Source organism: Ambystoma mexicanum, chromosome 12 (assembly GCF_040938575.1).
Source record: "Ambystoma mexicanum isolate Mex_15411 chromosome 12, UKY_AmexF1_1, whole genome shotgun sequence".
NCBI lineage: Eukaryota > Metazoa > Chordata > Amphibia > Caudata > Ambystomatidae > Ambystoma > Ambystoma mexicanum.
Genome location: NC_090936.1, coordinates 343,163,040 through 343,235,128, shown reverse-complemented (window position 1 = coordinate 343,235,128; position 72,089 = coordinate 343,163,040).

The window sequence follows — 72,089 nt, the reverse complement described above, 5'->3', positions numbered from 1 at the left end:
CATGAGATGTGATATCTCAATGCTTATACCAAACCTGAGACCCTTCCTATAGCATGAGATGTGATATCCAACTCCTTCCCATTCCAATCCTGAGACCCTTCCTATAGCATGAGATGTGATGTCTCAATGCTTCTAATACCAAACCTGAGATCCTTCCTATAACATGAGATGTGATATCCAACTCCTTCCCATTCCAATCCTGAGACCCTTATGATAGCATGAGATGTGATATCTCAATGCCTCTAATACCAAACCTGAGATACTTCCGATAGCATGAGATGTGATATCTCAATGCTTCTAATACCAAACCTGAGATCCTTCCTATAACATGAGATGTGATTTCCAAATCCTCCCCCTTCCAAACCTGAGACCCTCCCTTTAGCATGAGATGTGATATCCAACTCCTTCCCATTCCAATCCTGAGACCCTTCTGATAGCATGAGATGTGATATCTCAATGCCTCTAATTCCAAACCTGAGATCCTACCTCTAACATGAAATGTGATATCTATCTCCTTCCCTTTCCAAACCTGAGACCCTGACTATAGCATGAGATGTGATATCCAAGTCCTTCCCATTCCAATCCTGAGACCCTTCCTATAGCATGTGATGTGATATCTCAATGCTTATACCAAACCTGAGACCCTTCGTATGGCATGAGATGTCATATACAACTCCTTCCCATTCCAATCCTGAGACCCTTCCTATAGCATGAGATGTGATATCTCAATGCTTATACCAAACCTGAGACCCTTCCTATAGCATGAGATGTGATATCCAACTTCTTCCCATTCCAAACCTGAGACCGTTCCTATAACATGAGATGTGATGTCTCAATGCTTCTAATACCAAACCTGAGATCTTTCCTATAACATGAGATGTGATATCCAACTCCTTCCCATTCCAATCCTGAGACCCTTCCTATAGCATGAGATGTGATATCACAATGCTTATACCAAACCTGAGACCGTTCCTATAGCTTGAGATGTGATATCCAACTCCTTCCCATTCCAATCCTGAGACCCTTCCTATACCATGAGATGTGATATCTCAAGGCCTCTAATACCAAACCTGAGATCCTTCCTCTAACATGAAATGTGATATCCAACTCCTTCCCCTTCCAAACCTGAGAGCCTTCCTATAGCATGAGATATGATATCCAAGTCCTTCCCATTCCAATCCTGAGACCCTTCCTATAACATGAAATGTGATATCCTACTCCTTCCCATTCCAACCTGGGACCCTTCCTATATCATGAGATGGGATATCTCAATGCTTCTAATACCAAACCTGAGACCCTTCCTATAACATGAGATGGGAATATCCAACTCCTTCCCATTCCAATCCTGAGACCCTTCCTATAGCATGAGATGTGATATCACAATGCTTATACCAAACCTGAGACCGTTCCTATAGCTTGAGATGTGATATCCAACTCCTTCCCATTCCAATCCTGAGACCCTTCCTATAGCATGAGATGTGATATCTCAAGGCCTCTAATACCAAACCTGAGATCCTTCCTCTAACATGAAATGTGATATCCAACTCCTTCCCCTTCCAAACCTGAGAGCCTTCCTATAGCATGAGATATGATATCCAAGTCCTTCCCATTCCAATCCTGAGACCCTTCCTATAACATGAAATGTGATATCCTATTCCTTCCCATTCCAACCTGGGACCCTTCCTATATCATGAGATGGGATATCTCAATGCTTCTAATACCAAACCTGAGACCCTTCCTATAACATGAGATGGGAATATCCAACTCCTTCCCATTCCAATCCTGAGACCCTTCCGATAGCAGAGATGTGATATCTCAATGCTTATACCAAACCTGAGATCCTTCCTATAACATGAGATGTGATATCCAACTCCTTCCCATTCCAATCCTGAGACACTTCCTATAGCATGAGATGTGATATCTCACTGCTTATACCAAACCTGAGACCCTTCCTATAGAATGAGATGTGATATCCAACTCCTTCCCATTCCAATCCTGAGACCCTTCCTATAGCATGAGATGTGATATCTCAATGCTTCTAATATCAAACTTGAGACCCTCCCTATAGCATGAGATGTGATACCCAAGTCCTTCCCATTCCAATCCTGAGACACTTCCTATAGCATGAGATGTGATATCTCAATGCTTCTAATACCAAACCTGAGACTCTTCCTATAACATGAGATGGGATATCCAACTCCTTCCCATTCCAATCCTGAGACTCTTCCAATAGCAGAGATGTGATATCTCAATGCTTATACCAAACCTAAGACCCTTCCTATGGCATGAGATGTGATATCCAACTCCTTCCCATTCCAATCCCGAGACCCTTCCTATAGCATGAGATGTGATATCTCGATGCTTATACCAAATCTGAGACCCTTCCTATAGCATGAGATGTGATATCCAACTCCTTCCCATTCCAATCCTGAGGTCCTTCCTATAGCATGAGATGTGATGTCTCAATGCTTCTAATACCAAACCTGAGATCCTTCCTATAACATGAGATGTGATATCCAACTCCTTCCCATCCCAATCCTGAGACCCTTCCTATAGCATGAGATGTGATGTCTCAATGCTTCTAATACCAAACCTGAGAACCTTCCTACAGCATGCAATGTGATATCTCAATGCTTCTAATACCAAACCTGAGACCAGTCCTATAACATGAGATTGGATATCCAACTCCTTCCCCTTCCAAACCTGAGACCCTTCCTATAGCATGAGATGTGATATCCAACTTCTTCCCATTCCAATCCTGAGACCCTTCCTATAACATGAGATGTGATGTCTCAATGCTTCTAATACCAAACCTGAGATCTTTCCTATAACATGAGATGTAATATCCAACTCCTTCCCATTCCAATCCTGAGACCCTTCCTATAGCATGAGATGTGCTTTCTCAATGCTTATACCAAACCTGAGACCCTTCCTAAAGCTTGAGATGTGATATCCAACTCCTTCCCATTCCAATCCTGAGACCCTTCCTATAGCATGATATGTGATATCTCAATGCCTCTAATACCAAACCTGAGATCCTTCCTCTAACATGAAATGTGATATCGAACTCCTTCCCTTTCCAAACCTGAGAGCCTACCTATAGCATGAGATGTGATATCCAAGTCCTTCCCATTCCAATCCTTAGACCCTTCCTACAGCATGCAATATGATATCTCAATGATTCTAATAACAAACCTGAGACCCGTCCTATAACATGAGATGTGATATCCAACTCCTTCCGGTTTCAAACCTGAGACCCTTCCTATAACATGAGATGTGATATCCAACTCCTTCCCGTTTCAAACCTGAGACCCTTCCTATAGCATATGTGATATCCAACTCCTTCCTATTCCAAACATGAGACCCTTCCTATAGCAAGAATGTAATATCCAACTCCTTCCCATTCCAATCCTGAGACCATTCCTATAGCATGAGATGTGATATCTCAATGCTTCTAATACCAAACCTGAGATCCTTCCTATGACATGAGATGTGATATCCAATTCCTCCCCATTCCAAACCTGAGAACCTTCCTACAGCATGCGATGTGATATCTCAATGCTTCTAATACCAAACCTGAGACCAGTCCTATAACATGAGATTGGATATCCAACTCCTTCCCCTTCCAAACCTGAGACCCTTCCTATAGCATGAGATGTGATATCCAACTTCTTCCCATTCCAATCCTAAGACCCTTCCTATAACATGAGATGTGATGTCTCAATGCTTCTAATACCAAACCTGAGATCTTTCCTATAACATGAGATGTGATATCCAACTCCTTCCCATTCCAATCCTGAGACCCTTCCTATAGCATGAGATGTGCTATCTCAATGCTTATACCAAACCTGAGACCCTTCCTAAAGCTTGAGTTGTGATATCCAACTCCTTCCCATTCCAATCCTGAGACCCTTCCTATAACATGAAATGTGATATCCAACTCCTTCCCATTCCAACCTGAGACCCTTCCTATAGCATGAGATGGGATATCCAACTTCTTCCCATTCCAATCCTGAGACCCTTCCTATAACATGAGATGTGATGTCGCAATGCTTCTAATACCAAACCTGAGATCTTTCCTATAACATGAGATGTGATATCCAACTCCTTCCCATTCCAATCCTGAGACCCTTCCTATAGCATGAGATGTGATATCACAATGCTTATACCAAACCTGAGACCGTTCCTATAGCTTGAGATGTGATATCCAACTCCTTCCCATTCCAATCCTGAGACCCTTCCTATAGCATGAGATGTGATATCTCAAGGCCTCTAATACCAAACCTGAGATCGTTCATCTAACATGAAATGTGATATCCAACTCCTTCCCCTTCCAAACCTGAGAGCCTTCCTATAACATGAGATGTGATATCCAACTCCTTCCCATTCCAATCCTGAGACCCTTATGATAGCATGAGATGTGATATCTCAATGCCTCTAATACCAAACCTGAGATACTTCCGATAGCATGAGATGTGATATCTCAATGCTTATACCAAACCTGAGACCCTTCCTATAGCATGAGATGTGATATCCAACTTCTTCCCATTCCAATCCTGAGACCCTTCCTATAACATGAGATGTGATGTCGCAATGCTTCTAATACCAAACCTGAGATCTTTCCTATAACATGAGATGTGATATCCAACTCCTTCCCATTCCAATCCTGAGACCCTTCCTATAGCATGAGATGTGATATCACAATGCTTATACCAAACCTGAGACCGTTCCTATAGCTTGAGATGTGATATCCAACTCCTTCCCATTCCAATCCTGAGACCCTTCCTATAGCATGAGATGTGATATCTCAAGGCCTCTAATACCAAACCTGAGATCGTTCCTCTAACATGAAATGTGATATCCAACTCCTTCCCCTTCCAAACCTGAGAGCCTTCCTATAACATGAGATGTGATATCCAACTCCTTCCCATTCCAATCCTGAGACCCTTATGATAGCATGAGATGTGATATCTCAATGCCTCTAATACCAAACCTGAGATACTTCCGATAGCATGAGATGTGATATCTCAATGCTTCTAATACCAAACCTGAGATCCTTCCTATAACATGAGATGTGATTTCCAAATCCTTCCCCTTCCAAACCTGAGACCCTCCCTTTAGCATGAGATGTGATATCCAACTCCTTCCCATTCCAATCCTGAGACCCTTCCTATAGCATGAGATGTGATATCTCAAGGCCTCTAATACCAAACCTGAGATCGTTCCTCTAACATGAAATGTGATATCCAACTCCTTCCCCTTCCAAACCTGAGAGCCTTCCTATAGCATGAGATATGATAGCCAAGTCCTTCCAATTCCAATCCTGAGACCCTTCCTATGACATGAAATGTGATATCCAACTCCTTCCCACTCCAACCTGAGACCCTTCCTATAGCATGAGATGGGATATCTCAATGCTTCTAATACCAAACCTGAGACTCTTCCTATAACATGAGATGGGATATCCAACTCATTCCCATTCCAATCCTGAGACCCTTCCGATAGCAGAGATGTGATATCTCAATGCTTATACCAAACCTGAGACCCTTCCTATGGCCTGAGATGTCATATACAACTCCTTCCCATTCCAATCCTGAGACCCTTCCTATAGCATGAGATGTGATATCTCAATGCTTATACCAAACCTGAGACCCTTCCTATAGCATGAGATGTGATATCCAACTCCTTCCCATTCCAATCCTGAGACCCTTCCTATAGCATGAGATGTGATGTCTCAATGCTTCTAATACCAAACCTGAGATCCTTCCTATAACATAAGATGTGATATCCAACTCCTTCCCATTCCAATCCTGAGACCCTTATGATAGCATGAGATGTGATATCTCAATGCCTCTAATACCAAACCTGAGATACTTCCGATAGCATGAGATGTGATATCTCAATGCTTCTAATACCAAACCTGAGATCCTTCCTATAACATGAGATGTGATTTCCAAATCCTCCCCCTTCCAAACCTGAGACCCTCCCTTTAGCATGAGATGTGATATCCAACTCCTTCCCATTCCAATCCTGAGACCCTTCTGATAGCATGAGATGTGATATCTCAATGCCTCTAATTCCAAACCTGAGATCCTACCTCTAACATGAAATGTGATATCCATCTCCTTCCCTTTCCAAACCTGAGACCCTGCCTATAGCATGAGATGTGATATCCAAGTCCTTCCCATTCCAATCCTGAGACCCTTCCTACAGCATGTGATGTGATATCTCAATGCTTATACCAAACCTGAGACCCTTCGTATGGCATGAGATGTCATATACAACTCCTTCCCATTCCAATCCTGAGACCCTTCCTATAGCATGAGATGTGATATCTCAATGCTTATACCAAACCTGAGACCCTTCCTATAGCATGAGATGTGATATCCAACTTCTTCCCATTCCAAACCTGAGACCGTTCCTATAACATGAGATGTGATGTCTCAATGCTTCTAATACCAAACCTGAGATCTTTCCTATAACATGAGATGTGATATCCAACTCCTTCCCATTCCAATCCTGAGACCCTTCCTATAGCATGAGATGTGATATCACAATGCTTATACCAAACCTGAGACCGTTCCTATAGCTTGAGATGTGATATCCAACTCCTTCCCATTCCAATCCTGAGACCCTTCCTATAGCATGAGATGTGATATCTCAAGGCCTCTAATACCAAACCTGAGATCCTTCCTCTAACATGAAATGTGATATCCAACTCCTTCCCCTTCCAAACCTGAGAGCCTTCCTATAGCATGAGATATGATATCCAAGTCCTTCCCATTCCAATCCTGAGACCCTTCCTATAACATGAAATGTGATATCCTACTCCTTCCCATTCCAACCTGGGACCCTTCCTATATCATGAGATGGGATATGTCAATGCTTCTAATACCAAACCTGAGACCCTTCCTATAACATGAGATGGGAATATCCAACTCCTTCCCATTCCAATCCTGAGACCCTTCCGATAGCAGAGATGTGATATCTCAATGCTTATACCAAACCTGAGATCCTTCCTATAACATGAGATGTGATATCCAACTCCTTCCCATTCCAATCCTGAGACACTTCCTATAGCATGAGATGTGATATCTCACTGCTTATACCAAACCTGTGACCCTTCCTATAGAATGAGATGTGATATCCAACTCCTTCCCATTCCAATCCTGAGACCCTTCCTATAGCATGAGATGTGATATCTCAATGCTTCTAATATCAAACTTGAGACCCTCCCTATAGCATGAGATGTGATACCCAAGTCCTTCCCATTCCAATCCTGAGACACTTCCTATAGCATGAGATGTGATATCTCAATGCTTCTAATACCAAACCTGAGACTCTTCCTATAACATGAGATGGGATATCCAACTCCTTCCCATTCCAATCCTGAGACTCTTCCAATAGCAGAGATGTGATATCTCAATGCTTATACCAAACCTAAGACCCTTCCTATGGCATGAGATGTGATATCCAACTCCTTCCCATTCCAATCCCGAGACCCTTCCTATAGCATGAGATGTGATATCTCGATGCTTATACCAAATCTGAGACCCTTCCTATAGCATGAGATGTGATATCCAACTCCTTCCCATTCCAATCCTGAGGTCCTTCCTATAGCATGAGATGTGATGTCTCAATGCTTCTAATACCAAACCTGAGATCCTTCCTATAACATGAGATGTGATATCCAACTCCTTCCCATCCCAATCCTGAGACCCTTCCTATAGCATGAGATGTGATGTCTCAATGCTTCTAATACCAAACCTGAGAACCTTCCTACAGCATGCGATGTGATATCTCAATGCTTCTAATACCAAACCTGAGACCAGTCCTATAACATGAGATTGGATATCCAACTCCTTCCCCTTCCAAACCTGAGACCCTTCCTATAGCATGAGATGTGATATCCAACTTCTTCCCATTCCAATCCTGAGACCCTTCCTATAACATGAGATGTGATGTCTCAATGCTTCTAATACCAAACCTGAGATCTTTCCTATAACATGAGATGTAATATCCAACTCCTTCCCATTCCAATCCTGAGACCCTTCCTATAGCATGAGATGTGCTTTCTCAATGCTTATACCAAACCTGAGACCCTTCCTAAAGCTTGAGATGTGATATCCAACTCCTTCCCATTCCAATCCTGAGACCCTTCCTATAGCATGATATGTGATATCTCAATGCCTCTAATACCAAACCTGAGATCCTTCCTCTAACATGAAATGTGATATCGAACTCCTTCCCTTTCCAAACCTGAGAGCCTACCTATAGCATGAGATGTGATATCCAAGTCCTTCCCATTCCAATCCTTAGACCCTTCCTACAGCATGCAATATGATATCTCAATGATTCTAATAACAAACCTGAGACCCGTCCTATAACATGAGATGTGATATCCAACTCCTTCCGGTTTCAAACCTGAGACCCTTCCTATAACATGAGATGTGATATCCAACTCCTTCCCGTTTCAAACCTGAGACCCTTCCTATAGCATATGTGATATCCAACTCCTTCCCATTCCAAACATGAGACCCTTCCTATAGCAAGAATGTAATATCCAACTCCTTCCCATTCCAATCCTGAGACCATTCCTATAGCATTAGATGTGATATCTCAATGCTTCTAATACCAAACCTGAGATCCTTCCTATGACATGAGATGTGATATCCAATTCCTCCCCATTCCAAACCTGAGAACCTTCCTACAGCATGCAATGTGATATCTCAATGCTTCTAATACCAAACCTGAGACCAGTCCTATAACATGAGATTGGATATCCAACTCCTTCCCCTTCCAAATCTGAGACCCTTCCTATAGCATGAGATGTGATATCCAACTTCTTCCCATTCCAATCCTGAGACCCTTCCTATAACATGAGATGTGATGTCTCAATGCTTCTAATACCAAACCTGAGATCTTTCCTATAACATGAGATGTGATATCCAACTCCTTCCCATTCCAATCCTGAGACCCTTCCTATAGCATGAGATGTGCTATCTCAATGCTTATACCAAACCTGAGACCCTTCCTAAAGCTTGAGTTGTGATATCCAACTCCTTCCCATTCCAATCCTGAGACCCTTCCTATAACATGAAATGTGATATCCAACTCCTTCCCATTCCAACCTGAGACCCTTCCTATAGCATGAGATGGGATATCCAACTCCTTCCAAATCCCATACTGATACCCTTCCAATAGCATGAGATGTGATATCCCAATGCTTCTACCAAACCTGAGAACCATACTATGGCATGAGATGTGATATCAAACTCCTTCCCATTCCAATCCTGAGACCCTACCTATAGCTTGAGATGTGATATCCAACTCCTTCCCATTCCAATTCTGAGACCCTTCCTATACCATGAGACTTGATATCTCAATGCTTCTAATACAAAACCTGAGACCCGTCCTATAACATGAGATGTGATATCCAAATCCTTCCCCTTCCAAACCTTAGACCCTCCCTATAGCATGAGATGTGACATCCAAGTCCTCCCCATTCCAATCCTGAGACTCTTCCTATAGAATGAGATGTGATATCTCAATGCTTCTAATACCAAACCTGAGACCCTTCCTATAACATGAGATGGGATATCCAACTCCTTCCCATTCCAATCCTGAGACCCTTCCGATAGCAGAGATGTGATATCTCAATGCTTATACCAATCCTGAGACCCTTCCTATGGCCTGATTTGTCATATACAACTCCTTCCCATTCCATACCTGAGACCCTTCCTATAGCATGAGATGTGATATCTCAATGCTTATACCAAATCCGAGACCCTTCCTATAGCATGAGATGTGATATCCAACTCCTTCCCATTCCAATCCTGAGACCCTTCCTATAGCATGAGATGTGATGTCTCAATGCTTCTAATACCAAACTTGAGATCCTTCCTATAACATGAGATGTGATATCCAACCCCTTCCCATTCCAATCCTGAGACCCTTATGATAGCATGAGATGTGATATCTCAATGCCTCTAATACCAAACCTGAGATACTTCTGATAGCATGAGATGTGATATCTCAATGCTTCTAGTACCAAACCTGAGATCCTTCCTATAACATGAGATGTGATTTCCAAATCCTTCCCCTTCCAAACCTGAGACCCTCCCTTTAGCATGAGATGTGATATCCAACTCCTTCCCATTCTAATCCTGAGACCCTTCTGATAGCATGAGATGTGATATTTCAATGCCTCTAATACCAAACCTGAGATCCTACCTCTAACATGAAATGTGATATCCATCTCCTTCCCTTTCCAAACCTGAGACCCTGCCTATAGCATGAGATGTGATATCCAAGTCCTTCCCATTACAATCCTGAGACCCTTCCTATAGCATGTGATGTGATATCTCAATGCTTATACCAAACCTGAGACCCTTCCTATGGCATGAGATGTCATATACAACTCCTTCCCATTCCAATCCTGAGACCCTTCCTATAGCATGAGATGTGATATCTCAATGCTTATACCAAACCTGAGACCCTTCCTATAGCATGAGATGTGATATCCAACTTCTTCCCATTCCAATCCTGAGACCCTTCCTATAACATGAGATGTGATGTCTCAATGCTTCTAATACCAAACCTGAGATCTTTCCTATAACATGAGATGTGATATCCAACTCCTTCCCATTCCAATCCTGAGACCCTTCCTATAGCATGAGATGTGATATCACAATGCTTATACCAAACCTGAGACCGTTCCTATAGCTTGAGATGTGATATCCAACTCCTTCCCATTCCAATCCTGAGACCCTTCCTATAGCATGAGATGTGATATCTCAACGCCTCTAATACCAAACCTGAGATTGTTCCTCTAACATGAAATGTGATATCCAACTCCTTCCCCTTCCAAACCTGAGAGCCTTCCTATAGCATGAGATATGATAGCCAAGTCCTTCTAATTCCAATCCTGAGACCCTTCCTATAACATGAAATGTGATATCCAACTCCTTCCCATTCCAACCTGAGACCCTTCCTATAGCATGAGATGGGATATCTCAATGCTTCTAATACCAAACCTGAGACTCTTCCTATAACATGAGATGGGATATCCAACTCCTTCCCATTCCAATCCTGAGACCCTTCCGATAGCAGAGATGTGATATCTCAATACTTATACCAAACCTGAGACCCTTCCTATGGCCTGAGATGTGATATCCAACTGCTTCCCATTCCAATCCTGAGACCCTTCCTATAGCATGAGATGTGATATCTCAATGCTTATACCAAATCTGAGACCCTTCCTATAGCATGAGATGTGATATCCAACTCCTTCCCATTCCAATCCTGAGACCCTTCCTATAGCATGAGATGTGATATCTCAATGCTTCTAATACCAAACCTGAGATCCTTCCTATAACATGAGATGTGATATCCAACTCCTTCCGATTCCAATCCTGAGACCCTTATGATAGCATGAGATGTGATATCTCAATGCTTCTAATACCAAACCTGAGATCCTTCCTATAACATGAGATGTGATTTCCAAATCCTTCCCCTTCCAAACCTGAGACCCTCCCTTTAGCATGAGATGTGATATCCAACTCCTTCCCATTCCAATCCTGAGACCCTTCTGATAGCATGAGATGTGATATCTCAATGTCACTAATACCAAACCTGAGATCCTACCTCTAACATGAAATGTGATATCCATCTCCTTCCATTTCCAACCCTGAGACCCTGTCTATAGCATGAGATGTCATATACAATTCCTTCCCATTCCAATCCTGAGACCCTTCCTATAGCACGAGATGTGATATCTCAATGCTTATACCAAACCTGAGACCCTTCCTATAGCATGAGATGTGATATCCAACTCCTTCCCATTCCAATCCTGAGACCCTTCCTATAGCATGAGATGTGATATCCAACTCCTTCCCATTCCAATCCTGAGACCCTTCCTATAGCCTGAGATGTGATATCTCAATGCCTCTAATACCAAACCTGAGATCCTTCCTCTAACATGAAATGTGATATCCAACTCCTTCCCTTTCCAAACCTGAGAGCCTATCTATAGCATGAGATGTGATATCCAAGTCCTTCCCATTCCAATCCTGAGACACTTCCGATAGCAGAGATGTAATATCTCAATGCTTATACCAAACCTGAGACCCTTCCTATAACATGAGATGTGATATCCAACTCCTTCCCGTTCCAAACGTGAGACCCTTCCTTTAGCATGAGATGTGATATCCAGCTCCTTCCCATTCCAATCCTGAGACACTTCCGATAGCATGAGATGTGATATCTCAATGCTTCTAATATCAAAACTGAGACCCTCCCTATAGCATGATATGTGATATCTAAGTCCTTCCCATTCCAATCCTGAGACCCTACCCATAGCATGAGATGTGATATCTCAATGCTTCTACCAAACCTGAGACCCTTCCTTTAGCATGAGATGTGATAACCAACTCCTTCCCATTCCAATCCTGAGACCCTTCCTATAGCATGAGATGTGATATCTCAATACTTCTAATACCAAACCTGAGATCCTTCCAATAACATGAGATGTGATATCCAAATCCTTCCCCTTCCAAACCTGAGACCCTCCCTTTAGCATGAGATGTGATATCCAACTCCTTCCCATTCCAATCCTGAGACCCTTCTGATAGCATGAGATGTGATATCTCAATGCTTCTATACCAAACCTGAGATCCTTCCGATAGCATGAGATGTGATATCTCAATGCTTCTAATACCAAACCTGAGATCCTTCCTATAACATGAGATGTGATATCCAAATCCTTCCCCTTCCAAACCTGAGACCCTCCCTTTAGCATGAGATGTGATATCCAACTCCTTCCCATTCCAATCCTGAGACTCTTCTGATAGCATGAGATGTGATATCTCAATGCCTCTAATACCAAACCTGAGATCCTACCTCTAACATGAAATGTGATATCCAACTCTTTCCCCTTCCAAACCTGAGAGCCTTCCTATAGCATGAGATGTGATATCCAAGTCCTTCCCATTCCAATCCTGAGACCCTTCCTATAACATGAGATGTGATATCCAACTCCTTCCCATTCCAACCTGAGACCCTTCCTATAGCATGAGATGGGATATCCAACTCCTTCCAAATCCAATCCTGATACCCTTCCGATAGCATGAGATGTGATATCCCAATGCTACTACCAAACCTGAGACCCATACTATGGCATGAGATGTGATATCAAACTCCTTCCCCTTCCAAACCATAGACCCTTCGTTTATCATGAGATGTGATATCCAACTCCTTCCCATTCCATCCCTGAGACCCTTCCGATATCATGAGATGTGATATCTCAATGCTTCTAATATCAAACTTGAGACCCTCCCTATAGCATGAGATGTGATATCGAAGTCCTTCCCATTCTAATCCTGAGACTCTTCTGATAGCATGAGATGTGATATCTCAATGCCTCTAATACCAAACCTGAGATCCTACCTCTAACATGAAATGTGATATCCAACTCTTTCCCCTTCCAAACCTGAGAGCCTTCCTATAGCATGAGATGTGATATCCAAGTCCTTCCCATTCCAATCCTGAGACCCTTCCTATAACATGAGATGTGATATCCAACTCCTTCCCATTCCAACCTGAGACCCTTCCTATAGCATGAGATGGGATATCCAACTCCTTCCAAATCCAATCCTGATACCCTTCCGATAGCATGAGATGTGATATCCCAATGCTTCTACCAAACCGGAGACCCATACTATGGCATGAGATGTGATATCAAACTCCTTCCCCTTCCAAAACTTAGACCATTCCTTTATCATGAGATGTGATATCCAACTCCTTCCCATTCCAATCCTGAGACACTTCTGATAGCATGAGATGTGATGTCTCAATGCTTCTAATACCAAACCTGAGATCTTTCCTATAACATGAGATGTGATATCCAACTCCTTCCCATTCCAATCCTGAGACCCTTCCTATAGCATGAGATGTGATATCACAATGCTTATACCAAACCTGAGACCGTTCCTATAGCTTGAGATGTGATATCCAACTCCTTCCCATTCCAATCCTGAGACCCTTCCTATAGCATGAGATGTGATATCTCAAGGCCTCTAATACCAAACCTGAGATTGTTCCTCTAACATGAAATGTGATATCCAACTCCTTCCCCTTCCAAACCTGAGAGCCTTCCTATAGCATGAGATATGATAGCCAAGTCCTTCCAATTCCAATCCTGAGACCCTTCCTATAACATGAAATGTGATATCCAACTCCTTCCCATTCCAACCTGAGACCCTTCCTATAGCATGAGATGGGATATCTCAATGCTTCTAATACCAAACCTGAGACTCTTCCTATAACATGAGATGGGATATCCAACTCCTTCCCATTCCAATCCTGAGACCCTTCCGATAGCAGAGATGTGATATCTCAATGCTTATACCAAACCTGAGACCATTCCTATGGCCTGAGATGTGATATCCAACTGCTTCCCATTCCAATCCTGAGACCCTTCCTATAGCATGAGATGTGATATCTCAATGCTTATACCAAATCTGAGACCCTTCCTATAGCATGAGATGTGATATCCAACTCCTTCCCATTCCAATCCTGAGACCCTTCCTATAGCATGAGATGTGATGTCTCAATGCTTCTAATACCAAACCTGAGATCCTTCCTATAACATGAGATGTGATATCCAACTCCTTCCGATTCCAATCCTGAGACCCTTATGATAGCATGAGATGTGATATCTCAATGCTTCTAATACCAAACCTGAGATCCTTCCTATAACATGAGATGTGATTTCCAAATCCTTCCCCTTCCAAACCTGAGACCCTCCCTTTAGCATGAGATGTGATATCCAACTCCTTCCCATTCCAATCCTGAGACCCTTCTGATAGCATGAGATGTGATATCTCAATGCCTCTAATACCAAACCTGAGATCCTACCTCTAACATGAAATGTGATATCCATCTCCTTCCATTTCCAACCCTGAGACCCTGTCTATAGCATGAGATGTCATATACAATTCCTTCCCATTCCAATCCTGAGACCCTTCCTATAGCACGAGATGTGATATCTCAATGCTTATACCAAACCTGAGACCCTTCCTATAGCATGAGATGTGATATCCAACTCCTTCCCATTCCAATCCTGAGACCCTTCCTATAGCATGAGATGTGATATCCAACTCCTTCCCATTCCAATCCTGAGACCCTTCCTATAGCCTGAGATGTGATATCTCAATGCCTCTAATACCAAACCTGAGATCCTTCCTCTAACATGAAATGTGATATCCAACTCCTTCCCTTTCCAAACCTGAGAGCCTATCTATAGCATGAGATGTGATATCCAAGTCCTTCCCATTCCAATCCTGAGACACTTCCGATAGCAGAGATGTGATATCTCAATGCTTATACCAAACCTGAGACCCTTCCTATAACATGAGATGTGATATCCAACTCCTTCCCGTTCCAAACATGAGACCCTTCCTTTAGCATGAGATGTGATATCCAGCTCCTTCCCATTCCAATCCTGAGACACTTCCGATAGCATGAGATGTGATATCTCAATGCTTCTAATATCAAAACTGAGACCCTCCCTATAGCATGATATGTGATATCTAAGTCCTTCCCATTCCAATCCTGAGACCCTTCCCATAGCATGAGATGTGATATCTCAATGCTTCTACCAAACCTGAGACCCTTCCTTTAGCATGAGATGTGATAACCAACTCCTTCCCATTCCAATCCTGAGACCCTTCCTATAGCATGAGATGTGATATCTCAATACTTCTAATACCAAACCTGAGATCCTTCCGATAACATGAGATGTGATATCCAAATCCTTCCCCTTCCAAACCTGAGACCCTCCCTTTAGCATGAGATGTGATATCCAACTCCTTCCCATTCCAATCCTGAGACCCTTCTGATAGCATGAGATGTGATATCTCAATGCTTCTATACCAAACCTGAGATCCTTCCGATAGCATGAGATGTGATATCTCAATGCTTCTAATACCAAACCTGAGATCCTTCCTATAACATGAGATGTGATATCCAAATCCTTCCCGTTCCAAACCTGAGACCCTCCCTTTAGCATGAGATGTGATATCCAACTCCTTCCCATTCCAATCCTGAGACTCTTCTGATAGCATGAGATGTGATATCTCAATGCCTCTAATACCAAACCTGAGATCCTACCTCTAACATGAAATGTGATATCCAACTCTTTCCCCTTCCAAACCTGAGAGCCTTCCTATAGCATGAGATGTGATATCCAAGTCCTTCCCATTCCAATCCTGAGACCCTTCCTATAACATGAGATGTGATATCCAACTCCTTCCCATTCCAACCTGAGACCCTTCCTATAGCATGAGATGGGATATCCAACTCCTTCCAAATCCAATCCTGATACCCTTCAGATAGCATGAGATGTGATATCCCAATGCTTCTTCCAAACCTGAGACCCATACTATGGCATGAGATGTGATATCAAACTCCTTCCCCTTCCAAACCATAGACCCTTCGTTTATCATGAGATGTGATATCCAACTCCTTCCCATTCCATCCCTGAGACCCTTCCGATATCATGAGATGTGATATCTCAATGCTTCTAATATCAAACTTGAGACCCTCCCTATAGCATGAGATGTGATATCTAACTCCTTCCCATTCCAACCTGAGACCCTTCCTATAGCATGAGATGGGATATCTCAATGCTTCTAATACCAAACCTGAGACTCTTCCTATAACATGAGATGGGATATCCAACTCCTTCCCATTCCAATCCTGAGACCCTTCCGATAGCAGAGATGTGATATCTCAATGCTTATACCAAACCTGAGACCCTTCCTATGGCCTGAGATGTGATATCCAACTGCTTCCCATTCCAATCCTGAGACCCTTCCTATAGCATGAGATGTGATATCTCAATGCTTATACCAAATCTGAGACCCTTCCTATAGCATGAGATGTGATATCCAACTCCTTCCCATTCCAATCCTGAGACCCTTCCTATAGCACGAGATGTGATATCTCAATGCTTATACCAAACCTGAGACCCTTCCTATAGCATGAGATGTGATATCCAACTCCTTCCCATTCCAATCCTGAGACCCTTCCTATAGCATGAGATGTGATATCCAACTCCTTCCCATTCCAATCCTGAGACCCTTCCTATAGAGTGAGATGTGATATCTCAATGCCTCTAATACCAAACCTGAGATCCTTCCTCTAACATGAAATGTGATATCCAACTCCTTCCCTTTCCAAACCTGAGAGCCTATCTATAGCATGAGATGTGATATCCAAGTCCTTCCCATTCCAATCCTGAGACACTTCCGATAGCAGAGATGTGATATCTCAATGCTTATACCAAACCTGAGACCCTTCCTATAACATGAGATGTGATATCCAACTCCTTCCCGTTCCAAACGTGAGACCCTTCCTTTAGCATGAGATGTGATATCCAGCTCCTTCCCATTCCAATCCTGAGACACTTCCGATAGCATGAGATGTGATATCTCAATGCTTCTAATATCAAAACTGAGACCCTCCCTATAGCATGATATGTGATAACCAACTCCTTCCCATTCCAATCCTGAGACCCTTCCTATAGCATGAGATGTGATATCTCAATACTTCTAATACCAAACCTGAGATCCTTCCGATAACATGAGATGTGATATCCAACTCCTTCCCGTTCCAAACGTGAGACCCTTCCTTTAGCATGAGATGTGATATCCAGCTCCTTCCCATTCCAATCCTTAGACACTTCCGATAGCATGAGATGTGATATCTCAATGCTTCTAATATCAAAACTGAGACCCTCCCTATAGCATGATATGTGATAACCAACTCCTTCCCATTCCAATCCTGAGACCCTTCCTATAGCATGAGATGTGATATCTCAATACTTCTAATACCAAACCTGAGATCCTTCCGATAACATGAGATGTGATATCCAAATCCTTCCCCTTCCAAACCTGAGACCCTCCCTTTAGCATGAGATGTGATATCCAACTCCTTCCCATTCCAATCCTGAGACCCTTCTGATAGCATGAGATGTGATATCTCAATGCTTCTAATACCAAACCTGAGATCCTTCCTATAACATGAGATGTGATATCCAAATCCTTCCCCTTCCAAACCTGAGAGCCTTCCTATAGCATGAGATGTGATATCCAAGTCCTTCCCATTCCAATCCTGAGACCCTTCCTATAACATGAGATGTGATATCCAAATCCTTCCCCTTCCAAACCTGAGACCCTCACTTTAGCATGAGATGTGATATCCAACTCCTTCCCATTCCAATCCTGAGACTCTTCTGATAGCATGAGATGTGATATCTCAATGCCTCTAATACCAAACCTGAGATCCTACCTCTAACATGAAATGTGATATCCAACTCTTTCCCCTTCCAAACCTGAGAGCCTTCCTATAGCATGAGATGTGATATCCAAGTCCTTCCCATTCCAATCCTGAGACCCTTCCTATAACATGAGATGTGATATCCAACTCCTTCCCATTCCAACCTGAGACCCTTCCTATAGCATGAGATGGGATATCCAACTCCTTCCAAATCCAATCCTGATACCCTTCAGATAGCATGAGATGTGATATCCCAATGCTTCTTCCAAACCTGAGACCCATACTATGGCATGAGATGTGATATCAAACTCCTTCCCCTTCCAAACCATAGACCCTTCGTTTATCATGAGATGTGATATCCAACTCCTTCCCATTCCATCCCTGAGACCCTTCCGATATCATGAGATGTGATATCTCAATGCTTCTAATATCAAACTTGAGACCCTCCCTATAGCATGAGATGTGATATCTAACTCCTTCCCATTCCAACCTGAGACCCTTCCTATAGCATGAGATGGGATATCTCAATGCTTCTAATACCAAACCTGAGACTCTTCCTATAACATGAGATGGGATATCCAACTCCTTCCCATTCCAATCCTGAGACCCTTCCGATAGCAGAGATGTGATATCTCAATGCTTATACCAAACCTGAGACCCTTCCTATGGCCTGAGATGTGATATCCAACTGCTTCCCATTCCAATCCTGAGACCCTTCCTATAGCATGAGATGTGATATCTCAATGCTTATACCAAATCTGAGACCCTTCCTATAGCATGAGATGTGATATCCAACTCCTTCCCATTCCAATCCTGAGACCCTTCCTATAGCACGAGATGTGATATCTCAATGCTTATACCAAACCTGAGACCCTTCCTATAGCATGAGATGTGATATCCAACTCCTTCCCATTCCAATCCTGAGACCCTTCCTATAGCATGAGATGTGATATCCAACTCCTTCCCATTCCAATCCTGAGACCCTTCCTATAGAGTGAGATGTGATATCTCAATGCCTCTAATACCAAACCTGAGATCCTTCCTCTAACATGAAATGTGATATCCAACTCCTTCCCTTTCCAAACCTGAGAGCCTATCTATAGCATGAGATGTGATATCCAAGTCCTTCCCATTCCAATCCTGAGACACTTCCGATAGCAGAGATGTGATATCTCAATGCTTATACCAAACCTGAGACCCTTCCTATAACATGAGATGTGATATCCAACTCCTTCCCGTTCCAAACGTGAGACCCTTCCTTTAGCATGAGATGTGATATCCAGCTCCTTCCCATTCCAATCCTGAGACACTTCCGATAGCATGAGATGTGATATCTCAATGCTTCTAATATCAAAACTGAGACCCTCCCTATAGCATGATATGTGATAACCAACTCCTTCCCATTCCAATCCTGAGACCCTTCCTATAGCATGAGATGTGATATCTCAATACTTCTAATACCAAACCTGAGATCCTTCCGATAACATGAGATGTGATATCCAAATCCTTCCCCTTCCAAACCTGAGACCCTCCCTTTAGCATGAGATGTGATATCCAACTCCTTCCCATTCCAATCCTGAGACCCTTCTGATAGCATGAGATGTGATATCTCAATGCTTCTATACCAAACCTGAGATCCTTCCGATAGCATGAGATGTGATATCTCAATGCTTCTAATACCAAACCTGAGATCCTTCCTATAACATGAGATGTGATATCCAAATCCTTCCCCTTCCAAACCTGAGAGCCTTCCTATAGCATGAGATGTGATATCCAAGTCCTTCCCATTCCAATCCTGAGACCCTTCCTATAACATGAGATGTGATATCCAAATCCTTCCCCTTCCAAACCTGAGACCCTCCCTTTAGCATGAGATGTGATATCCAACTCCTTCCCATTCCAATCCTGAGACCCTTCTGATAGCATGAGATGTGATATCTCAATGCTTCTATACCAAACCTGAGATCATTCCGATAGCATGAGATGTGATATCTCAATGCTTCTAATACCAAACCTGAGATCCTTCCTATAACATGAGATGTGATATCCAAATCCTTCCCCTTCCAAACCTGAGAGCCTTCCTATAGTATGAGATGTGATATCCAAGTCCTTCCCATTCCAACCTGAGACCCTTCTGATAGCATGAGATGTGATATCTCAATGCCTCTAATACCAAACCTGAGATCCTACCTCTAACATGAAATGTGATATCCAACTCTTTCCCCTTCCAAACCTGAGAGCCTTCCTATAGCATGAGATGTGATATCCAAGTCCTTCCCATTCCAATCCTGAGACCCTTCCTATAACATGAGATGTGATATCCAACTCCTTCCCATTCCAACCTGAGACCCTTCCTATAGCATGAGATGGGATATCCAACTCCTTCCAAATCCAATCCTGATACCCTTCCGATAGCATGAGATGTGATATCCCAATGCTTCTACCAAACCTGAGACCCATACTATGGCATGAGATGTGATATCAAACTCCTTCCCCTTCCAAACCATAGACCCTTCGTTTATCATGAGATGTGATATCCAACTCCTTCCCATTCCATCCCTGAGACCCTTCCGATATCATGAGATGTGATATCTCAATGCTTCTAATATCAAACTTGAGACCCTCCCTATAGCATGAGATGTGATATCCAAGTCCTTCCCATTCCAATCCTGAGACTCTTCTGATAGCATGAGATGTGATATCTCAATGCCTCTAATACCAAACCTGAGATCCTACCTCTAACATGAAATGTGATATCCAACTCTTTCCCCTTCCAAACCTGAGAGCCTTCCTATAGCATGAGATGTGATATCCAAGTCCTTCCCATTCCAATACTGAGACCCTTCCTATAACATGAGATGTGATATCCAACTCCTTCCCATTCCAACCTGAGACCCTTCCTATAGCATGAGATGGGATATCCAACTCCTTCCAAATCCAATCCTGATACCCTTCCGATAGCATGAGATGTGATATCCCAATGCTTCTACCAAACCTGAGACCCATACTATGGCATGAGATGTGATATCAAACTCCTTCCCCTTCCAAACCTTAGACCCTTCCTTTATCATGAGATGTGATATCCAACTCCTTCCCATTCCAATCCTGAGACACTTCCGATAGCATGAGATGTGATATCTCAATGCTTCTAATATCAAAACTGAGACCCTCCCTATAGCATGATATGTGATATCTAAGTCCTTCCCATTCCAATCCTGAGACCCTTCCTATAGCATGAGATGTGATATCTCAATGCTTCTACCAAACCTGAGACCCTTCCTTTAGCATGAGATGTGATAGCCAACTCCTTCCCATTCCAATCCTGAGACCCTTCCTATAGCATGAGATGTGATATCTCAATACTTCTAATACCAAACCTGAGATCCTTCCGATAACATGAGATGTGATATCCAAATCCTTCCCCTTCCAAACCTGAGACCCTCCCTTTAGCATGAGATGTGATATCCAACTCCTTCCCATTCCAATCCTGAGACCCTTCTGATAGCATGAGATGTGATATCTCAATGCTTCTATACCAAACCTGAGATCCTTCCGATAGCATGAGATGTGATATCTCAATGCTTCTAATACCAAACCTGAGATCCTTCCTATAACATGAGATGTGATATCCAAATCCTTCCCCTTCCAAACCTGAGACCCTCCCCTTTAGCATGAGATGTGATATCCAACTCCTTCCCATTCCAATCCTGAGACTCTTCTGATAGCATGAGATGTGATATCTCAATGCCTCTAATACCAAACCTGAGATCCTACCTCTAACATGAAATGTTATATCCAACTCTTTCCCCTTCCAAACCTGAGAGCCTTCCAATAGCATGAGATGTGATATCCAAGTCCTTCCCATTCCAATCCTGAGACTCTTCCTATAACATGAGATGTGATATCCAACTCCTTCCCATTCCAACCTGAGACCCTTCCTATAGCATGAGATGGGATATCCAACTCCTTCCAAATCCAATCCTGATACCCTTCCGATAGCATGAGATGTGATATCCCAATGCTTCTACCAAACCTGAGACCCATACTATGGCATGAGATGTGATATCAAACTCCTTCCCCTTCCAAACCTTAGACCCTTCCTTTATCATGAGATGTGATATCCAACTCCTTCCCATTCCATCCCTGAGACCCTTCCGATATCATGAGATGTGATATCTCAATGCTTCTAATATCAAACTTGGACCCTCCCTATAGCATGAGATGTGATATCCAAGTCCTTCCCATTCCAATCCTGAGACCCTTCCTATAGCATGAGATGTGATATCTCAATGCTTCTAATACCAAACCTGAGACCCTTCCTATAACATGAGATGGGAATATCCAACTCCTTCCCATTCCAATCCTGAGACCCTTCCGATAGCAGAGATGTGATATCTCAATGCTTATACCAAACCTGAGATTCTTCCTATAACATGAGATGTGATATCCAACTCCTTCCCATTCCAATCCTGAGACACTTCCTATAGCATGATATGTGATATCTCACTGCTTATACCAAACCTGAGACCCTTCCTATAGCATGAGATGTGATATCCAACTCCTTCCCATTCCAATCCTGAGACCCTTCCTATAGCATGAGATGTGATATCTCAATGCTTCTAATATCAAACTTGAGACCCTCCCTATAGCATGAGATGTGATATCCAAGTCTTTCCGATTCCAATCCTGAGACACTCCCTATAGCATGAGATGTGATATCCAAGTCCTTCCGATTCCAATCCTGAGACCCGTCCTATAACATGAGATGTGATATCCAAATCTTTCCCCTTCCAAACCTTAGACCCTTCCTTTATCATGAGATGGGATATCCAACTCCTTCCCATTCCAATCCTGAGACCCTTCCGATAGCAGAGATGTGATATCTCAATGCTTATACCAATCCTGAGACCCTTCCTATGGCCTGAGATGTCATATACAACTCCTTCCCAATCCAATCCTGAGACCCTTCCTATATCATGAGATGTGATATCTCAATGCTTATACCAAATATGAGACCCTTCCTATAGCATGAGATGTGATATCCAACTCCTTCCCATTCCAATCCTGAGACCCTTCCTATAGCATGAGATGTGATGTCTCAATGCTTCTAATACCAAACCTGAGATCCTTCCTATAACATGAGATGTGATATCCAACTCCTTCCCATTCCAATCCTGAGACCCTTCCTATAGCATGAGATGTGATGTCTCAATGCTTCTAATACCAAACCTGAGAACCTTCCTACAGCATGCGATGTGATATCTCAATGCTTCTAATACCAAACCTGAGACCAGTCCTATGACATGAGATTGGATATCCAACTCCTTCCCCTTCCAAACCTGAGACCCGTCCTATAGCATGAGATGTGATATCCAACTTCTTCCCATTCCAATCCTGAGACCCTTCCTATAACATGAGATGTGATGTCTCAATGCTTCTAATACCAAACCTGAGATCTTTCCTATAACATGAGATGTAATATCCAACTCCTTCCCATTCCAATCCTGAGACCCTTCCTATAGCATGAGATGTGCTATCGCAATGCTTATACCAAACCTGAGACCCTTCCTAAAGCTTGAGATGTGATATCCAACTCCTTCCCATTCCAATCCTGAGACCGTTCCTATAGCATGATATGTGATATCTCAATGCCTCTAATACCAAACCTGAGATCCTTCCTCTAACATGAAATGTGATATCGAACTCCTTCCCTTTCCAAACCTGAGAGCCTACCTATAGCATGAGATGTGATATCCAAGTCCTTCCCATTCCAATCCTTAGACCCTTCCTACAGCATGCAATATGATATCTCAATGATTCTAATAACAAACCTGAGACCCGTCCTATAACATGAGATGGGATATCCAACACCTTCCCATTCCAATCCTGAGACACTTCTGATAGCAGAGATGTGATATCTCAATGCTTATAACAAACCTGAGACCCTTCCTATAACATGAGATGTGATATCCAACTCCTTCCCGTTTCAAACCTGAGACCCTTCCTATAGCATATGTGATATCCAACTCCTTCCCATTCCAAACATGAGACCCTTCCTATAGCAAGAATGTAATATCCAACTCCTTCCCATTCCAATCCTGAGACCATTCCTATAGCATGAGATGTGATATCTCAATGCTTCTAATACCAAACCTGAGATCCTTTCTATGACATGAGATGTGATATCCAATTCCTCCCCATTCCAAACCTGAGAACCTTCCTACAGCATGCGATGTGATGTGATATCTCAATGCTTCTAATACCAAACCTGAGACCAGATCTATAACATGAGATTGGATATCCAACTCCTTCCCCTTCCAAACCTGAGACCCTTCCTATAGCATGAGATGTGATATCCAACTTCTTCCTATTCCAAACCTGAGATCTTTCCTATAACATGAGATGTGATATCCAACTCCTTCCCATTCCAATCCTGAGACCCTTCCTATAACATGAAATGTGATATCCAACTCCTTCCCATTCCAACCTGAGACCCTTCCTATAGCATGAGATGGGATATCCAACTCCTTCCAAATCCAATACTGATACCCTTCCAATAGCATGAGATGTGATATCCCAATGCTTCTACCAAACCTGAGAACCATACTATGGCATGAGATGTGATATCAAACTCCTTCCCATTCCAATCCTGAGACTCTTCCTATAGCTTGAGATGTGATATCCGAAATCCTTCCCATTCCAATTCTGAGACCCTTCCTATACCATGAGACTTGATATCTCAATGCTTCTAATACCAAACCTGAGACCCGTCCTATATCATGAGATGTGATATCCAAATCTTTCCCCTTCCAAACCTTAGACCCTTCCTTTATCATGAGATGTGATATCCAACTCCTTCCCATTCCAATCCTGAGACCCTTCCGATATCATGAGATTTGTTATCTCAATGCTTCTAATATCAAAATTGAGACCCGTCCTATAACATGAGATGTGATATCCAAATCTTTCCCCTTCCAAACCTTAGACCCTTCCTTTATCATGAGATGGGATATCCAACTCCTTCCCATTCCAATCCTGAGACCCTTCCGATAGCAGAGATGTGATATCTCAATGCTTATACCAATCCTGAGACCCTTCCTATGGCCTGAGATGTCATATACAACTCCTTCCCAATCCAATCCTGAGACCCTTCCTATAGCATGAGATGTGATATCTCAATGCTTATACCAAATCTGAGACCCTTCCTATAGCATGAGATGTGATATCCAACTCCTTCCCATTCCAATGTTAATGTTAATGTTAATGTTAAAGGTCATTTGTACCGCGCACTATCACCACCGAAGCGGTCCCCTGGCGCTCTGGCGGCTCTGAAAAAGGGGAGGAGAGGGGGTGGGTTAGTAGGAATAAGCTGGAAAAGTGCAAGAGAGCAGTGATGTGCTGTTGGCAGCCTCAGCCCGGTGGTTCCGTCGGCTGGGCTTGGGGTGTTTTATGGTCCGTAGTCGTCGTGTGCTGTTGTGCAAGTCTATGTGTGGTTTGTTTTGTTGTTGCATTGTTGTGCAGTTTGTGCGGATTGCTGCGTTTAAGGCTTGTGGTTGTGTTTGGTTATAGTTTGAGAGGTGTATGCAGATGGATGGAATTGTTAGCTGGTTGGTTAGTTGGCATTGCTGTCCTTGCAATTGTGGGATTCCATCTAGGTCCGGTACATGCTAACAGTCACATTTCTATCTAGATGCCGCGCAGGCCAGGTTTATAATTCTAAGTGAGGTGCATGCTAAGAGTCACATATGCTAACAATCACATTTCTGAAATTCCATCTAGGTGTGGTATTTGCTAACAATCATATTTCTATCTAGATGCAACGCGGGCTAAGTTTGAGAATTCCGTCTAAGTGTGGCACATGCCAACAATCATATTACTGCCTAGATTTTGCACAAACCTAGCTTGAGAATTCCATCTAGGTGTGGCAAATGCTAACAGTCACATTTCTGAAAATTCCATCTAGGTGTGGCACATGCTAAACAGTCACATTTCTATCTAGATGCCGCGCAAGCCAGGTTTATAATTCTAAGTGAGGTGCATGCTAAGAGTCACATATGCTAACAATCACATTTCTGAAATTCCATCTAGGTGTGGTATTTGCTAGCAATCATATTTTCTATCTAGATGCAACGCGGGCTAAGTTTGAGAATTCCGTCTAAGTGTGGCACATGCCAACAATCATATTACTGCCTAGATTTTGCGCAAACCTAGCTTGAGAATTCCATCTAGGTGTGGCAAATGCTAACAGTCACATTTCTGAAATTCCATCTAAGTGTGGCACATGCTAACAGTCACATTTCTGAAATTCCATCTAAGTGTGGCACATGCTAACAGTCACATTTCTGAAATTCCATCTAAGTGTGGCACATGCTAACAGTCACATTTCTGTCTAGATTTGGCGCTTCTGTCTGAGAGTGGACATGCTAACATTCACAGTTCTATAAAGAGTGGACATGCAAGTATTATGGCACTCTATGTTATTGATAGGTAAGATAGAGTGGCAGGGGTTTTCTGGAGTAGAGTGATTGCTCTATTCCCCACCCATGCCACACTCACGGTTTTTGTTGGTGTCTGTTGGCTGCTGGCTTCCTTGGCTTCTCCTGCTGACACCTGCAGACACTTCCTGGAGTCGCCTCTGTTGGAGTCGCCCTTGGCCTCGGGGCCCTTAGCCGCTGGGGGCTGCCGGGCAGAGGGCTGCCCTGGGGGGACCGGTGATGAAGAGTGGATGCACCAATGGGAGGGAGGGAGGGCGGGCTGGGGAACCAGGAACGGGTGCGGGGAGGGAGGGATGCAAAGGCCTGCTACTGGGCACGGGCCCACCAGTCATAGGGCTGGGGGGAAAAAAACACCAGGAGGGTGCTGCTGGGGGCACACTCACCGCGCTCCGAGGGTTTAGAAAGGAGCCGGTGGGGGCCTCGCGAGTCGGTAGACTCGACACGAAACTCGGATGCACCAATGGGAGGGAGGGAGGGCGGGTCGGGAGGCGGGCTGGGGAACCAGGAACGGGTGCGGGGAGGGAGGGATGCAAAGGCCTGCTACTGGGCACGGGCCCACCAGTCATAGGGCTGGGGGGAAAAAAACACCAGGAGGGTGCTGCTGGGGGCACACTCACCGCGCTCCGAGGGTTTAGAAAGGAGCCGGTGGGGGCCTCGCGAGTCGGTAGACTCGACACGAAACTCGGATGCACCAATGGGAGGGAGGGAGGGAGGGAGGGCGGGTCGGGAGGCGGGCTGGGGAACCAGGAACGGGTGCGGGGAGGGAGGGATGCAAAGGCCTGCTACTGGGCATGGGCCCACCAGTCATAGGGCTGGGGGGAAAAAAACACCAGGAGGGTGCTGCTGGGGGCACACTCACCGCGCTCCGAGGGTTTAGAAAGGAGCCGGTGGGGGCCTCGCGAGTCGGTAGACTCGACACGAAACTCGGATGCACCAATGGGAGGGAGGGAGGGCGGGTCGGGAGGCGGGCTGGGGAACCAGGAACGGGTGCGGGGAGGGAGGGATGCAAAGGCCTGCTACTGGGCACGGGCCCACCAGTCATAGGGCTGGGGGGAAAAAAAACACCAGGAGGGTGCTGCTGGGGGCACACTCACCGCGCTCCGAGGGTTTAGAAAGGAGCCGGTGGGGGCCTCGCGAGTCGGTAGACTCGACACGAAACTCGGATGCACCAATGGGAGGGAGGGAGGGAGGGCGGGTCGGGAGGCGGGCTGGGGAACCAGGAACGGGTGCGGGGAGGGAGGGATGCCAAGGCCTGCTACTGGGCACGGGCCCACCAGTCATAGGGCTGGGGGGAAAAAAACACCAGGAGGGTGCTGCTGGGGGCACACTCACCGCGCTCCGAGGGTTTAGAAAGGAGCCGGTGGGGGCCTCGCGAGTCGGTAGACTCGACACGAAACTCGGATGCACCAATGGGAGGGAGGGAGGGCGGGTCGGGAGGCGGGCTGGGGAACCAGGAACGGGTGCGGGGAGGGAGGGATGCAAAGGCCTGCTACTGGGCACGGGCCCACCAGTCATAGGGCTGGGGGGAAAAAAACACCAGGAGGGTGCTGCTGGGGGCACACTCACCGCGCTCCGAGGGTTTAGAAAGGAGCCGGTGGGGGCCTCGCGAGTCGGTAGACTCGACACGAAACTCGGATGCACCAATGGGAGGGAGGGAGGGCGGGTCGGGAGGCGGGCTGGGGAACCAGGAACGGGTGCGGGGAGGGAGGGATGCAAAGGCCTGCTACTGGGCACGGGCCCACCAGTCATAGGGCTGGGGGGAAAAAAACACCAGGAGGGTGCTGCTGGGGGCACACTCACCGCGCTCCGAGGGTTTAGAAAGGAGCCGGTGGGGGCCTCGCGAGTCGGTAGACTCGACACGAAACTCGGATGCACCAATGGGAGGGAGGGAGGGAGGGCGGGTCGGGAGGCGGGCTGGGGAACCAGGAACGGGTGCGGGGAGGGAGGGATGCAAAGGCCTGCTACTGGGCATGGGCCCACCAGTCATAGGGCTGGGGGGAAAAAAACACCAGGAGGGTGCTGCTGGGGGCACACTCACCGCGCTCCGAGGGTTTAGAAAGGAGCCGGTGGGGGCCTCGCGAGTCGGTAGACTCGACACGAAACTCGGATGCACCAATGGGAGGGAGGGAGGGCGGGTCGGGAGGCGGGCTGGGGAACCAGGAACGGGTGCGGGGAGGGAGGGATGCAAAGGCCTGCTACTGGGCACGGGCCCACCAGTCATAGGGCTGGGGGGAAAAAAACACCAGGAGGGTGCTGCTGGGGGCACACTCACCGCGCTCCGAGGGTTTAGAAAGGAGCCGGTGGGGGCCTCGCGAGTCGGTAGACTCGACACGAAACTCGGATGCACCAATGGGAGGGAGGGAGGGCGGGTCGGGAGGCGGGCTGGGGAACCAGGAACGGGTGCGGGGAGGGAGGGATGCAAAGGCCTGCTACTGGGCACGGGCCCACCAGTCATAGGGCTGGGGGGAAAAAAACACCAGGAGGGTGCTGCTGGGGGCACACTCACCGCGCTCCGAGGGTTTAGAAAGGAGCCGGTGGGGGCCTCGCGAGTCGGTAGACTCGACACGAAACTCGGATGCACCAATGGGAGGGAGGGAGGGCGGGTCGGGAGGCGGGCTGGGGAACCAGGAACGGGTGCGGGGAGGGAGGGATGCAAAGGCCTGCTACTGGGCACGGGCCCACCAGTCATAGGGCTGGGGGGAAAAAAACACCAGGAGGGTGCTGCTGGGGGCACACTCACCGCGCTCCGAGGGTTTAGAAATCCTGAGACCCTTCCTATAGCATGAGATGTGATGTCTCAATGCTTCTAATACCAAACCTGAGATCCTTCCTATAACATGAGATGTGATATCCAACTCCTTCCCATTCCAATCCTGAGACCCTTCCTATAGCATGAGATGTGATGTCTCAATGCTTCGAATACCAAACCTGAGAACCTTCCTACAGCATGCGATGTGATATCTCAATGCTTCTAATACCAAACCTGAGACCAGTCCTATAACATGAGATTGGATATCCAACTCCTTCCCCTTCCAAACCTGAGACCCTTCCTATAGCATGAGATGTGATATCCAACTTCTTCCCATTCCAATCCTGAGACCCTTCCTATAACATGAGATGTGATGTCTCAATGCTTCTAATACCAAACCTGAGATCTTTCCTATAACATGAGATGTAATATCCAAATCCTTCCCATTCCAATCCTGAGACCCTTCCTATAGCATGAGATGTGCTATCTCAATGCTTATACCAAACCTGAGACCCTTCCTTAAGCTTGAAATGTGATATCCAACTCCTTCCCATTCCAATCCTGAGACGCTTCCTATAGCATGATATGTGATATCTCAAGGCCTCTAATACCAAACCTGAGATCCTTCCTCTAACATGAAATGTGATATCCAACTCCTTCCCCTTCCAAACCTGAGAGCCTTCCTATAGCATGAGATATGATATCCAAGTCCTTCCCATTCCAATCCTGAGACCCTTCCTATAACATGAAATGTGATATCCAACTCCTTCCCATTCCAACCTGAGACCCTTCCTATAGCATGAGATGGGATATCCAACTCCTTCCAAATCCAATACTGATACCCTTCCAATAGCATGAGATGTGATATCCCAATGCTTCTACCAAACCTGAGACCCATACTATGGCATGAGATGTGATATCAAACTCCTTCCCATTCCAATCATGAGACTCTTCCTATAGCTTGAGATGTGATATCCAACTCCTTCCCATTCCAATTCTGAGACCCTTCCTATGCCATGAGACTTGATATCTCAATGCTTCTAATACCAAACCTGAGACCCGTCCTATAACATGAGATGTGATATCCAAATATTTCCCCTTCCAAACCTTAGACCCTTCCTTTATCATGAGATGTGATATCCAACTCCTTCCCATTCCAATCCTGAGACCATTCCGATATCATGAGATTTGTTATCTCAATGCTTCTAATATCAAACTTGAGACCCTCCCTATAGCATGAGATGGGACATCCAAGTCCTCCCCATTCCAATCCTGAGACATTTCCTATAGCATGAGATGTGATATCTCAATGCTTCTAATACCAAACCTGAGACCCTTCCTATAACATGAGATGGGATATCCAACTCCTTCCCATTCCAATCCTGAGACCCTTCCGATAGCAGAGATGTGATATCTCAATGCTTATACCAATCCTGGGACCCTTCCTATGGCCTGAGATGTCATATACAACTCCTTCCCAATCCAATCCTGAGACCCTTCCTATAGCATGAGATGTGATATCTCAATGCTTATACCAAATCTGAGACCCTTCCTATAGCATGAGATGTGATATCCAACTCCTTCCCATTCCAATCCTAAGACCCTTCCTATAGCATGAGATGTGATGTCTCAATGCTTCTAATACCAAACCTGAGATCCTTCCTATAACATGAGATGTGATATTCAACTCCTTCCCATTCCAATCCTGAGACCCTTCCTATAGCATGAGATGTGATGTCTCAATGCTTCTAATACCAAACCTGAGACCAGTCCTATAACATGAGATTGGATATCCAACTCCTTCCCCTTCCAAACCTGAGACCCTTCCTATAGCATGAGATGTGATATCCAACTTCTTCCCATTCCAATCCTGAGACCCTTCCTATAACATGAGATGTGATGTCTCAATGCTTCTAATACCAAACCGGAGATCTTTCCTATAACATGAGATGTGATATCCAACTCCTTCCCATTCCAATCCTGAGACCCTTCCTATAGCATGAGATGTGCTATCTCAATGCTTATACCAAACCTGAGACCCTTCCTAAAGCTTGAGATGTGATATCCAACTCCTTCCCATTCCAATCCTGAGACCCTTCCTATAGCATGAGATGTGATATCTCAAGGCCTCTAATACCAAACCTGAGATCCTTCCTCTAACATGAAATGTGATATCCAACTCCTTCCCCTTCCAAACCTGAGAGCCTTTTTATAGCATGAGATATGATATCCAAGTCCTTCCCATTCCAATCCTGAGACCCTTCCTATAACATGAAATGTGATATCCAACTCCTTCCCATTCCAACCTGAGACCCTTCCAATAGCATGAGATGGGATATCCAACTCCTTCCAAATCCAATACTGATACCCTTCCAATAGCATGAGATGTGATATCCCAATGCTTCTACCAAATCTGAGACCCTTCCTATAGCATGAGATGTGATATCCAACTCCTTCCCATTCCAATCCTAAGACCCTTCCTATAGCATGAGATGTGATGTCTCAATGCTTCTAATACCAAACCTGAGATCCTTCCTATAACATGAGATGTGATATTCAACTCCTTCCCATTCCAATCCTGAGACCCTTCCTATAGCATGAGATGTGATGTCTCAATGCTTCTAATACCAAACCTGCGACCAGTCCTATAACATGAGATTGGATATCCAACTCCTTCCCCTTCCAAACCTGAGACCCTTCCTATAGCATGAGATGTGATATCCAACTTCTTCCCATTCCAATCCTGAGACCCTTCCTATAACATGAGATGTGATGTCTCAATGCTTCTAATACCAAACCGGAGATCTTTCCTATAACATGAGATGTGATATCCAACTCCTTCCCATTCCAATCCTGAGACCCTTCATATTGCATGAGATGTGCTATCTCAATGCTTATACCAAACCTGAGACCCTTCCTAAAGCTTGAGATGTGATATCCAACTCCTTCCCATTACAATCCTGAGACCCTTCCTATAGCATGAGATGTGATATCTCAAAGCCTCTAATACCAAACCTGAGATCCTTCCTCTAACATGAAATGTGATATCCAACTCCTTCCCCTTCCAAACCTGAGAGCCTTTTTATAGCATGAGATATGATATCCAAGTCCTTCCCATTCCAATCCTGAGACCCTTCCTATAACATGAAATGTGATATCCAACTCCTTCCCATTCCAACCTGAGACCCTTCCAATAGCATGAGATGGGATATCCAACTCCTTCCAAATCCAATACTGATACCCTTCCAATAGCATGAGATGTGATATCCCAATGCTTCTACCAAACCTGAGACCCATACTATGGCATGAGATGTGATATCAAACTCCTTCCCATTCCAATCCTGAGACTCTTCCTATAGCTTGAGATGTGATATCCAACTCCTTCCCATTCCAGTTCTGAGACCCTTCCTATGCCATGAGACTTGATATCTCAATGCTTCTAATACCAAACCTGAGACCCGTCCTATAACATGAGATGTGATATCCAAATCTTTCCCCTTCCAAACCTTAGACCCTTCCTTTATCATGAGATGTGATATCCAACTCCTTCCCATTCCAATCCTGAGACCCTTCCGATATCATGAGATTTGTTATCTCAATGCTTCTAATATCAAACTTGAGACCCTCCCTATAGCATGAGATGTGACATCCAAGTCCTCCCCATTCCAATCCTGAGACCCTTCCTATAGCATGAGATGTGATATCTCAATGCTTCTAATACCAAACCTGAGACCCTTCCTATAACATGAGATGGGATATCCAACTCCTTCCCATTCCAATCCTGAGACCCTTCCGATAGCAGAGATGTGATATCTCAATGCTTATACCAATCCTGAGACCCTTCCTATGGCCTGAGATGTCATATACAACTCCTTCCCAATCCAATCCTGAGACCCTTCCTATAGCATGAGATGTGATATCTCAATGCTTATACCAAATCTGAGACCCTTCCTATAGCATGAGATGGGATATCCAACTCCTTCCAAATCCAATACTGATACCCTTCCAATAGCATGAGATGTGATATCCCAATGCTTCTACCAAACCTGAGACCCATACTATAGCATGGGATGGGATATCCAACTCCTTCCAAATCCAATACTGATACCCTTCCAATAGCATGTGATGTGATATCCCAATGCTTCTACCAAACCTGAGACCCATACTATGGCATGAGATGTGATATCAAACTCATTCCCATTCCAAACCTGAGACTCTTCCTATAGCTTGAGATGTGATATCCAACTCCTTCCCATTCCAATTCTGAGACCCTTCCTATGCCATGAGACTTGATATCTCAATGCTTCTAATACCAAACCTGAGACCCGTCCTATAACATGAGATGTGATATCCAAATCTTTCCCCTTCCAAACCTTAGACCCTTCCATTATCATGAGATGTGATATCCAACTCCTTCCCATTCCAATCCTGAGACCCTTCCGATATCATGAGATTTGTTATCTCAATGCTTCTAATATCAAACTTGAGACCCTCCCTATAGCATGAGATGTGACATCCAAGTCCTCCCCATTCCAATCCTGAGACCCTTCCTATAGCATGAGATGTGATATCTCAATGCTTCTAATACCAAACCTGAGACCCTTCCTATAACATGAGATGTGATTTCCAAATCCTTCCCCTTCCAAACCTGAGACCCTCCCTTTAGCATGAGATGTGATATACAACTCCTTCCCATTCCAATCCTGAGACCCTTCTGATAGCATGAGATGTGATATCTCAATGCCTCTAATACCAAACCTGAGATCCTATCTCTAACATGAAATGTGATATCCATCTCCTTCCCTTTCCAAACCTGAGACCCTGCCTATAGCATGAGATGTGATATCCAAGTCCTTCCCACTCCAATCCTGAGACCCTTCCTATAGCATGTGATGTGATATCTCAATGCTTATACCAAACCTGAGACCCTTCCTATGGCATGAGATGTCATATACAACTCCTTCCCATTCCAATCCTGAGACCCTTCCTATAGCATGAGATGTGATATCTCAATGCATATACCAAACCTGAGACCCTTCCTATAGCATGAGATGTGATATCCAACTTCTTCCCATTCCAATCCTGAGACCCTTCCTATAACATGAGATGTGATGTCTCAATGCTTCTAATACCAAACCTGAGATATTTCCTATAATATGAGATGTGATATCCAACTCCTTCCCATTCCAATCCTGAGACCCTTCCTATAGCATGAGATGTGATATCTCAATGCTTATACCAAACCTGAGAACCTTCCTATAGCTTGCGATGTGATATCCAACTCCTTCCCATTCCAATCCAGAGACCCTTCCTATAGCATGAGATGTGATATCTCAAGGCCTCTAATACCAAACCTGAGATCCTTCCTCTAACATGAAATGTGATATCCAACTCCTTCCCCTTCCAAACCTGAGAGCCTTCCTATAGCATGAGATATGATATCCAAGTCCTTCCCATTCCAATCCTGAGACCCTTTCTATAACATGAAATGTGATATCCAACTCCTTCCCATTCCAACCTGAGACCCTTCCTATAGCATGAGATGGGATATCCAACTCCTTCCAAATCCAATACTGATACCCTTCCGATAGCATGAGATGTGATATCCCAATGCTTCTACCAAACCTGAGACCCATACTATGGCATGAGATGTGATATCAAACTCCTTCCCATTCCAATCCTGAGACCCTTCCTATAGCTTGAGGTGTGATATCCAACTCCTTCCCATTCCAATTCTGAGACCCTTCTTATACCATGAGACTTGATATCTCAATGCTTCTAATACCAAACCTGAGACCCGTCCTATAACATGAGATGTGATATCCAAATCCTTCCCCTTCCAAACCTCAGACCCTTCCTTTATCATGAGATGTGATATCCAACTCCTTCCCATTCCAATCCTGAGACCCTTCCGATATCATGAGATTTGTTATCTAAATGCTTCTAACTTGAGACCCTCCCTATGCATGAGATGTGACATCCAAGTCCTTCCCATTCCAATCCTGAGACCATTCCTATAGCATGAGATGTGATATCCCTATGCTTCTAATACCAAACCTGAGACCCTTCCTATAACATGAGATGGGATATCCAACTCCTTCCCATTCCAATCCTGAGACCCTTCCGATAGCAGAGATGTGATATCTCAATGCTTATACCAAACCTGAGACCCTTCCTATGGCCTGGGATGTCATATACAACTCCTTCCCATTCCAATCCTGAGACCCTTCCTATAGCATGAGATGTGATATCTCAATGCTTATACCAAATCTGAGACCCTTCCTATAGCATGAGATGTGATATCCAATTCCTTCCCATTCCAATCCTGAGACCCTTCCTATAGCATGAGATGTGATATCTCAATGCTTATACCAAACCTGAGAGCCTACCTATAGCATGAGATGTGATATCCAAGTCCATCCCATTCCAATCCTTAGACCCTTCCTACTTCATGCGATGTGATATCTCAATGATTCTAATACCAAACCAGAGACTCGTCCTATAACATGAGATGGAATATCCAACTCCTTCCCATTCCAATCCTGAGCCAATTCCGATAGCAGAGATGTGATATCTCAATGCTTATACCAAACCTGAGACCCTTCCTATAACATGAGATGTGATATCCAACTCCTTCCCGTTCCAAACCTGAGACACTAACTATAGCATATGTGATATCCAACTCCTTCCCATTCCAAACATGAGACCCTTCCTATAGCAAGAAAGTAATATCCAACTCCTACCCATTCCAATCCTGAGACCCTTCCTGTAGCAAGAGATGTGATATCCAAATCCTTCCCATTCCAATCCTGAGACCCTTATGAAAGCATGAGATGTGATATCTCAATGCTTCTAATACCAAACCTGAGATCCTTCCTATAACATGAGATGTGATTTCCAAATCCTTCCCCTTCCAAACCTGAGACCCCCCCCTTTAGCATGAGATGTGATATCCAACTCCTTCCCATTCCAATCCTGAGACCCTTCTGATAGCATGAGATGTGATATCTCAATACCTCTAATACCAAACCTGAGATCCTACCTCTAACATGAAATGTGATATCCATCTCATTCCCTTTCCAAACCTGAGACCCTGCCTATAGCATGAGATGTGATATCCAAGTCCTTCCCATTCCAATCCTGAGACCCTTCCTATAGCATGTGATGTGATATCTCAATGCTTATACCAAACCTGAGACCCTTCCTATGGCATGAGATGTCATATACAACTCCTTCCCATTCCAATCCTGAGACCCTTCCTTCCTATAGCATGAGATGTGATATCTCAATGCTTATACCAAATCTGAGACCTTTCCAAAAGCAAGAGATGTGATATCCAACTTCTTCCCATTCCAATCCTGAGACCCTTCCTATAACATGAGATGTGATGTCTCAATGCTTCTAATACCAAACCTGAGATCTTTCCTATAACATGAGATGTGATATCCAACTCCTTCCCATTCCAATGCTGAGACCCTTCCTATAGCATGAGATGTGATATCACAATGCTTATACCAAACCTGAGACCGTTCCTATAGCTTGAGATGTGATATCCAACTCCTTCCCATTCCAATCCTGAGACCCTTCCTATAGCATGAGATGTGATATCTCAAGGCCTCTAATACCAAACCTGAGATCCTTCCTCTAACATGAAATGTGATATCCAACTCCTTCCCCTTCCAAACCTGAGAGCCTTCCTATAGCATGGGATATGATATCCAAGTCCTTCCCATTCCAATCCTGAGACCCTTCCTATAACATGAAATGTGATATCCAACTCCTTCCCATTCCAACCTGAGACCCTTCCTATATCATGAGATGGGATATCTCAATGCTTCTAATACCAAACCTGAGACTCTTCCTATAACATGAGATGGGATATCCAACTCCTTCCCATTCCAATCCTAAGACCCTTTCGATAGCAGAGATGTGATATCTCAATGCTTATACCAAACCTGAGACCCTTCCTACGGCATGAGATGTCATATACAACTCCTTCCCATTCCAATCCTGAGACCCTTCCTATAGCACGAGATGTGATATCTCAATGCTTATACCAAATCTGAGACCCTTCCTCTAGCATGAGATGTGTATCCAACTCCTTCCCATTCCAATCCTGAGTGCCTATCTATAGCATGAGATGTGATATCCAAGTCCTTCCCATTCCAATCCTGAGACACTTCCGATAGCAGAGATGTGATATCTCAATGCTTATACCAAACCTGAGACCCTTCCTATAACATGAGATGTGATATCCAACTCCTTCCCTTTCCAAACCTGAGAGCCTATCTATAGCATGAGATGTGATATCCAATTCCTTCCCATTCCAATCCTGAGACACTTCCGATAGCAGAGATGTGATATCTCAATGCTTATACCAAACCTGAGACCCTTCCTATAACATGAGATGTGATATCCAGCTCCTTCCCATTCCAATCCTGAGACACTTCCGATAGCATGAGATGTGATATCCCAATGCTTCTAATATCAAAACTGAGACCCTCCCTATAGCATGAGATGTGATATCTCACTGCTTATACCAAACCTGAGACCCTCCCTATAGCATGAGATGTGATATCCAACTCCTTCCCGTTCCAAACCTGAGACCCTTCCTTTAGCATGAGATGTGATATCCAGCTCCTTCCCATTCCAATCCTGAGACACTTCCGATAGCATGAGATGTGATATCTCAATGCTTCTAATATCAAAACTGAGACCCTCCCTATAGTATGATATGTGATATCTAAGTCCTTCCCATTCCAATCCTGAGACCCTTCCTATAGCATGAGATGTGATATCTCAATGCTTCTACCAAACCTGAGACCCTTCCTTTAGCATGAGATGTGATAACCAACTCCTTCCCATTCCAATCCTGAGACCCTTCCTATAGCATGAGATGTGATATCTCAATACTTCTAATACCAAACCTGAGATCCTTCCGATAACATGAGATGTGATATCCAAATCCTTCCCCTTCCAAACCTGAGACCCTCCCTTTAGCATGAGATGTGATATCCAACTCATTCCCATTCCAATCCTGAGAACCTTCTGATAGCATGAGATGTGATATCTCAATGCTTCTATACCAAACCTGAGATCCTTCCGATAGCATGAGATGTGATATCTCAATGCTTCTAATACCAAACCTGAGATCCTTCCTATAACATGAGATGTGATATCCAAATCCTTCCCCTTCCCAACCTGAGACCCTCCCTTTAGCATGAGATGTGATATCCAACTCCTTCCCATTCCAATCCTGAGACTCTTCTGATAGCATGAGATGTGATATCTCAATGCCTCTAATACCAAAAATGAGATCCTACCTCTAACATGAAATGTGATATCCAACTCTTTCCCCTTCCAAACCTGAGAGCCTTCCTATAGCATGAGATGTGATATCCAAGTCCTTCTAATTCCAATCCTGAGACCCTTCCTATAGCATGAGATGGGATATCCAACTCCTTCCAAATCCAATCCTGATACCCTTCCGATAGCATGAGATGTGATATCCCAATGCTTCTACCAAACCTGAGACCCATACTATGGCATGAGATGTGATATCAAACTCCTTCCCCTTCCAAACCTTAGACACTTCCTTTATCATGAGATGTGATATCCAACTCCTTCCCATTCCATCCCTGAGACCCTTCCGATATCATGAGATGTGATATCTCAATGCTTCTAATATAAAACTTGAGACCCTCCTTATAGCATGAGATGTGATATCCAAGTCCTTCCCATTCCAATCCTGAGACCCTTCCTATAGCATGAGATGTGATATCTCAATGCTTCTATTACCAAACCTGAGACCCTTCCTATAACATGAGATGGGAATATACAACTCCTTCCCATTCCAATCCTGAGACCCTTCCGATAGTAGAGATGTGATATCTCAATGCTTATACCAAACCTGAGATCCTTCCTATAACATGAGATGTGATATACAACTCCTTCCCATTCCAATCCTGAGACACTTCCTATAGCATGAGATGTGATATCTCACTGCTTATACCAAACCTGAGACCCTCCCTATAGCATGAGATGTGATATCCAACTCCTTCCCATTCCAATCCTGAGACCCTTCCTATAGCATGAGATGTGATATCTCAATGCCTCTAATACCAAACCTGAGATCCTTCCTCTAACATGAAATGTGATATCCAACTCCTTCCCATTCCAATCCTGAGACACTTCCTATAGCATGAGATGTGATATCTCAATGCTTCTAATACCAAACCTGAGATCCTTCCTATGACATGAGATGTGATATCCAATTCCTCCCCATTCCAAACCTGAGAACCTTCCTACAGCATGCGATGTGATATCTCAATGCTTCTAATACCAAACCTGAGACCAGTCCTATAACATGAGATTGGATATCCAACTCCTTCCCCTTCCAAACCTGAGACCCTTCCTATAGCATGAGATGTGATATCCAACTTCTTCCCATTCCAATCCTGAGACCCTTCCTATAACATGAGATGTGATGTCTCAATGCTTCTAATACCAAACCTGAGATCTTTCCTATAACATGAGATGTGATATCCAACTCCTTCCCATTCCAATCCTGAGACCCTTCCTATAGCATGAGATGTGCTATCTCAATGCTTATACCAAACCTGAGACCCTTCCTAAAGCTTGAGATGTGATATCCAACTCCTTCCCATTCCAATCCTGAGACCCTTCCTATAACATGAAATGTGATATCCAACTCCTTCCCATTCCAACCTGAGACCCTTTCTATAGCATGAGATGTGATATCTCAAGGCCTCTAATACCAAACCTGAGATCCTTCCTCTAACATGAAATGTGATATCCAACTCCTTCTCCTTCCAAACCTGAGAGCCTTCCTATAGCATGAGATATGATATCCAAGTCCTTCCCATTCCAATCCTGAGACCCTTCCTATAACATGAAATGTGATATCCAACTCCTTCCCATTCCAACCTGAGACCCTTCCTATAGCATGAGATGGGATATCCAACTCCTTCCAAATCCAATACTGATACCCTTCCAATAGCATGAGATGTGATATCCCAATGCTTCTATCAAACCTGAGAACCATACTATGGCATGAGATGTGATATCAAACTCCTTCCCATTCCAATCCTGAGACTCTTCCTATAGCTTGAGATGTGATATCCAACTCCTTCCCATTCCAATTCTGAAACCCTTCCTATACCATGAGACTTGATATCTCAATGCTTCTAATACCAAACCTGAGACCCGTCCTATAACATGAGATGTGATATCCAAATCTTTCCCCTTCCAAACCTTAGACCCTTCCTTTATCATGAGATGTGATATCCAACTCCTTCCCATTCCAATCCTGAGACCCTTCCGATATCATGAGATTTGTTATCTCAATGCTTCTAATATCAAAATTGAGACCCTCCCTATAGCATGAGATGGGATATCCAATTCCTTCCCATTCCAATCCTGAGACCCTTCCGATAGCAGAGATGTGATATCTCAATGCTTATACCAAATCTGAGACCCTTCCTATAGCATGAGATGTGATGTCTCAATGCTTCTAATACCAAACCTGAGATCCTTCCTATAACATGAGATGTGATATCCAACTCCTTCCCATTCCAATCCTGAGACCCTTCCTATAGCATGAGATGTGCTATCTCAATGCTTATACCAAACCTGAGACCCTTCCTAAAGCTTGAGATGTGATATCCAACTCCTTCCCATTCCAATCCCGAGACCCTTCCTATAGCATGAGATGTGATATCTCAAGGCCTCTAATACCAAACCTGAGATCCTTCCTCTAACATGAAATGTGATATCCAACTCCTTCCCCTTCCAAACCTGAGAGCCTTCCTATAGCATGAGATATGATATCCAAGTCCTTCCCATTCCAATCCTGAGACCCTTCCTATAACATGAAATGTGATATCCAACTCCTTCCCATTCCAACCTGAGACCCTTCCTATAGCATGAGATGGGATATCCAACTCCTTCCAAATCCAATACTGATACCCTTCCAATAGCATGAGATGTGATATCCCAATGCTTCTACCAAACCTGAGACCCATACTATGGCATGAGATGTGATATCAAACTCCTTCCCATTCCAATCCTGAGACTCTTCCTATAGCTTGAGATGTGATATCCAACTCCTTCACATTCCAATTCTGAGACCCTTCCTATGCCATGAGACTTGATATCTCAATGCTTCTAATACCAAACCCGAGACCCGTCCTATAACATGAGATGTGATATCCAAATCTTTCCCCTTCCAAACCTTAGACCCTTCCTTTATCATGAGATGTGATATCCAACTCCTTCCCATTCCAATCCTGAGACCCTTCCGATATCATGAGATTTGTTATCTCAATGCTTCTAATATCAAACTTGAGACCCTCCCTATAGCATGAGATGTGACATCCAAGTCCTCCCCATTCCAATCCTGAGACCCTTCCTATAGCATGAGATGTGATATATCAATGCTTATACCAAATCTGAGACACTTCCTATAGCATGAGATGTGATATCCAACTCCTTCCCATTCCAATCCTGAGACCCTTCCTATAGCATGAGATGTGATGTCTCAATGCTTCTAATACCAAACCTGAGATCCTTCCAATAACATGAGATGTGATATACAACTCCTTCCCATTCCAATCCTGAGACCCTTATGATAGCATGAGATGTGATATCTCAATGCCTCTAATACCAAACCTGAGATACTTCCGATAGCATGAGATGTGATATCTCAATGCTTCTAATACCAAACCTGAGATCCTTCCTATAACATGAGATGTGATTTCCAAATCCTTCCCCTTCCAAACCTGAGACCCTCCATTTAGCATGAGATGTGATATACAACTCCTTCCCATTCCAATCCTGAGACCCTTCTGATAGCATGAGATGTGATATCTCAATGCCTCTAATACCAAACCTGAGATCCCATCTCTAACATGAAATGTGATATCCATCTCCTTCCCTTTCCAAATCTGAGGCCCTGCCTATAGCATGAGATGTGATATCCAAGTCCTTCCCATTCCAATCCTGAGACCCTTCCTATAGCATGTGATGTGATATCTCAATGCTTATACCAAACCTGAGACCCTTCCTATGGCATGAGATGTCATATACAACTCCTTCCCATTCCAATCCCGAGACCCTTCCTATAGCATGAGATGTGATATCTCAATGCTTATACCAAACCTGAGACCCTTCCTATAGCATGAGATGTGATATCCAACTTCTTCCCATTCCAATCCTGAGACCCTTCCTATAACATGAGATGTGATGTCTCAATGCTTCTAATACCAAACCTGAGATATTTCCTATAACATGAGATGTGATATCCAACTCCTTCCCATTCCAATCCTGAGACCCTTCCTATAGCATGAGATGTGATATCTCAATGCTTATACCAAACCTGAGACCCTTCCTATAGCTTGAGATGTGATATCCAACTCCTTCCCATTCCAATCCAGAGACCCTTCCTATAGCATGAGATGTGATATCTCAAGGCCTCTAATACCAAACCTGAGATCCTTCCTCTAACATGAAATGTGATATCCAACTCCTTCCCCTTCCAAACCTGAGAGCCTTCCTATAGCATGAGATATGATATCCAAGTCCTTCCCATTCCAATCCTGAGACCCTTTCTATAACATGAAATGTGATATCCAACTCCTTCCCATTCCAACCTGAGACCCTTCCTATAGCATGAGATGGGATATCCAACTCCTTCCAAATCCAATACTGATACCCTTCCGATAGCATGAGATGTGATATCCCAATGCTTCTACCAAACCTGAGACCCATACTATGGCATGAGATGTGATATCAAACTCCTTCCCATTCCAATCCTGAGACCCTTCCTGTAGCTTGAGGTGTGATATCCAACTCCTTCCCATTCCAATTCTGAGACCCTTCTTATACCATGAGACTTGATATCTCAATGCTTCTAATACTAAACCTGAGACCCGTCCTATAACATGAGATGTGATATCCAAATCCTTCCCCTTCCAAACCTCAGACCCTTCCTTTATCATGAGATGTGATATTTAACTCCTTCCCATTCCAATCCTGAGACCCTTCCGATATCATGAGATTTGTTATCTAAATGCTTCTAATATCAAACTTGAGACCCTCCCTATAGCATGAGATGTGACATCCAAGTCCTTCCCATTCCAATCCTGAGACCATTCCTATAGCATGAGATGTGATATCTCTATGCTTCTAATACCAAACCTGAGACCCTTCCTATAACATGAGATGGGATATCCAACTCCTTCCCATTCCAATCCTGAGACCCTTCCGATAGCAGAGATGTGATATCTCAATGCTTATACCAAACCTGAGACCCTTCCTATGGCCTGGGATGTCATATACAACTCCTTCCCATTCCAATCCTGAGACCCTTCCTATAGCATGAGATGTGATATCTCAATGCTTATACCAAATCTGAGACCCTTCCTATAGCATGAGATGTGATATCCAATTCCTTCCCATTCCAATCCTGAGACCCTTCCTATAGCATGAGATGTGATATCTCAATGCTTATACCAAACCTGAGAGCCTACCTATAGCATGAGATGTGATATCCAAGTCCATCCCATTCCAATCCTTAGACCCTTCCTACAGCATGCGATGTGATATCTCAATGATTCTAATACCAAACCAGAGACTCGTCCTATAACATGAGATGGGATATCCAACTCCTTCCCATTCCAATCCTGAGCCAATTCCGATAGCAGAGATGTGATATCTCAATGCTTATACCAAACCTGAGACCCTTCCTATAACATGAGATGTGATATCCAACTCCTTCCCGTTCCAAACCTGAGACACTAACTATAGCATATGTGATATCCAACTCCTTCCCATTCCAAACATGAGACCCTTCCTATAGCAAGAAAGTAATATCCAACTCCTACCCATTCCAATCCTGAGACCCTTCCTATAGCAAGAGATGTGATATCCAAATCCTTCCCATTCCAATCCTGAGACCCTTCCTATAACATGAGATGTGATATCCAACTCCTTCCCATTCCAACCTGAGACACTTCCTATAGCATGAGAAGGGATATCCAACTCCTTCCCAATCCAATCCTGAGACCCTTCCGATAGCAGAGACGTGATATCTCAATGCTTCTACCAAACCTGAGACCCTTCCTTTAGCATGAGATGTGATATCCAAATCCTTCACATTCCAATCCTGAGACCCTTCCTATAGCATGAGAAGGGATATCTCAATGCTTCTAATACCAAACCTGAGATCCTTCCTATAACATGAGATGTGATATCCAATTCCTTCCCATTCCAATCCCGAGACCATTCCGATAGCAGAGATGTGATATCTCAATGCTTATACCAAACCTGAGACACTTCCTATGGCCTGAGATGTCATATACAACTCCTTCCCATTCCAATCCTGAGACCCTTCCTATAGCATGAGATGTGATATCTCAATGCTTATACCAAATCTGAGACCCTTCCTATAGCATGAGATGTGATATCCAACTCCTTCCCATTCCAATCATGAGACCCTTCCTATAGCATGAGATGTAATGTCTCAATGCTTCTAATACCAAACCTGAGATCCTTCCTATAACATGAGATGTGATATCCAACTCCTTCCCATTCCAATCCTGAGACCCTTATGAAAGCATGAGATGTGATATCTCAATGCTTCTAATACCAAACCTGAGATCCTTCCTATAACATGAGATGTGATTTCCAAATCCTTCCCCTTCCAAACCTGAGACCCCCCCCTTTAGCATGAGATGTGATATCCAACTCCTTCCCATTCCAATCCTGAGACCCTTCTGATAGCATGAGATGTGATATCTCAATGCCTCTAATACCAAACCTGAGATCCTACCTCTAACATGAAATGTGATATCCATCTCATTCCCTTTCCAAACCTGAGACCCTGCCTATAGCATGAGATGTGATATCCAAGTCCTTCCCATTCCAATCCTGAGACCCTTCCTATAGCATGTGATGTGATATCTCAATGCTTATACCAAACCTGAGACCCTTCCTATGGCATGAGATGTCATATACAACTCCTTCCCATTCCAATCCTGAGACCCTTCCTATAGCATGAGATGTGATATCTCAATGCTTATACCAAATCTGAGACCTTTCCAAAAGCAAGAGATGTGATATCCAACTTCTTCCCATTCCAATCCTGAGACCCTTCCTGTAACATGAGATGTGATGTCTCAATGCTTCTAATACCAAACCTGAGATCTTTCCTATAACATGAGATGTGATATCCAGCTCCTTCCCATTCCAATGCTGAGACCCTTCCTATAGCATGAGATGTGATATCACAATGCTTATACCAAACCTGAGACCGTTCCTATAGCTTGAGATGTGATATCCAACTCCTTCCCATTCCAATCCTGAGACCCTTCCTATAGCATGAGATGTGATATCTCAAGGCCTCTAATACCAAACCTGAGATCCTTCCTCTAACATGAAATGTGATATCCAACTCCTTCCCCTTCCAAACCTGAGAGCCTTCCTATAGCATGGGATATGATATCCAAGTCCTTCCCATTCCAATCCTGAGACCCTTCCTATAACATGAAATGTGATATCCAACTCCTTCCCATTCCAACCTGAGACCCTTCCTATATCATGAGATGGGATATCTCAATGCTTCTAATACCAAACCTGAGACTCTTCCTATAACATGAGATGGGATATCCAACTCCTTCCCATTCCAATCCTAAGACCATTTCGATAGCAGAGATGTGATATCTCAATGCTTATACCAAACCTGAGACCCTTCCTACGGCATGAGATGTCATATACAACTCCTTCCCATTCCAATCCTGAGACCCTTCCTATAGCACGAGATGTGATATCTCAATGCTTATACCAAATCTGAGACCCTTCCTCTAGCATGAGATGTGATATCCAACTCCTTCCCATTCCAATCCTGAGAGCCTATCTATAGCATGAGATGTGATATCCAAGTCCTTCCCATTCCAATCCTGAGACACTTCCGATAGCAGAGATGTGATATCTCAATGCTTATACCAAACCTGAGACCCTTCCTATAACATGAGATGTGATATCCAACTCCTTCCCTTTCCAAACCTGAGAGCCTATCTATAGCATGAGATGTGATATCCAATTCCTTCCCATTCCAATCCTGAGACACTTCCGATAGCAGAGATGTGATATCTCAATGCTTATACCAAACCTGAGACCCTTCCTATAACATGAGATGTGATATCCAGCTCCTTCCCATTCCAATCCTGAGACACTTCCGATAGCATGAGATGTGATATCCCAATGCTTCTAATATCAAAACTGAGACCCTCCCTATAGCATGAGATGTGATATCTCACTGCTTATACCAAACCTGAGACCCTCCCTATAGCATGAGATGTGATATCCAACTCCTTCCCGTTCCAAACCTGAGACCCTTCCTTTAGCATGAGATGTGATATCCAGCTCCTTCCCATTCCAATCCTGAGACACTTCCGATAGCATGAGATGTGATATCTCAATGCTTCTAATATCAAAACTGAGACCCTCCCTATAGTATGATATGTGATATCTAAGTCCTTCCCATTCCAATCCTGAGACCCTTCCTATAGCATGAGATGTGATATCTCAATGCTTCTACCAAACCTGAGACCCTTCCTTTAGCATGAGATGTGATAACCAACTCCTTCCCATTCCAATCCTGAGACCCTTCCTATAGCATGAGATGTGATATCTCAATACTTCTAATACCAAACCTGAGATCCTTCCGATAACATGAGATGTGATATCCAAATCCTTCCCCTTCCAAACCTGAGACCCTCCCTTTAGCATGAGATGTGATATCCAACTCATTCCCATTCCAATCCTGAGAACCTTCTGATAGCATGAGATGTGATATCTCAATGCTTCTATACCAAACCTGAGATCCTTCCGATAGCATGAGATGTGATATCTCAATGCTTCTAATACCAAACCTGAGATCCTTCCTATAACATGAGATGTGATATCCAAATCCTTCCCCTTCCCAACCTGAGACCCTCCCTTTAGCATGAGATGTGATATCCAACTCCTTCCCATTCCAATCCTGAGACTCTTCTGATAGCATGAGATGTGATATCTCAATGCCTCTAATACCAAAAATGAGATCCTACCTCTAACATGAAATGTGATATCCAACTCTTTCCCCTTCCAAACCTGAGAGCCTTCCTATAGCATGAGATGTGATATCCAAGTCCTTCTAATTCCAATCCTGAGACCCTTCCTATAGCATGAGATGGGATATCCAACTCCTTCCAAATCCAATCCTGATACCCTTCCGATAGCATGAGATGTGATATCCCAATGCTTCTACCAAACCTGAGACCCATACTATGGCATGAGATGTGATATCAAACTCCTTCCCCTTCCAAACCTTAGACACTTCCTTTATCATGAGATGTGATATCCAACTCCTTCCCATTCCATCCCTGAGACCCTTCCGATATCATGAGATGTGATATCTCAATGCTTCTAATATAAAACTTGAGACCCTCCTTATAGCATGAGATGTGATATCCAAGTCCTTCCCATTCCAATCCTGAGACCCTTCCTATAGCATGAGATGTGATATCTCAATGCTTCTATTACCAAACCTGAGACCCTTCCTATAACATGAGATGGGAATATACAACTCCTTCCCATTCCAATCCTGAGACCCTTCCGATAGTAGAGATGTGATATCTCAATGCTTATACCAAACCTGAGATCCTTCCTATAACATGAGATGTGATATACAACTCCTTCCCATTCCAATCCTGAGACACTTCCTATAGCATGAGATGTGATATCTCACTGCTTATACCAAACCTGAGACCCTCCCTATAGCATGAGATGTGATATCCAACTCCTTCCCATTCCAATCCTGAGACCCTTCCTATAGCATGAGATTTGATATCTCAATGCCTCTAATACCAAACCTGAGATCCTTCCTCTAACATGAAATGTGATATCCAACTCCTTCCCATTCCAATCCTGAGACACTTCCTATAGCATGAGATGTGATATCTCAATGCTTCTAATACCAAACCTGAGATCCTTCCTATGACATGAGATGTGATATCCAATTCCTCCCCATTCCAAACCTGAGAACCTTCCTACAGCATGCGATGTGATATCTCAATGCTTCTAATACCAAACCTGAGACCAGTCCTATAACATGAGATTGGATATCCAACTCCTTCCCCTTCCAAACCTGAGACCCTTCCTATAGCATGAGATGTGATATCCAACTTCTTCCCATTCCAATCCTGAGACCCTTCCTATAACATGAGATGTGATGTCTCAATGCTTCTAATACCAAACCTGAGATCTTTCCTATAACATGAGATGTGATATCCAACTCCTTCCCATTCCAATCCTGAGACCCTTCCTATAGCATGAGATGTGCTATCTCAATGCTTATACCAAACCTGAGACCCTTCCTAAAGCTTGAGATGTGATATCCAACTCCTTCCCATTCCAATCCTGAGACCCTTCCTATAACATGAAATGTGATATCCAACTCCTTCCCATTCCAACCTGAGACCCTTTCTATAGCATGAGATGTGATATCTCAAGGCCTCTAATACCAAACCTGAGATCCTTCCTCTAACATGAAATGTGATATCCAACTCCTTCTCCTTCCAAACCTGAGAGCCTTCCTATAGCATGAGATATGATATCCAAGTCCTTCCCATTCCAATCCTGAGACCCTTCCTATAACATGAAATGTGATATCCAACTCCTTCCCATTCCAACCTGAGACCCTTCCTATAGCATGAGATGGGATATCCAACTCCTTCCAAATCCAATACTGATACCCTTCCAATAGCATGAGATGTGATATCCCAATGCTTCTATCAAACCTGAGAACCATACTATGGCATGAGATGTGATATCAAACTCCTTCCCATTCCAATCCTGAGACTCTTCCTATAGCTTGAGATGTGATATCCAACTCCTTCCCATTCCAATTCTGAAACCCTTCCTATACCATGAGACTTGATATCTCAATGCTTCTAATACCAAACCTGAGACCCGTCCTATAACATGAGATGTGATATCCAAATCTTTCCCCTTCCAAACCTTAGACCCTTCCTTTATCATGAGATGTGATATCCAACTCCTTCCCATTCCAATCCTGAGACCCTTCCGATATCATGAGATTTGTTATCTCAATGCTTCTAATATCAAAATTGAGACCCTCCCTATAGCATGAGATGGGATATCCAATTCCTTCCCATTCCAATCCTGAGACCCTTCCGATAGCAGAGATGTGATATCTCAATGCTTATACCAAATCTGAGACCCTTCCTATAGCATGAGATGTGATGTCTCAATGCTTCTAATACCAAACCTGAGATCCTTCCTATAACATGAGATGTGATATCCAACTCCTTCCCATTCCAATCCTGAGACCCTTCCTATAGCATGAGATGTGCTATCTCAATGCTTATACCAAACCTGAGACCCTTCCTAAAGCTTGAGATGTGATATCCAACTCCTTCCCATTCCAATCCCGAGACCCTTCCTATAGCATGAGATGTGATATCTCAAGGCCTCTAATACCAAACCTGAGATCCTTCCTCTAACATGAAATGTGATATCCAACTCCTTCCCCTTCCAAACCTGAGAGTCTTCCTATAGCATGAGATATGATATCCAAGTCCTTCCCATTCCAATCCTGAGACCCTTCCTATAACATGAAATGTGATATCCAACTCCTTCCCATTCCAACCTGAGACCCTTCCTATAGCATGAGATGGGATATCCAACTCCTTCCAAATCCAATACTGATACCCTTCCAATAGCATGAGATGTGATATCCCAATGCTTCTACCAAACCTGAGACCCATACTATGGCATGAGATGTGATATCAAACTCCTTCCCATTCCAATCCTGAGACTCTTCCTATAGCTTGAGATGTGATATCCAACTCCTTCACATTCCAATTCTGAGACCCTTCCTATGCCATGAGACTTGATATCTCAATGCTTCTAATACCAAACCCGAGACCCGTCCTATAACATGAGATGTGATATCCAAATCTTTCCCCTTCCAAACCTTAGACCCTTCCTTTATCATGAGATGTGATATCCAACTCCTTCCCATTCCAATCCTGAGACCCTTCCGATATCATGAGATTTGTTATCTCAATGCTTCTAATATCAAACTTGAGACCCTCCCTATAGCATGAGATGTGACATCCAAGTCCTCCCCATTCCAATCCTGAGACCCTTCCTATAGCATGAGATGTGATATATCAATGCTTATACCAAATCTGAGACACTTCCTATAGCATGAGATGTGATATCCAACTCCTTCCCATTCCAATCCTGAGACCCTTCCTATAGCATGAGATGTGATGTCTCAATGCTTCTAATACCAAACCTGAGATCCTTCCAATAACATGAGATGTGATATACAACTCCTTCCCATTCCAATCCTGAGACCCTTATGATAGCATGAGATGTGATATCTCAATGCCTCTAATACCAAACCTGAGATACTTCCGATAGCATGAGATGTGATATCTCAATGCTTCTAATACCAAACCTGAGATCCTTCCTATAACATGAGATGTGATTTCCAAATCCTTCCCCTTCCAAACCTGAGACCCTCCATTTAGCATGAGATGTGATATACAACTCCTTCCCATTCCAATCCTGAGACCCTTCTGATAGCATGAGATGTGATATCTCAATGCCTCTAATACCAAACCTGAGATCCCATCTCTAACATGAAATGTGATATCCATCTCCTTCCCTTTCCAAATCTGAGGCCCTGCCTATAGCATGAGATGTGATATCCAAGTCCTTCCCATTCCAATCCTGAGACCCTTCCTATAGCATGTGATGTGATATCTCAATGCTTATACCAAACCTGAGACCCTTCCTATGGCATGAGATGTCATATACAACTCCTTCCCATTCCAATCCCGAGACCCTTCCTATAGCATGAGATGTGATATCTCAATGCTTATACCAAACCTGAGACCCTTCCTATAGCATGAGATGTGATATCCAACTTCTTCCCATTCCAATCCTGAGACCCTTCCTATAACATGAGATGTGATGTCTCAATGCTTCTAATACCAAACCTGAGATATTTCCTATAACATGAGATGTGATATCCAACTCCTTCCCATTCCAATCCTGAGACCCTTCCTATAGCATGAGATGTGATATCTCAATGCTTATACCAAACCTGAGACCCTTCCTATAGCTTGAGATGTGATATCCAACTCCTTCCCATTCCAATCCAGAGACCCTTCCTATAGCATGAGATGTGATATCTCAAGGCCTCTAATACCAAACCTGAGATCCTTCCTCTAACATGAAATGTGATATCCAACTCCTTCCCCTTCCAAACCTGAGAGCCTTCCTATAGCATGAGATATGATATCCAAGTCCTTCCCATTCCAATCCTGAGACCCTTTCTATAACATGAAATGTGATATCCAACTCCTTCCCATTCCAACCTGAGACCCTTCCTATAGCATGAGATGGGATATCCAACTCCTTCCAAATCCAATACTGATACCCTTCCGATAGCATGAGATGTGATATCCCAATGCTTCTACCAAACCTGAGACCCATACTATGGCATGAGATGTGATATCAAACTCCTTCCCATTCCAATCCTGAGACCCTTCCTGTAGCTTGAGGTGTGATATCCAACTCCTTCCCATTCCAATTCTGAGACCCTTCTTATACCATGAGACTTGATATCTCAATGCTTCTAATACCAAACCTGAGACCCGTCCTATAACATGAGATGTGATATCCAAATCCTTCCCCTTCCAAACCTCAGACCCTTCCTTTATCATGAGATGTGATATTTAACTCCTTCCCATTCCAATCCTGAGACCCTTCCGATATCATGAGATTTGTTATCTAAATGCTTCTAATATCAAACTTGAGACCCTCCCTATAGCATGAGATGTGACATCCAAGTCCTTCCCATTCCAATCCTGAGACCATTCCTATAGCATGAGATGTGATATCTCTATGCTTCTAATACCAAACCTGAGACCCTTCCTATAACATGAGATGGGATATCCAACTCCTTCCCATTCCAATCCTGAGACCCTTCCGATAGCAGAGATGTGATATCTCAATGCTTATACCAAACCTGAGACCCTTCCTATGGCCTGGGATGTCATATACAACTCCTTCCCATTCCAATCCTGAGACCCTTCCTATAGCATGAGATGTGATATCTCAATGCTTATACCAAATCTGAGACCCTTCCTATAGCATGAGATGTGATATCCAATTCCTTCCCATTCCAATCCTGAGACCCTTCCTATAGCATGAGATGTGATATCTCAATGCTTATACCAAACCTGAGAGCCTACCTATAGCATGAGATGTGATATCCAAGTCCATCCCATTCCAATCCTTAGACCCTTCCTACAGCATGCGATGTGATATCTCAATGATTCTAATACCAAACCAGAGACTCGTCCTATAACATGAGATGGGATATCCAACTCCTTCCCATTCCAATCCTGAGCCAATTCCGATAGCAGAGATGTGATATCTCAATGCTTATACCAAACCTGAGACCCTTCCTATAACATGAGATGTGATATCCAACTCCTTCCCGTTCCAAACCTGAGACACTAACTATAGCATATGTGATATCCAACTCCTTCCCATTCCAAACATGAGACCCTTCCTATAGCAAGAAAGTAATATCCAACTCCTACCCATTCCAATCCTGAGACCCTTCCTATAGCAAGAGATGTGATATCCAAATCCTTCCCATTCCAATCCTGAGACCCTTCCTATAACATGAGATGTGATATCCAACTCCTTCCCATTCCAACCTGAGACACTTCCTATAGCATGAGAAGGGATATCCAACTCCTTCCCAATCCAATCCTGAGACCCTTCCGATAGCAGAGACGTGATATCTCAATGCTTCTACCAAACCTGAGACCCTTCCTTTAGCATGAGATGTGATATCCAAATCCTTCCCATTCCAATCCCGAGACCCTTCCGATAGCAGAGATGTGATATCTCAATGCTTATACCAAACCTGAGACACTTCCTATGGCCTGAGATGTCATATACAACTCCTTCCCATTCCAATCCTGAGACCCTTCCTATAGCATGAGATGTGATATCTCAATGCTTATACCAAATCTGAGACCCTTCCTATAGCATGAGATGTGATATCCAACTCCTTCCCATTCCAATCATGAGACCCTTCCTATAGCATGAGATGTAATGTCTCAATGCTTCTAATACCAAACCTGAGATCCTTCCTATAACATGAGATGTGATATCCAACTCCTTCCCATTCCAATCCTGAGACCCTTATGAAAGCATGAGATGTGATATCTCAATGCTTCTAATACCAAACCTGAGATCCTTCCTATAACATGAGATGTGATTTCCAAATCCTTCCCCTTCCAAACCTGAGACCCCCCCCTTTAGCATGAGATGTGATATCCAACTCCTTCCCATTCCAATCCTGAGACCCTTCTGATAGCATGAGATGTGATATCTCAATGCCTCTAATACCAAACCTGAGATCCTACCTCTAACATGAAATGTGATATCCATCTCATTCCCTTTCCAAACCTGAGACCCTGCCTATAGCATGAGATGTGATATCCAAGTCCTTCCCATTCCAATCCTGAGACCCTTCCTATAGCATGTGATGTGATATCTCAATGCTTATACCAAACCTGAGACCCTTCCTATGGCATGAGATGTCATATACAACTCCTTCCCATTCCAATCCTGAGACCCTTCCTATAGCATGAGATGTGATATCTCAATGCTTATACCAAATCTGAGACCTTTCCAAAAGCAAGAGATGTGATATCCAACTTCTTCCCATTCCAATCCTGAGACCCTTCCTGTAACATGAGATGTGATGTCTCAATGCTTCTAATACCAAACCTGAGATCTTTCCTATAACATGAGATGTGATATCCAGCTCCTTCCCATTCCAATGCTGAGACCCTTCCTATAGCATGAGATGTGATATCACAATGCTTATACCAAACCTGAGACCGTTCCTATAGCTTGAGATGTGATATCCAACTCCTTCCCATTCCAATCCTGAGACCCTTCCTATAGCATGAGATGTGATATCTCAAGGCCTCTAATACCAAACCTGAGATCCTTCCTCTAACATGAAATGTGATATCCAACTCCTTCCCCTTCCAAACCTGAGAGCCTTCCTATAGCATGGGATATGATATCCAAGTCCTTCCCATTCCAATCCTGAGACCCTTCCTATAACATGAAATGTGATATCCAACTCCTTCCCATTCCAACCTGAGACCCTTCCTATATCATGAGATGGGATATCTCAATGCTTCTAATACCAAACCTGAGACTCTTCCTATAACATGAGATGGGATATCCAACTCCTTCCCATTCCAATCCTAAGACCATTTCGATAGCAGAGATGTGATATCTCAATGCTTATACCAAACCTGAGACCCTTCCTACGGCATGAGATGTCATATACAACTCCTTCCCATTCCAATCCTGAGACCCTTCCTATAGCACGAGATGTGATATCTCAATGCTTATACCAAATCTGAGACCCTTCCTCTAGCATGAGATGTGATATCCAACTCCTTCCCATTCCAATCCTGAGAGCCTATCTATAGCATGAGATGTGATATCCAAGTCCTTCCCATTCCAATCCTGAGACACTTCCGATAGCAGAGATGTGATATCTCAATGCTTATACCAAACCTGAGACCCTTCCTATAACATGAGATGTGATATCCAACTCCTTCCCTTTCCAAACCTGAGAGCCTATCTATAGCATGAGATGTGATATCCAATTCCTTCCCATTCCAATCCTGAGACACTTCCGATAGCATGAGATGTGATATCTCAATGCTTCTAATATCAAAACTGAGACCCTCCCTATAGCATGAGATGTGATATCTCACTGCTTATACCAAACCTGAGACCCTCCCTATAGCATGAGATGTGATATCCAACTCCTTCCCGTTCCAAACCTGAGACCCTTCCTTTAGCATGAGATGTGATATCCAGCTCCTTCCCATTCCAATCCTGAGACACTTCCGATAGCATGAGATGTGATATCTCAATGCTTCTAATATCAAAACTGAGATGCTCCCTATAGCATGATATGTGATATCTAAGTCCTTCCCATTCCAATCCTGAGACCCTTCCTATAGCATGAGATGTGATATCTCAATGCTTCTACCAAACCTGAGACCCTTCCTTTAGCATGAGATGTGATAACCAACTCCTTACCATTCCAATCCTGAGACCCTTCCTATAGCATGAGATGTGATATCTCAATACTTCTAATACCAAACCTGAGATCCTTCCGATAACATGAGATGTGATATCCAAACCCTTCCCCTTCCAAACCTGAGACCCTCCCTTTAGCATGAGATGTGATATCCAACTCATTCCCATTCCAATCCTGAGAACCTTCTAATAGCATGAGATGTGATATCTCAATGCTTCTATACCAAACCTGAGATCCTTCCGATAGCATGAGATGTGATATCTCAGTGCTTCTAATACCAAACCTGAGATCCTTCCTATAACATGAGATGTGATATCCAAATCCTTCCCCTTCCCAACCTGAGACCCTCCCTTTAGCATGAGATGTGATATCCAACTCCTTCCCATTCCAATCCTGAGACTCTTCTGATAGCATGAGATGTGATATCTCAATGCCTCTAATACCAAACCTGAGATCCTACCTCTAACATGAAATGTGATATCCAACTCTTTCCCCTTCCAAACCTGAGAGCCTTCCTATAGCATGAGATGTGATATCCAAGTCCTTCTAATTCCAATCCTGAAACCCTTCCTATAGCATGAGATGGGATATCCAACTCCTTCCAAATCCAATCCTGATACCCTTCCGATAGCATGAGATGTGATATCCCAATGCTTCTACCAAACCTGAGACCCATACTATGGCATGAGATGTGATATCAAACTCCTTCCCCTTCCAAACCTTAGACACTTCCTTTATCATGAGATGTGATATCCAACTCCTTCCCATTCCATCCCTGAGACCCTTCCGATATCATGAGATGTGATATCTCAATGCTTCTAATATCAAACTTGAGACCCTCCTTATAGCATGAGATGTGATATCCAAGTCCTTCCCATTCCAATCCTGAGACCCTTCCTATAGCATGAGATGTGATATCTCAATGCTTCTATTACCAAACCTGAGACCCTTCCTATAACATGAGATGGGAATATCCAACTCCTTCCCATTCCAATCCTGAGACCCTTCCGATAGTAGAGATGTGATATCTCAATGCTTATACCAAACCTGAGATCCTTCCTATAACATGAGATGTGATATCCAACTCCTTCCCATTCCAATCCTGAGACACTTCCTATAGCATGAGATGTGATATCTCACTGCTTATACCAAACCTGAGACCCTCCCTATAGCATGAGATGTGATATCCAACTCCTTCCCATTCCAATCCTGAGACCCTTCCTATAGCATGAGATGTGATATCTCAATGCCTCTAATACCAAACCTGAGATCCTTCCTCTAACATGAAATGTGATATCCAACTCCTTCCCATTCCAATCCTGAGACACTTCCTATAGCATGAGATGTGATATCTAAATGCTTCTAATACCAAACTTGAGACTCTTCCTATAACATGAGATGGGATATCCAACTCCTTCCCATTCCAATCCTTAGACCCTTCCTACAGCATGCAATATGATATCTCAATGATTCTAATAACAAACCTGAGGCCCGTCCTATAACATGAGATGGGATATCCAACACCTTCCCATTCCAATCCTGAGACACTTCCGATAGCAGAGATGTGATATCTCAATGCTTATACCAAACCTGAGACCCTTCCTATAACATGAGATGTGATATCCAACTCCTTCCCGTTCCAAACCTGAGACCCTTCCTATAGCATATGTGATATCCAACACATTCCCATTCCAAACATGAGACCCTTCCTATAGCAGGAATGTAATATCCAACTCCTTCCCATTCCAAACCTGAGAACCTTCCTACAGCATGCAATGTGATATCTCAAGGCTTCTAATACCAAACCTGAGACCAGTCCTATAACATGAGATTGGATATCCAACTCCTTCCCCTTCCAAACCTGAGACCCTTCCTATAGCATGAGATGTGATATCCAACTTCTTCCCATTCCAATCCTGAGACCCTTCCTATAACATGAGATGTGATGTCTCAATGCTTCTAATACCAAACCTGAGATCTTTCCTATAACATGAGATGTGATATCCAACTCCTTCCCATTCCAATCCTGAGACCCTTCCTATAGCATGAGATGTGCTATCTCAATGCTTATACCAAACCTGAGATCCTTCCTAAAGCTTGAGATGTGATATCCAACTCCTTCCCATTCCAATCCTGAGACCCTTCCTATAGCATATGTGATATCCAACACATTCCCATTCCAAACATGAGACCCTTCCTATAGCAGGAATGTAATATCCAACTCCTTCCCATTCCAAACCTGAGAACCTTCCTACAGCATGCAATGTGATATCTCAAGGCTTCTAATACCAAACCTGAGACCAGTCCTATAACATGAGATTGGATATCCAACTCCTTCCCCTTCCAAACCTGAGACCCTTCCTATAGCATGAGATGTGATATCCAACTTCTTCCCATTCCAACCTGAGACCCTTTCTATAGCATGAGATGTGATATCTCAAGGCCTCTAATACCAAACCTGAGATCCTTCCTCTAACATGAAATGTGATATCCAACTCCTTCTCCTTCCAAACCTGAGAGCCTTCCTATAGCATGAGATATGATATCCAAGTCCTTCCCATTCCAAACCTGAGACCCTTCCTATAACATGAAATGTGATATCCAACTCCTTCCCATTCCAACCTGAGACCCTTCCTATAGCATGAGATGGGATATCCAACTCCTTCCAAATCCAATACTGATACCCTTCCAATAGCATGAGATGTGATATCCCAATGCTTCTATCAAACCTGAGAACCATACTATGGCATGAGATGTGATATCAAACTCCTTCCCATTCCAATCCTGAGACTCTAACTATAGCTTGAGATGTGATATCCAACTCCTTCCCATTCCAATTCTGAAACCCTTCCTATACCATGAGACTTGATATCTCAATGCTTCTAATACCAAACCTGAGACCCGTCCTATAACATGAGATGTGATATCCAAATCCTTCCCCTTCCAAACCTCAGACCCTTCCTTTATCATGAGATGTGATATCCAACTCCTTCCCATTCCAATCCTGAGACCCTTCCGATATCATGAGATTTGTTATCTAAATGCTTCTAATATCAAACTTGAGACCCTCCCTATAGCATGAGATGTGACATCCAAGTCCTTCCCATTCCAATCCTGAGACCATTCCTATAGCATGAGATGTGATATCTCTATGCTTCTAATACCAAACCTGAGACCCTTCCTATAACATGAGATGGGATATCCAACTCCTTCCCATTCCAATCCTGAGACCCTTCCGATAGCAGAGATGTGATATCTCAATGCTTATACCAAACCTGAGACCCTTCCTATGGCCTGGGATGTCATATACAACTCCTTCCCATTCCAATCCTGAGACCCTTCCTATAGCATGAGATGTGATATCTCAATGCTTATACCAAATCTGAGACCCTTCCTATAGCATGAGATGTGATATCCAATTCCTTCCCATTCCAATCCTGAGACCCTTCCTATAGCATGAGATGTGATATCTCAATGCTTATACCAAACCTGAGAGCCTACCTATAGCATGAGATGTGATATCCAAGTCCATCCCATTCCAATCCTTAGACCCTTCCTACAGCATGCGATGTGATATCTCAATGATTCTAATACCAAACCAGAGACTCGTCCTATAACATGAGATGGGATATCCAACTCCTTCCCATTCCAATCCTGAGCCAATTCCGATAGCAGAGATGTGATATCTCAATGCTTATACCAAACCTGAGACCCTTCCTATAACATGAGATGTGATATCCAACTCCTTCCCGTTCCAAACCTGAGACACTAACTATAGCATATGTGATATCCAACTCCTTCCCATTCCAAACATGAGACCCTTCCTATAGCAAGAAAGTAATATCCAACTCCTACCCATTCCAATCCTGAGACCCTTCCTATAGCAAGAGATGTGATATCCAAATCCTTCCCATTCCAATCCTGAGACCCTTCCTATAACATGAGATGTGATATCCAACTCCTTCCCATTCCAACCTGAGACACTTCCTATAGCATGAGAAGGGATATCCAACTCCTTCCCAATCCAATCCTGAGACCCTTCCGATAGCAGAGACGTGATATCTCAATGCTTCTACCAAACCTGAGACCCTTCCTTTAGCATGAGATGTGATATCCAAATCCTTCACATTCCAATCCTGAGACCCTTCCTATAGCATGAGAAGGGATATCTCAATGCTTCTAATACCAAACCTGAGATCCTTCCTATAACATGAGATGTGATATCCAATTCCTTCCCATTCCAATCCCGAGACCCTTCCGATAGCAGAGATGTGATATCTCAATGCTTATACCAAACCTGAGACACTTCCTATGGCCTGAGATGTCATATACAACTCCTTCCCATTCCAATCCTGAGACCCTTCCTATAGCATGAGATGTGATATCTCAATGCTTATACCAAATCTGAGACCCTTCCTATAGCATGAGATGTGATATCCAACTCCTTCCCATTCGAATCATGAGACCCTTCCTATAGCATGAGATGTAATGTCTCAATGCTTCTAATACCAAACCTGAGATCCTTCCTATAACATGAGATGTGATATCCAACTCCTTCCCATTCCAATCCTGAGACCCTTATGAAAGCATGAGATGTGATATCTCAATGCTTCTAATACCAAACCTGAGATCCTTCCTATAACATGAGATGTGATTTCCAAATCCTTCCCCTTCCAAACCTGAGACCCCCCCTTTAGCATGAGATGTGATATCCAACTCCTTCCCATTCCAATCCTGAGACCCTTCTGATAGCATGAGATGTGATATCTCAATGCCTCTAATACCAAACCTGAGATCCTACCTCTAACATGAAATGTGATATCCATCTCATTCCCTTTCCAAACCTGAGACCCTGCCTATAGCATGAGATGTGATATCCAAGTCCTTCCCATTCCAATCCTGAGACCCTTCCTATAGCATGTGATGTGATATCTCAATGCTTATACCAAACCTGAGACCCTTCCTATGGCATGAGATGTCATATACAACTCCTTCCCATTCCAATCCTGAGACCCTTCCTATAGCATGAGATGTGATATCTCAATGCTTATACCAAATCTGAGACCTTTCCAAAAGCAAGAGATGTGATATCCAACTTCTTCCCATTCAAATCCTGAGACCCTTCCTATAACATGAGATGTGATGTCTCAATGCTTCTAATACCAAACCTGAGATCTTTCCTATAACATGAGATGTGATATCCAGCTCCTTCCCATTCCAATGCTGAGACCCTTCCTATAGCATGAGATGTGATATCACAATGCTTATACCAAACCTGAGACCGTTCCTATAGCTTGAGATGTGATATCCAACTCCTTCCCATTCCAATCCTGAGACCCTTCCTATAGCATGAGATGTGATATCTCAAGGCCTCTAATACCAAACCTGAGATCCTTCCTCTAACATGAAATGTGATATCCAACTCCTTCCCCTTCCAAACCTGAGAGCCTTCCTATAGCATGGGATATGATATCCAAGTCCTTCCCATTCCAATCCTGAGACCCTTCCTATAACATGAAATGTGATATCCAACTCCTTCCCATTCCAACCTGAGACCCTTCCTATATCATGAGATGGGATATCTCAATGCTTCTAATACCAAACCTGAGACTCTTCCTATAACATGAGATGGGATATCCAACTCCTTCCCATTCCAATCCTAAGACCATTTCGATAGCAGAGATGTGATATCTCAATGCTTATACCAATCCTGAGACCCTTCCTATAGCATGAGATGTGATATCTCAATGCTTATACCAAATCTGAGACCTTTCCAAAAGCAAGAGATGTGATATCCAACTTCTTCCCATTCCAATCCTGAGACCCTTCCTATAACATGAGATGTGATGTCTCAATGCTTCTAATACCAAACCTGAGATCTTTCCTATAACATGAGATGTGATATCCAGCTCCTTCCCATTCCAATGCTGAGACCCTTCCTATAGCATGAGATGTGATATCACAATGCTTATACCAAACCTGAGACCGTTCCTATAGCTTGAGATGTGATATCCAACTCCTTCCCATTCCAATCCTGAGACCCTTCCTATAGCATGAGATGTGATATCTCAAGGCCTCTAATACCAAACCTGAGATCCTTCCTCTAACATGAAATGTGATATCCAACTCCTTCTCCTTCCAAACCTGAGAGCCTTCCTATAGCATGAGATATGATATCCAAGTCCTTCCCATTCCAAACCTGAGACCCTTCCTATAACATGAAATGTGATATCCAACTCCTTCCCATTCCAACCTGAGACCCTTCCTATAGCATGAGATGGGATATCCAACTCCTTCCAAATCCAATACTGATACCCTTCCAATAGCATGAGATGTGATATCCCAATGCTTCTATCAAACCTGAGAACCATACTATGGCATGAGATGTGATATCAAACTCCTTCCCATTCCAATCCTGAGACTCTAACTATAGCTTGAGATGTGATATCCAACTCCTTCCCATTCCAATTCTGAAACCCTTCCTATACCATGAGACTTGATATCTCAATGCTTCTAATACCAAACCTGAGACCCGTCCTATAACATGAGATGTGATATCCAAATCCTTCCCCTTCCAAACCTCAGACCCTTCCTTTATCATGAGATGTGATATCCAACTCCTTCCCATTCCAATCCTGAGACCCTTCCGATATCATGAGATTTGTTATCTAAATGCTTCTAATATCAAACTTGAGACCCTCCCTATAGCATGAGATGTGACATCCAAGTCCTTCCCATTCCAATCCTGAGACCATTCCTATAGCATGAGATGTGATATCTCTATGCTTCTAATACCAAACCTGAGACCCTTCCTATAACATGAGATGGGATATCCAACTCCTTCCCATTCCAATCCTGAGACCCTTCCGATAGCAGAGATGTGATATCTCAATGCTTATACCAAACCTGAGACCCTTCCTATGGCCTGGGATGTCATATACAACTCCTTCCCATTCCAATCCTGAGACCCTTCCTATAGCATGAGATGTGATATCTCAATGCTTATACCAAATCTGAGACCCTTCCTATAGCATGAGATGTGATATCCAATTCCTTCCCATTCCAATCCTGAGACCCTTCCTATAGCATGAGATGTGATATCTCAATGCTTATACCAAACCTGAGAGCCTACCTATAGCATGAGATGTGATATCCAAGTCCATCCCATTCCAATCCTTAGACCCTTCCTACAGCATGCGATGTGATATCTCAATGATTCTAATACCAAACCAGAGACTCGTCCTATAACATGAGATGGGATATCCAACTCCTTCCCATTCCAATCCTGAGCCAATTCCGATAGCAGAGATGTGATATCTCAATGCTTATACCAAACCTGAGACCCTTCCTATAACATGAGATGTGATATCCAACTCCTTCCCGTTCCAAACCTGAGACACTAACTATAGCATATGTGATATCCAACTCCTTCCCATTCCAAACATGAGACCCTTCCTATAGCAAGAAAGTAATATCCAACTCCTACCCATTCCAATCCTGAGACCCTTCCTATAGCAAGAGATGTGATATCCAAATCCTTCCCATTCCAATCCTGAGACCCTTCCTATAACATGAGATGTGATATCCAACTCCTTCCCATTCCAACCTGAGACACTTCCTATAGCATGAGAAGGGATATCCAACTCCTTCCCAATCCAATCCTGAGACCCTTCCGATAGCAGAGACGTGATATCTCAATGCTTCTACCAAACCTGAGACCCTTCCTTTAGCATGAGATGTGATATCCAAATCCTTCACATTCCAATCCTGAGACCCTTCCTATAGCATGAGAAGGGATATCTCAATGCTTCTAATACCAAACCTGAGATCCTTCCTATAACATGAGATGTGATATCCAATTCCTTCCCATTCCAATCCCGAGACCCTTCCGATAGCAGAGATGTGATATCTCAATGCTTATACCAAACCTGAGACACTTCCTATGGCCTGAGATGTCATATACAACTCCTTCCCATTCCAATCCTGAGACCCTTCCTATAGCATGAGATGTGATATCTCAATGCTTATACCAAATCTGAGACCCTTCCTATAGCATGAGATGTGATATCCAACTCCTTCCCATTCCAATCATGAGACCCTTCCTATAGCATGAGATGTAATGTCTCAATGCTTCTAATACCAAACCTGAGATCCTTCCTATAACATGAGATGTGATATCCAACTCCTTCCCATTCCAATCCTGAGACCCTTATGAAAGCATGAGATGTGATATCTCAATGCTTCTAATACCAAACCTGAGATCCTTCCTATAACATGAGATGTGATTTCCAAATCCTTCCCCTTCCAAACCTGAGACCCCCCCTTTAGCATGAGATGTGATATCCAACTCCTTCCCATTCCAATCCTGAGACCCTTCTGATAGCATGAGATGTGATATCTCAATGCCTCTAATACCAAACCTGAGATCCTACCTCTAACATGAAATGTGATATCCATCTCATTCCCTTTCCAAACCTGAGACCCTGCCTATAGCATGAGATGTGATATCCAAGTCCTTCCCATTTCAATCCTGAGACCCTTCCTATAGCATGTGATGTAATATCTCAATGCTTATACCAAACCTGAGACCCTTCCTATGGCATGAGATGTCATATACAACTCCTTCCCATTCCAATCCTGAGACCCTTCCTATAGCATGAGATGTGATATCTCAATGCTTATACCAAATCTGAGACCTTTCCAAAAGCAAGAGATGTGATATCCAACTTCTTCCCATTCCAATCCTGAGACCCTTCCTATAACATGAGATGTGATGTCTCAATGCTTCTAATACCAAACCTGAGATCTTTCCTATAACATGAGATGTGATATCCAGCTCCTTCCCATTCCAATCCTGAGACCCTTCCTATAGCATGAGATGTGATATCTCAAGGCCTCTAATACCAAACCTGAGATCCTTCCTCTAACATGAAATGTGATATCCAACTCCTTCCCCTTCCAAACCTGAGAGCCTTCCTATAGCATGGGATATGATATCCAAGTCCTTCCCATTCCAATCCTGAGACCCTTCCTATAACATGAAATGTGATATCCAACTCCTTCCCATTCCAACCTGAGACCCTTCCTATATCATGAGATGGGATATCTCAATGCTTCTAATACCAAACCTGAGACTCTTCCTATAACATGAGATGGGATATCCAACTCCTTCCCATTCCAATCCTAAGACCATTTCGATAGCAGAGATGTGATATCTCAATGCTTATACCAAACCTGAGACCCTTCCTACGGCATGAGATGTCATATACAACTCCTTCCCATTCCAATCCTGAGACCCTTCCTATAGCACGAGATGTGATATCTCAATGCTTATACCAAATCTGAGACCCTTCCTCTAGCATGAGATGTGATATCCAACTCCTTCCCATTCCAATCCTGAGAGCCTATCTATAGCATGAGATGTGATATCCAAGTCCTTCCCATTCCAATCCTGAGACACTTCCGATAGCAGAGATGTGATATCTCAATGCTTATACCAAACCTGAGACCCTTCCTATAACATGAGATGTGATATCCAACTCCTTCCCTTTCCAAACCTGAGAGCCTATCTATAGCATGAGATGTGATATCCAATTCCTTCCCATTCCAATCCTGAGACACTTCCGATAGCATGAGATGTGATATCTCAATGCTTCTAATATCAAAACTGAGACCCTCCCTATAGCATGAGATGTGATATCTCACTGCTTATACCAAACCTGAGACCCTCCCTATAGCATGAGATGTGATATCCAACTCCTTCCCGTTCCAAACCTGAGACCCTTCCTTTAGCATGAGATGTGATATCCAGCTCCTTCCCATTCCAATCCTGAGACACTTCCGATAGCATGAGATGTGATATCTCAATGCTTCTAATATCAAAACTGAGATGCTCCCTATAGCATGATATGTGATATCTAAGTCCTTCCCATTCCAATCCTGAGACCCTTCCTATAGCATGAGATGTGATATCTCAATGCTTCTACCAAACCTGAGACCCTTCCTTTAGCATGAGATGTGATAACCAACTCCTTACCATTCCAATCCTGAGACCCTTCCTATAGCATGAGATGTGATATCTCAATACTTCTAATACCAAACCTGAGATCCTTCCGATAACATGAGATGTGATATCCAAACCCTTCCCCTTCCAAACCTGAGACCCTCCCTTTAGCATGAGATGTGATATCCAACTCATTCCCATTCCAATCCTGAGAACCTTCTAATAGCATGAGATGTGATATCTCAATGCTTCTATACCAAACCTGAGATCCTTCCGATAGCATGAGATGTGATATCTCAATGCTTCTAATACCAAACCTGAGATCCTTCCTATAACATGAGATGTGATATCCAAATCCTTCCCCTTCCCAACCTGAGACCCTCCCTTTAGCATGAGATGTGATATCCAACTCCTTCCCATTCCAATCCTGAGACTCTTCTGATAGCATGAGATGTGATATCTCAATGCCTCTAATACCAAACCTGAGATCCTACCTCTAACATGAAATGTGATATCCAACTCTTTCCCCTTCCAAACCTGAGAGCCTTCCTATAGCATGAGATGTGATATCCAAGTCCTTCTAATTCCAATCCTGAGACCCTTCCTATAGCATGAGATGGGATATCCAACTCCTTCCAAATCCAATCCTGATACCCTTCCGATAGCATGAGATGTGATATCCCAATGCTTCTACCAAACCTGAGACCCATACTATGGCATGAGATGTGATATCAAACTCCTTCCCCTTCCAAACCTTAGACACTTCCTTTATCATGAGATGTGATATCCAACTCCTTCCCATTCCATCCCTGAGACCCTTCCGATATCATGAGATGTGATATCTCAATGCTTCTAATATCAAACTTGAGACCCTCCTTATAGCATGAGATGTGATATCCAAGTCCTTCCCATTCCAATCCTGAGACCCTTCCTATAGCATGAGATGTGATATCTCAATGCTTCTATTACCAAACCTGAGACCCTTCCTATAACATGAGATGGGAATATCCAACTCCTTCCCATTCCAATCCTGAGACCCTTCCGATAGTAGAGATGTGATATCTCAATGCTTATACCAAACCTGAGATCCTTCCTATAACATGAGATGTGATATCCAACTCCTTCCCATTCCAATCCTGAGACACTTCCTATAGCATGAGATGTGATATCTCACTGCTTATACCAAACCTGAGACCCTCCCTATAGCATGAGATGTGATATCCAACTCCTTCCCATTCCAATCCTGAGACCCTTCATATAGCATGAGATGTGATATCTCAATGCCTCTAATACCAAACCTGAGATCCTTCCTCTAACATGAAATGTGATATCCAACTCCTTCCCATTCCAATCCTGAGACACTTCCTATAGCATGAGATGTGATATCTAAATGCTTCTAATACCAAACTTGAGACTCTTCCTATAACATGAGATGGGATATCCAACTCCTTCCCATTCCAATCCTTAGACCCTTCCTACAGCATGCAATATGATATCTCAATGATTCTAATAACAAACCTGAGGCCCGTCCTATAACATGAGATGGGATATCCAACACCTTCCCATTCCAATCCTGAGACACTTCCGATAGCAGAGATGTGATATCTCAATGCTTATACCAAACCTGAGACCCTTCCTATAACATGAGATGTGATATCCAACTCCTTCCCGTTCCAAACCTGAGACCCTTCCTATAGCATATGCGATATCCAACACATTCCCATTCCAAACATGAGACCCTTCCTATAGCAGGAATGTAATATCCAACTCCTTCCCATTCCAATCCTGAGACCATTCCTATAGCATGAGATGTGATATCTCAATGCTTCTAATACCAAACCTGAGATCCTTCCTATGACATGAGATGTGATATCCAATTCCTCCCCATTCCAAACCTGAGAACCTTCCTACAGCATGCAATGTGATATCTCAAGGCTTCTAATACCAAACCTGAGACCAGTCCTATAACATGAGATTGGATATCCAACTCCTTCCCCTTCCAAACCTGAGACCCTTCCTATAGCATGAGATGTGATATCCAACTTCTTCCCATTCCAATCCTGAGACCCTTCCTATAACATGAGATGTGATGTCTCAATGCTTCTAATACCAAACCTGAGATCTTTCCTATAACATGAGATGTGATATCCAACTCCTTCCCATTCCAATCCTGAGACCCTTCCTATAGCATGAGATGTGCTATCTCAATGCTTATACCAAACCTGAGATCCTTCCTAAAGCTTGAGATGTGATATCCAACTCCTTCCCATTCCAATCCTGAGACCCTTCCTATAACATGAAATGTGATATCCAACTCCTTCCCATTCCAACCTGAGACCCTTTCTATAGCATGAGATGTGTTATCTCAAGGCCTCTAATACCAAACCTGAGATCCTTCCTCTAACATGAAATGTGATATCCAACTCCTTCTCCTTCCAAACCTGAGAGCCTTCCTATAGCATGAGATATGATATCCAAGTCCTTCCCATTCCAAACCTGAGACCCTTCCTATAACATGAAATGTGATATCCAACTCCTTCCCATTCCAACCTGAGACCCTTCCTATAGCATGAGATGGGATATCCAACTCCTTCCAAATCCAATACTGATACCCTTCCAATAGCATGAGATGTGATATCCCAATGCTTCTATCAAACCTGAGAACCATACTATGGCATGAGATGTGATATCAAACTCCTTCCCATTCCAATCCTGAGACTCTAACTATAGCTTGAGATGTGATATCCAACTCCTTCCCATTCCAATTCTGAAACCCTTCCTATACCATGAGACTTGATATCTCAATGCTTCTAATACCAAACCTGAGACCCGTCCTATAACATGAGATGTGATATCCAAATCTTTCCCCTTCCAAACCTTAGACCCTTCCTTTATCATGAGATGTGATATCCAACTCCTTCCCATTCCAATCCTGAGACCCTTCCGATATCATGAGATTTGTTATCTCAATGCTTCTAATATCAAAATTGAGACCCTCCCTATAGCATGAGATGGGATATCCAATTCCTTCCCATTCCAATCCTGAGACCCTTCCAATAGCAGAGATGTGATATCTCAATGCTTATACCAAATCTGAGACCCTTCCTATAGCATGAGATGTGATGTCTCAATGCTTCTAATACCAAACCTGAGATCCTTCCTATAACATGAGATGTGATATCCAACTCCTTCCCATTCCAATCCTGAGACCCTTCCTATAGCATGAGATGTGCTATCTCAATGCTTATACCAAACCTGAGACCCTTCCTAAAGCTTGAGATGTGATATCCAACTCCTTCCCATTCCAATCCCGAGACCCTTCCTATAGCATGAGATGTGATATCTCAAGGCCTCTAATACCAAACCTGAGATCCTTCCTCTAACATGAAATGTGATATCCAACTCCTTCCCCTTCCAAACCTGAGAGCCTTCCTATAGCATGAGATATGATATCCAAGTCCTTCCCATTCCAATCCTGAGACCCTTTCTATAACATGAAATGTGATATCCAACTCCTTCCCATTCCAACCTGAGACCCTTCCTATAGCATGAGATGGGATATCCAACTCCTTCCAAATCCAATACTGATACCCTTCCGATAGCATGAGATGTGATATCCCAATGCTTCTACCAAACCTGAGACCCATACTATGGCATGAGATGTGATATCAAACTCCTTCCCATTCCAATCCTGAGACCCTTCCTATAGCTTGAGGTGTGATATCCAACTCCTTCCCATTCCAATTCTGAGACCCTTCTTATACCATGAGACTTGATATCTCAATGCTTCTAATACCAAACCTGAGACCCGTCCTATAACATGAGATGTGATATCCAAATCCTTCCCCTTCCAAACCTCAGACCCTTCCTTTATCATGAGATGTGATATCCAACTCCTTCCCATTCCAATCCTGAGACCCTTCCGATATCATGAGATTTGTTATCTAAATGCTTCTAATATCAAACTTGAGACCCTCCCTATAGCATGAGATGTGACATCCAAGTCCTTCCCATTCCAATCCTGAGACCATTCCTATAGCATGAGATGTGATATCTCTATGCTTCTAATACCAAACCTGAGACCCTTCCTATAACATGAGATGGGATATCCAACTCCTTCCCATTCCAATCCTGAGACCCTTCCGATAGCAGAGATGTGATATCTCAATGCTTATACCAAACCTGAGACCCTTCCTATGGCCTGGGATGTCATATACAACTCCTTCCCATTCCAATCCTGAGACCCTTCCTATAGCATGAGATGTGATATCTCAATGCTTATACCAAATCTGAGACCCTTCCTATAGCATGAGATGTGATATCCAATTCCTTCCCGTTCCAATCCTGAGACCCTTCCTATAGCATGAGATGTGATATCTCAATGCTTATACCAAACCTGAGAGCCTACCTATAGCATGAGATGTGATATCCAAGTCCATCCCATTCCAATCCTTAGACCCTTCCTACAGCATGCGATGTGATATCTCAATGATTCTAATACCAAACCAGAGACTCGTCCTATAACATGAGATGGGATATCCAACTCCTTCCCATTCCAATCCTGAGCCAATTCCGATAGCAGAGATGTGATATCTCAATGCTTATACCAAACCTGAGACCCTTCCTATAACATGAGATGTGATATCCAACTCCTTCCCGTTCCAAACCTGAGACACTAACTATAGCATATGTGATATCCAACTCCTTCCCATTCCAAACATGAGACCCTTCCTATAGCAAGAAAGTAATATCCAACTCCTACCCATTCCAATCCTGAGACCCTTCCTATAGAAAGAGATGTGATATCCAAATCCTTCCCATTCCAATCCTGAGACCCTTCCTATAACATGAGATGTGATATCCAACTCCTTCCCATTCCAACCTGAGACACTTCCTATAGCATGAGAAGGGATATCCAACTCCTTCCCAATCCAATCCTGAGACCCTTCCGATAGCAGAGACGTGATATCTCAATGCTTCTACCAAACCTGAGACCCTTCCTTTAGCATGAGATGTGATATCCAAATCCTTCACATTCCAATCTTGAGACCCTTCCTATAGCATGAGAAGGGATATCTCAATGCTTCTAATACCAAACCTGAGATCCTTCCTATAACATGAGATGTGATATCCAATTCCTTCCCATTCCAATCCTGAGACCCTTCCGATAGCAGAGATGTGATATCTCAATGCTTATACCAAACCTGAGACACTTCCTATGGCCTGAGATGTCATATACAACTCCTTCCCATTCCAATCCTGAGACCCTTCCTATAGCATGAGATGTGATATCTCAATGCTTATACCAAATCTGAGACCCTTCCTATAGCATGAGATGTGATATCCAACTCCTTCCCATTCCAATCATGAGACCCTTCCTATAGCATGAGATGTAATGTCTCAATGCTTCTTATACCAAACCTGAGATCCTTCCTATAACATGAGATGTGATATCCAACTCCTTCCCATTCCAATCCTGAGACCCTTATGAAAGCATGAGATGTGATATCTCAATGCTTCTAATACCAAACCTGAGATCCTTCCTATAACATGAGATGTGATTTCCAAATCCTTCCCCTTCCAAACCTGAGACCCCCCCCTTTAGCATGAGATGTGATATCCAACTCCTTCCCATTCCAATCCTGAGACCCTTCTGATAGCATGAGATGTGATATCTCAATGCCTCTAATACCAAACCTGAGATCCTACCTCTAACATGAAATGTGATATCCATCTCATTCCCTTTCCAAACCTGAGACCCTGCCTATAGCATGAGATGTGATATCCAAGTCCTTCCCATTCCAATCCTGAGACCCTTCCTATAGCATGTGATGTGATATCTCAATGCTTATACCAAACCTGAGACCCTTCCTATGGCATGAGATGTCATATACAACTCCTTCCCATTCCAATCCTGAGACCCTTCCTATAGCATGAGATGTGATATCTCAATGCTTATACCAAATCTGAGACCTTTCCAAAAGCAAGAGATGTGATATCCAACTTCTTCCCATTCCAATCCTGAGACCCTTCCTATAACATGAGATGTGATGTCTCAATGCTTCTAATACCAAACCTGAGATCTTTCCTATAACATGAGATGTGATATCCAACTCCTTCCCATTCCAATGCTGAGACCCTTCCTATAGCATGAGATGTGATATCACAATGCTTATACCAAACCTGAGACCGTTCCTATAGCTTGAGATGTGATATCCAACTCCATCCCATTCCAATCCTGAGACC